Raw genomic sequence first — 58,998 nt, 5'->3', positions numbered from 1 at the left:
CACCTCAGGCTTGGCCTTTTTCACATGAGTCCAAGGTTCATATCAGCTGCATCGTGTTCCTCTTCCTCAGCTCTTTGTGCAGGCGTCACAGCTCAGGCCCCTCTGCCCTCATAAACACATCCAGAAGGGAGTGATTATTTCTAAAGATGGGAAGATGCTGGACTTGCCAGTTCATGCCTCTTTATGAGTGTTTTGGCATGAGGGACTGTTCCACTTCACAATGCGTTTGTTCCTCTTGTTAGAGGAGATGCTTAACCCAGCCACCCTGTGGACCGTGTGTTTGTCACCTTCAAGACAACGAGGCCAGGACAAACAGATCTGTGGCTTCCTGCGTTTATGTCTTCTCTCCTGAAACGCCTCATATCAAGTGTCCCCAAACTAGTCACAGTATTGTAGGTTGTAAAACCTGACATCTCCTTTAAAGGATAGAATCAGTGGATAGAAGAAAAGTAACTTTTAGGCCCATTAATAATTCAGCAATTAGAAATTAATAAAGGATGTTGACCTTTCTACTTGGTTAAAAATACCAGAGTTTATAGACAGTTACTACAAAAATAAACAGTAGAGCATCGTGATTTTTTTAAGTGTTCATTACTACATTTTGCCAAGTAAACACATTTTGATTCAATTGACTGGTCACATTGTCAAAGCCCTTTGTTGCTAAACCAGGACCAAGCTCTGAACCTCATTTACATTCTAAGACAAAATGATGGAACCAAAAATGTTCATGCGCTGAAGTCGTGATGAAAAAATACAAACTGCTTGGTGACTTTGTTTGGGATCACTCATTTACATTCATTACTGAGGAAAGGTTTAATAATTAACAAACAAAACCAATTCATGCATCACAGGAATATTATTTGTCTAACTTAATATTCATTTTTCTTAACATTTTTCTTAACGTTTAGCTTTTCTGTTTATCTTAACCCTCCGATGCATGCATTGAGAAATGGGGAATTTTTCTGTTCTTCTTAGAAAAAGTAAAACAATGTTCAACATTTTTTAAACATATTTTTTCATGACATTATAACAACATGAAACACAGTCAACAATTTGTGCTGATGGACGGAGGGATGTATGGATGGATATTGTATGCCAGTATTTGATGGAATTGCAATGGAATTCAGATATTGATGAAAATCTGGAATAGTTGTGGTTTCTGTCTTTTGCTTTTGATTTCATGCTGTTCCTGGTACCTGATTGTGATGACCTATGGAATTTTAGCAAAATAAAAATGTAGAAAAAAAAAAAAAAGAATCAACTGAACTTGTTTTAGATTGGCTGAAGACATTTCACCTCTCATCCAAGAGTTGAATTCAGTTCTGTATTCAGTACACTTACACTCCTGTTGGAGCAGTATCAATATCCTCCATGGTTTAAATTCACATCAAGGTGTGAATTTAAACCTGTAAAGAGTTTGAGGACATTTAAACCCTCATCTGAGAGGCTTCTTCTGTCTCTTCAGACTCTTCTCCACCTGCGCTGCTGTGGCCACCCATCGATCAACCAACCTCCTCATTACTTATCCTCTGCTCGGCTGTCTGTTCTCTGGCAGATTGTCAGACAGTCATTCCCGCTTTCCACCGTTCCCGTTCTTTGTGATTATCGTGTATTGATTCGGTTTGCTTGAGGTCCGTTTCACAAAGCACTTTCAACAAACTCTTGAGTTAATCCACAATGACATCACCGTACCCGTTCTCTCTCGTATTACAACATCAGGAAAGCATTTTCTTCCAGTGTGGGGATTCGTAGCTGTGTTCATGCATTTTTGAGGAGACCAATTTGTCCCCAAAATTGTGAAACTGAATATGTAATAAAGCAGGACAGTTAGCAGGGGATATTATGAATGGTTCAAGTGTGGGTTTGGAAAAGGATTTTTTTTTTAAAAAGTGCTCAGTCATAACAATTTTTTTCCTTTAATGGCCTGGACTTCTGAATGAACGCCAAGAAGTGAGTTTTATCATTAAAAGACGGCTCAGATAAGCTTACATGAACCACATGAGCCAAAGCAGCGACTTCAGATCTTCATGCAGTCATCAAATGATATGCACAAGAAGGCCTTATGAAATAACTAGAAGTCATTAAATAGACCTTTCTGATGATTGTTTTGTCAAGTTATTATAATAAGTGATTTGTGCTTTGAATTTAAGCAGCATTTGTTCCATTAATATGAAAAACAGAGCCAGTATGGAGCGAACAACATCTTAGGAAAAAAATCACATCATGATTATTACTATTTATTAGATTACTCACCACGCTTCTGTGTTTGCAGAGTCCTGGAGTCAACATGACCGAATAATAAAATCATATCTACTCATCCCCCGAATATCTATTAATTTAATTATATTATGGAAATACTACTGGCTCCTTTCCCAGACCTATACATACAGAATCATTCACACAAGATCGGGCTTGGCAAATGTTTATTTTTCCCAAATACGAAATGGGACCCTGGGGATATCACGCTTCATTCCACTTTGTCTCTCACTTCAAATAAACTCATGGAATCAACTGAAGTTTTTTCACCGAGCTAGCTAACTTATCTTATGACCAAATTCAAGGTTCAGTATAAATCTTATTATATGGCGTATTTGTCAAGGTATCACCTGATCATTTTTCATTTTTAAAAGTGTCCTCAATCAAAACGTATAAAATAATAGAATAAATCCACAGAATCTAACATCAGGGGGAATGTGGTGGCTCCGTATACCTGCAGACTTCATAAATTAAAAATGTGTAGCCAAATAAAAAGTAAAGCAGAGAAATGTGAGCTGTAAAGTCAAGAGCATGCCGTCTGACTCCCTGGCTCTATAGCATATACAGGTAATAGGATTTTTATTAATGTGCTGATTATCCGGCACTCCGCAAAAAAAAAAAAAAAAAAAAGCAACACTCACATTGACGTGATTAAATCCACAATTGAAAGTGTGTTTGTTGAAAGAAAGATGATATGTCATGCTGAAAACACTTTTGCAGAGAATTCCTGCTCCTTTGTTTTCCCGCTCCGAACCCAGACTGTCTGTGTTTGTTGGCTTCTGACTGCATTTATTTCCCACAAACTTTTCTTCCCTTTGCGTGTCTCGCTGAAGCATTTACACTGTTGTGAGCTGATCATACCAACGACTGTAATATTTGAGGCATCCAGGACTGCATACCTGACATTGTGGTGGGATTTTATAATTCTAACGAGGCATCCATCTGACTCCAGTCAGGAGCTGTTTGCTCGGGAAAAAAAAAGTTTGCATTCTTGGATTCCAGGCGGCTTTTAGCGGCTCTAATGATTCGTGTCTTCAAAATGACTGCTTTTTTTCTGAGGTGAGGATTAAAATTAGCTTGGCATGAAAATATATGATGTTTTGCAAATGGACCACCTTGAACTTGCACCTTTAGGTTACTTTGTCTGTGCTTTAATACAGCTGTAATGGTTTAGATTGTCATTACATGCTAATACTGACTAAAATAACTTTAAATCCACTCTAAAGGCGCTTCTCCTGTATTCATTACTGGGGTGTTTGTTCAAAGAGTGTTGAACCACAGACTAAATCATGCATAATGCTGCTTTCTTGCACATGTTTCTGTGACTGTGATGTAGTAGAAGCAAACCCGTTATGATTGACACATTCAAAGTGGTATTTGATGTGACTGAAAGACTCCAAGTGGGTTCGGACAGAAAACATGGCGCCAAAGGCAACACCTGTAATATGAGTTGCATGTTTCAAACAAAATACAGTCACTTTCAATCTGTACTCTTGTGGGGGAAAAAAGCAAGACTTGCAGCCAGTTCAGTCTGGACCAATCAAAATGTACTCTGTCATTCATGTTTCTGGTGATCTATATATATCAAATGGTGATATGTTTGGAAAGTGGTGCAGTATTTTCATCCAATGGAGCTCGTCTTTTAGAGGCCAAGTACCCGTCGATGCAGCCGAGAGCAGGAATGCTGGAGGGATGGTAGCTCTGAGAGTGTATTTACTGTAATGAGAAGCAGACAGTGGAACACTGAGCTGCTGTTGTTGTGCACAGGTTCGCTCAGGATTCTTGTCTCACCCCTGCAGGCTACAGACCCATGAATATTTAAATGGGAAAAGGAGCTTTCTTTAAACATCAATCAAAACCCTATCTATTCAATTACTGGCCTCAGATTTGAAATGTTTCAACCAATAACAGCAGCTTCTGACGAGAAGAAATTCTCCCCCAATGGCAATGCCAACCATGTGGACAATGAATCAATTAAAAACAGGCCCACAAATAGCTGGCAGACCTTCAAGAGAGAGAAAAGTCACTGGATGTTTATTCGCAGTTGAAAGACATTCATAAGAAGTTTTAGTCAGTTGAAAAGAAGACAGAGCAGAGAAGAAAAATTGCAGTTAAGAAATATAATCCACTTTTCTTATGAAAAAAAAAATACATTTATGAACACTTAATGCAATATTTTCTCTTAAAGCTTTTGTGAATACACTCAAATTCAAAGGCACTTTCTCTCCAAACACGTTTCATCCTTGATAAATGCCAGAGGCTGACTGTTTCTGCTGTTTCTTTGTGTAAAAAGTGCAAGAGAAAGCCATAGAGAGCGTGTGTGTGTGGGTGTGTGTGTGTGTGTGTGTGTGTGTGTGTGAGGGTCGACTGGATTGGAACTGATAAACAAACAGTTACATAAAATACATGAAAACATGAGCGATGGGAAGTTTTAAAAAAACCCACCACAGTGGCGCTGGACACCTGTTCAAAGACGTCCTCTCAGGCTCATCCTGGCACCGGATCAGATGATTTGTAGGTGTTTCACTTAGCAGCTCCACCATCGCTGTTATTCAGTGACTGCACACAACGTTTGTGTGATATTTTTTAACCACAACAACACGTCTCAGTGAAGCTGTGCTGGACACAAAGCTATCCTCCGCCAACGAGAGCCAGACGCCTCATCCGGAGCGCTGTTCTTGGCAAAGTCGCCGCTGGTGCGTCTATAGGCAGACCCACAGGGAGACCAGCGGGACCACTATGGTGGTTAGTTAATATAATGTTTGCTTTTTGTATTATCTTTACATATTGAGGCCTCCTGGTCTTCATTTAGTCACGCTGAATAACTTCATCAAGGATCGGTGTCGGGGCCCCTGCAGCAGAAGTTTCATTTAGCCTTATGAATGTAGGAAAAAAGCAGGAGTTATAGCACATCAAGGGGAGGAAAGCGCAGTAAGAATGCAACAGTGCATTAAGAAAACATGTGCTTTGATTAAAGGAATAGTTTGATACTTTGGGATATACGCATATTTGCTTTCATGGGGAGCGTTAAATGAGACGATCAATACCACACTGATGTCTGCATGCTATTAGGAGGCTTCAACCAACAGATGATTAGACTAAAAGCGGGGAGGAACTGCCTGTGAGTGTGTGTTACAGTGTGTTCTTTAAAATTACAAGAAAAACAAACTTGTGATTTTACAGGTGCTTGCTGGAAATTTCCATGGGAATGCTTTTCCTTTAAGCATAAGTGGGTCTAGATCTAGATTGTAACCCGGGGTCAATGATGGCGAGTTGAGTGGAACTCGTCCTGTCGTCATGGTGACACCTCCACAGGGCGCCGTGCCCTGGATGAAATGATAGAACAATGATGATCCTCCTCCTGAAGCAAAAAAAAAAAAAAAAAAAAAAGCAAGGCATATGTTGCGCACACAGAGTGTTCCAGGTCATTCTTTCAAAGAACACCAGATGATTTTCTTCAAGGTCTCTCATGTGAGGAAAATATTTTCCAATTGTCGGGGGTTTTATGACAATGGCACTGGTGGAGGTATTCGCTCTGTGTGTGCTTTCCAGTTGGGAGTGTGGTGTCTCAAAAACACTAAAACCTTATGAGGTTGTAAAACGCACCAGTGGAGCTTCATATTTGGAGTATTTCATCACTTGAACATCAGTCTTAAATACAGTAGTGTATTGATGACATCAGAACTAACCAATCCCAAATTCTGGTGTATTTTCAACATCAGGTTGGCTTGGTTTCATAAAAAGTGTAATAAGTTTGCCTTTACATTAGATTAATTGAAATACAATCCAGAGAGCCACTAAAGAGATGATAAAATATTGTCAAGGCTGAGAAGAATCTGCAATGCATTAAGCGCCATGCTTGGAGGAGCAGATGAAAGGCTACGCCAGTATATTAAAAGCGCTGCTGGGGAGGAGAAGCATTTTCCTCAGGAGAAATCAAAAACACTCTTTTCCCACTGGCGCAATGACAGTAACTCACCGGGGCTGTCGATCATTTTTTAATCAAATTACTGCAAATGTTTCAGATAGTCTGTTTTTAAAAGCGCTCTGACATAAATCTGACAGATTTCTAGTTCACATTATGAAAGCTGCTTTCAATCAGATCGACACAATATTTCATTGTCTTTGGAGCGTTTCTGTAGAACGGACTGTGAATATGAGAAGAGATGAGCGCAGAGATGAGTCGATTGGAGCGGAGGGGGGGGGGGAAATGTTGGCAGTATCACAGAGTCGCATGCGTGAGAAGAGAAAATGTTTCGTGAAGCGCTCTTTTGTCTCCAATAATTACTACTCAAGTTGTTGTAAACGTCTAAATATGTTGCCACGGCGTTTGTATGTCAGAGTGAAGGAAAGGGAAGCGAGCTGATAATGGACAGACTGATCTAGGTTTCTTTCATGAGTGATGAAAAGCAGATCGTTCCCAAAATAAGTATCAGATAAGTGGCTGATAATGTCGTTTATCCCTAAGTTGGGAGGCGGTTAACAGCCACTTACCGTCAAAGCTTGGAAAAGGAGAGATCATCCCTGGTTTAGCTGCACTGTGTAAACCCTCTTAACATGTATACCACATGTCTTCGTCTTCTCCTGTGTGTCATAAACGTGTTACAAGCTGCTCGGGCACTGAACACTGAATCACACGATTCCCTGAGTTCAAGTAAACTTCAGGTCCACTCCACACAGACGGGCCTGATGACGATGTCGCACCAGTGGGAGTCAAGGCTGTGGATTTCAAATCAGTAATGTTCCTATCATCACACCATCCAGCTGTAAATTTGCCCTCCCAATCCATTATCAATAACCTTTTTGTGCCTTATATAATCGTTTCGGTGTCGATTTGGAAACTGATAAATGTTTCAGGGTGTTACTGGGATAAACACCGAGTCCTTCTTCTTCTTCGTCTTCTTCTTCTTCTTCTTCTTCTTGAGAAAAACCAGACCAACGCTGAGCACCGGGAGCGATCAGCCGTCACTGAGGTTATACCTGAAGCTGTGACGGCGTTAGATGGAGCTGGAACTGGACGAGTTGTTGACAAGGGCTGCTTTATAATTAGTATTTTTATTTCTAACATTTATCGTGCTTTGTTTATGTGAATAAAATGATGTTAGCCTCTCACATATTGATTTATTAGTACTGAAGGGTTATTCTGCTGTGACATCCAAGCCTTAGAATTTAATTTTTTTCTTATTTAATGCTGCTATTAGACAAGCAAATAGCAGAAACATGAGAGCAAACCAGAGTGAGACGTAATCCCAGCCTGAAGTAAGCCTGTAGTAACAATCAATTTATCTGAGTCATGTCAATGTTTTATTAGAAAACATTCAGATGATATTAATCATATCAAAATAGCAACGTCTGTACCGTGGGGAATTCTACCAATTTATATTTGCATAATGTAGATTTCTTTCATACCCGGAGTCGTGGTTCACTCCTTTCGGTTCTTCGCAGGACGCTGTTTGCCCGAAGCGTCGGGCCCAGCAGGTTGAACATGGGCTCCGTGTGGCTGAGAGATGCTGACGGGGCCGAGAAGAGCGAGAGAGTGACTCTCCCCTAGTCAGGCCCTCTGTTTGACATCATGTAATGAGAGCCAGATGCCTGCAGCATCAGCATTCAACTTCATACCAGCATTAAAAAAAAAAAAACACACAAAAAAAAAACATGAAAGTTAGAGCTTTAAACATGTCCAGATTCTTCTGTGCGCCACGGGCAGAACTCGGTTGCTCGTCAGTATTACAATCAATGGTGCCTGTGATCATCAAGAGTGGAAATGAGCTCTTAGCCTTGGAGCAGACACACACACTTACACACACACACACTTACACACACACACACACACACACACATGCACTCACACAGGGAGGCAGGATGAAATACTGCATGCTCATTATATAAACATTGTGGTTTGCTGAGCCATGTGCCACCTTTGTTTTAAAGTATTTACATCTCTCGTCTCTATATAAAATAAAAACAAGACATATATTATCCTGGTGCTAATTTATGGGAGGAGTCCATTGCCGCCCCGCTTTCTATGTCGATTCCCCGTTTGAAAACCAATTATGTCACATATAAGCTATCCTTTTATATTGCAATCAATTTCATGCCACAGTTCGATTCTCTGGGGACAACAGATGTGTGTAGCATGAATGTGGTAAAAGTAAAATCTCATCGTGTTCATCAGGATGAATCATTGCCTTTGATGGCCCATTTCTATATGCAAACAAGCATTTATCATCTGCGGTACGAGCCAGATGTTAATTGATAGCAGCCTTCGTCGTATGAGGGGAAACAGTAGTCGGACGAGTAGATCAACTCTCTTTTTTTTTTTGAAAAGATAATTTTGTGGATAAAGTTAAGACAGAACAGATTATCCTTGGAGACAAGTCGAACTGAAACGCGCCATCGTTTGAGCGGGAGAGTGGGGCGTCATCGCCACACAACACTCGCAAAATATCGTCAATGCTCTTTAATGTGGTGCAACTTTATTCTAGCCTAGTGAGGAAACTGAGGCAGTGTTTGCACATCAATAATGTCATCATCTCCACTTGGTTCCACAGATAAATCGCCCGTTAACACGCCCCCCCCCCCCCAAAAAAAAACAACAACTTGAAGATAACTTTACGGCTCTCTGGTTCTTCAGCGGCAGGCCAGCAGGAAAAGTGGAAGAGCGTCTGTTCTCCCCTGACAATGTCCATTTCAACTTCCTCTGTGTGGATTCCATCTGAACCCCACCGCTGACCCTTTCCCTTGTCCCCCGAGCTACGCTGATGCCCCCCCCCCCCCCACCACCACCACCACCAGCACCACCACCTCCCATCGGCAGCCGTCCACCCTCCTGGGGTACACGCTGACCTGTGAACTTTGGCTGCCCTCTGAGGCCAGGCCACCGACCCGGCACGCCGACTTCAGAGGAAGAAAAGAACATAAGATGAAGAGTTTCTCCTCATCACCAGTTGCGCCTGGGGGGGGGAGGGGGTTGGGGGGGGCGTATTGTTTGGTGGAAAAGCTGACACCAGCCAGCCATCCCTGTTTGAAGGTGTCAGCTGTTGCATGTTGACTTATTACCTGTGAATTCTGTCCTTAAGAGCGCATTCCGCCTCCACACCGGATCACGTAGCAGCGGCTTGAACAGATAGCATACCAACGTTTGTAACTTTATTAATTAGGAGTGGGTCAGTCGGGTCAACATGTGTTTATCCTCAGGAAGGAGCATTAAAGGGATTAAGACTAATCAGAGGGGATTATAAACAGCTATTACCCAGCTGGATGCTGCTTTCCTTGCCTGATCTCTCTACTTAGTATTCCTGTTGTGAAGGAAGTTTTTCTTTGGGAGGAAAGGATCCGGGGTAAGGATTCCTCTGGTGACGCTTTTTCTGTAAACACAAACGTAGCGGACCTCTAGCTTGCCTTTGACCCCGAAAATGGCAAGTCAACAAAGTGTGTTTCATGTCAGGATAAGGAAGAATGATTGTTAAAACGTTTAGGTGAATGGGAGGAGGAAGGATCGCCAGACCAGACGACTGGGAGGACTGGTGCGTGTACTAACCAGTTGCTTCGGGCACAAAAGGTGTGTTTTTTGTGACATACTGCAGTGTTTTCTGAATTCTTAGTAGGAAATTACTAACTTCCTAACTTTTACGTGAGAGTTTTTCTTAAAAAACAAACACTATCTGGAGTTGCAATACATCATTTAGCATCGCTCACACCGAGAGGACCTTTATTAATTTGCCGCCACTCTCTTCCCATCAATAATAGTCCAATATATCCATCTGCCATGAAATAGCTACAGCGCTGAATCTCATCTTTCTGGCACAATAATGTGTTTGCAGTAATTGCATCGGACTGCGTTTGATTACACCGTTTGTCTCCCGAACAAGATAGGAACTTAGTTTCTGTGAAATCATTCTTTTTGCTGTGTTATTATGTGAACAAAACAAAAAAAAAACAAAAAAAAAAGGCACATCTTCCATTTCATCCAAAACACCAACAAAAAAGGAAAAAGCTTTTCCCAGGGACAGACACTAGAAAATGAATCCCCCCCCGCCCCAACCCCACCCCCCTCTCCGGTGGTGAGCAAAGGGAAGTCGCAGCTGAAATGAAAAGCTGACAAATCAAACACAGCGTCTAACTATCTTGATTCAGGTTCTCTGTGCTGTGTTTTAATCATAACACACACACACACACACACACACACACACACACACACACACACACACGCCCTTATAAGGCTTTTCTTTTTTAACTTCATCCTCCTTTAAGCAACAGGAGGAGAGCAGTGAGCTTGGTGGCTCTCGCGCTGGTGTCATGTGTGGCGTGCGTGTTTCCTCAGGTCTGCTGGCGTTCTGGTCTTCATTAGACCGAACATCTCTGCGGCCTGACAGAGATCCTTTCATGTGTCCCCTGCCTGGTTCCTGCTCACCAGAGCCTAAGCAGAAACACGCCGCTGCCCAGGGCAAGGTCAGATTTCTCACCACACCACAGCATTAAAGAAACATTGCCTTTCCTAATGGAGGAGAAGTGGAGAGAGGATGGGTGGGGGTGGCGGGGGGTGGGGGGGACTCCGGTTACTTTTCATCAATCTCATAGACGATATATTCCATCTCATCATATTGAAAAGAGTACCAGTGCGAATGGATGACGTCCATGTGGAAGTAATCTGCCTGGATGATCTCACTCACCTGAAGCTCAACATGAGAGCGAAGAGTCATTCGGGTTACAATCAATGTCATCTGAACTGGGGGGTGGGGAGGGGAATAAGTTCCATCCTTTTTTTTTTCTTTTTTTTTTCACCTCATCCTTCAAAGTCACGCTGAGATCGCACTTATCATCAAAACTTTCAATTCCATCCATCCTTGAAGGAGTAGTGTTACAGTCGCTCTGTCAGCTATTGCAGGATGACCAAAAAGCGATTGGCTTAAGTTTGATGAATAGCGATGCACGACTCATTGCGATGTTAATCTGCAGAAAAAGGGGTTCCAAGAGGTCGGGATGGGGTGGTGGGGGAGAATATGTGAGAGAAAACAGCCCATCTTTGTTGCACTGCTCTCGGTGAACTCGCTCTGCTATTCTAGTTTCTAATAAAAGCGGGGCTAGTGTCAACAGAAGAGCGATAAATATTTAACAGAGTGAGATTATTGAAAGAGCCAGATGAATAATATTGTTTTCAGAAATATGTGTTTTAAATGTGAGAGAGAAAACTCCCTCCCCTTGACTTTCACAACCGGGATGCGATGCCATGCAAAGTGAATAAGCCCTCGCTGGCCTTCTACCATCAGAGACAAAGGTTTTATGCTGACGACTGGCCCATTTATTTAGTTGTTGCGTTTTTTTCCCCCTCCTCTTTTATGTCCTCGGAGACTTGGACGTCTTGCAACATGTCTCCAAAGAGGCCGGAGGGCCTTTTTTGTTTTGAGGTTTTCACACTTGAGGGCCGTGGTATTTGCTGTGTGTGTGTGTGTGTGTGTGTGTGTGTGTGTGTGTGGAGAACAACAGCGACAGCCTGAAAGGGAGAAGGGCTGGGCTGGCTCGCACAGAAAAGAAAACCCTGGCTAAACGCTGGCCCGGCTCCTAGAGAAGAGAGGGATTAGCGTCCACAGACCGAGAGGAGCTAATCTCCCGTGACATAATAGAACTGTACATAAACAACGTCGCCTGGAAGCGAGCGGCGAAGCAGCGACTGGCTGAAGAGTCCGAGTGTGTGAAAGCAAGTATGAAGACTCCAAAACCAAGGCATCCACAAACAGAAGGAAAGACACTACACAAACAATACAGAACACGCTTTACATTGACACGGACCTCTGAAAGGATGATGGGAAACGACGACGACAAACACTGGAGAATCACTATTTGTGATTTTTGGAGTCTAACTTTCCTTTGGCATATCCTTGATATTTGATTTCTGTTCACGAAAAATGATTTATGATCATTAAATGACTTCGAATGTCGGTCTTATTTTGGATTCCAGTAGAGAATAGAAACAATGGATCCAATGGATGACAAAAGCAACACACAAACACGCCTGTATGTCATTCCACCTCAGGGCAGCGTGATAAAACACACAACAGGTATGCACTATTAAACACTGCTCCATTCAGGATCATTATATGTGAAGGACATCCTTAAATCTCCAACAGGCTTAACTCTGAGCGTCGGTCTTCACTTTCTAACAAATATATCCATCATTTTTCACTTTGCGGGGGGCTAAAGGCTGCCAAGCAGAGGAGGAGATTTAATGCTTTTCAAACACACAAGCGTTCTGAGAAGCACAGCATCGTGTCGAGGAGGCGACTCGACCTCAGCAGCATTAAATCCACTCGGACTGTTGAGCTAGACGACCTGTTTATTTGCACTTGCAAGCGCTCGCGTCTCCCGATTCCCGCACCGATCAGCGAACACAACACAACACAACCCTCCGTGATGGATTCCACCGCCAAAATAAGCAGCAGTCACTGCCAAAAAGTTGAGCGCAGGGAGGGGAGGCTTGTCTATTTACTGCTCACAGCAGCTCCAATTAAACAAACAACAGGGGAAATGGTTAAGGGTTATTTTATTACATAACATTTTGTACAGTTTCTACCATGGAAAAATAACATGTAACATAAGACTGTATTTACAATTCCATTTTTACAAAAACGACTTTACAAGATTTTTTTTGCCGGTTCAAAAACTTGAAAATAGAACACACACACACACACATACAAACACACACAAAAGAGAAAAAAACAAACCCATACACACACATTCACACACATCCAAACCAAAAAAATTTGTGATACACACATAAATAAATATAGACATTCACTGACTGCTCAACGACAAATATTTCTACAGCCAAGGACATGTACAAATCATCATTTCACACAAGTTATAATTTCATTAATAAACATGACATATTACTCCCAATATAATTCTTTGTTAATCTGTTAATGAAATATTGCTAACATACTGAAAAGAGGTAACACAGACATTATTTCATGCCAATAGAATGCGAACGGTCGTCATGCAAAACCATTACAAGCTTTCAATTTGAAGCCAGTAATTCATTTACAGCTCAAAAATCAAATGTACTACATGCAACGTACTATGTGAATTATTATGGGTTAGACAAACATGACTTTAGTTACACCATCCATCAGTTCTGACCCTGTGCCAAAGCGCCTCTGTGAAGGGGAACACAAATAAATAGATGCATTTCTAGTTGTCTTCTCTGTGAATAAACAGTTGTTTTGATCGTTCTTGAATTTCCTACCATCCATGTTCAATAATCTCTGGACAAAAGTAACAGTTTGGCATCAACTAATTGCTTGTTATCATTCATCTCATTAAATATAACTGGAATTTAGCTAAAATCTCATTCTTGCATAAAAAAAAAAGAAAAAGAAAAGACGACTGGGTGGCAACATTTTCAGGAGTTCACTACTTTTACTTTTGGTAACTTCCTAATTTAGAAGGGAACATGTTGGGAAACTAACTAAGTAACGCAGGTTATGGTGAGTGTAACTTTCACTGTACAGTCCAACCCAACCGGGGGGGAGGGGAGGTGGGGGTAGCTGATGTGTGATGGAGCCTGTGGAGGATGATAGACCCATATTTCACAAGCGGGAGGTCGGTTCATGGTCTGGGGCGCCGTGATTCTGTCTGGTTCTGTTCCTCCACCGACAGACGGGGGCAGAGAACGACTCGTACTTCACCATAGTGGGTTTTGCTGCGACCTGCAGCTCAGTGTCTCTCTGCTGACGGCTTCTGGTGGTGGGGGTGGTGCTGCCGGATTCTGGGTCCTGGAAGCGAAGGAGATCCATCATCATCCACAGAATCACACTACATTAGTTCCATACAGAGTCTGCTTGTTTCTCTATTTGACCTCTCTTTTTATTGAGCTAAATGCTAAAAGCTACGTGCGCCCTTTATGTCCTTGCTGAAAACTTGCGTACGGTGCAAATCATCTGTAAACACACTGCCATATATCTCCAAAGAGTTACCGCTGAAGCTAAGGGAAAATATTTACCCGCTTTAACATCTAGAAAATTAAAAAAAAAACAAAAAAAAACAAGATGAAGAATGTATTCGAAGTTGCACTTTTGACAACCTCATATATGGAAGATCAATATCCTGTCTGCTTTTAGCTTTGTTTCATACTCAACCAATTCATGGGGGAATTCTGTGACCTTCTGGGCTCTGTCTAATGCTTGACACAAAGCAGCTCGCAGTGAGGTGCAAGAGTCATTGTTAGTTTGCCACTAACACAGTTTTCTTTTCACCACCAAACACCCACATTGTGTAAGAAGCAAAATGTACTTGTGGCCGTCTGTGCCGGAACACGAAGTGTAGTGACACATCGTTTGTGTCGAAAGTCAAGAAGAAGTGTTTTCCTATAAATTTAAAGATGTGTTATTCTAGATTGTTAGCTTTCAACACACACATATTTTCATTCCCCTCATTTCCTCCACCTTTTCTGGTTCTATATAAGTAGGAATGCTTTATTTACTGTAATGATGAGACAGTTTTCTTCTGGTGCTTCCAACTTTTCCCCTCGTGTGAGTTCAGTTACAGCAGAAAACACAGCAGGAGATTAAAATTATGAAGCTCACAAGACAGAGGAAACAAAAGAAAACTTCAAGTTTCTGAATTAAAAAACAAAGATTAGATATCTTTCACAGAGTTCAGGATTAATTTAGGAGGATGGCTGCTTTACTACAGATAGTTTCACGGTATGAACCTGGACTGTGTGTGTGTGTGTGTGTGTGTGTGTGTGTGGGTGACTGTGTGTGTTAATCCTTTAAACCTTGTCAGAAACAAACTAAAAACATTAAATAAAATGTCTTCTGCTTTAACCATAAATGGAACGTGTGAAGACTGCTGTGACCACAAAGAATTAGGAAGAACCAAAACACAAAAGAGACCCAAAAAAAACTTATAAAATAAAAAAAAAACCACACAATGAGACCTTTCCAGCAGGTTAATCACTGAATCTGATGGATTCCTTTAGGTATTTGAATCATCGCCTGCTGAGAGCGATTGGTACTCACGGTGTTGAATGACTGGTAATATGTTTGGGGTCTGGAAGGTCTTGACGGTGGCAGGACCCTCTCCCCCAGTGGTTATGACCTGGACCTCCAGTCTGTAGTAGGTGGACGGTCGCAGGTTCGACACCACAAGCAAGTTATGATCCTGTCAAGAGGAAAAGGAGACGACACGCCATCAGCCGAAACGCGACGGAGCGCCTTTGGATTCTGACATGACTTGAATGTTGAACGGGATCTAAACCAGGGGAATATCAGCAGCTTGGCTGTCTCTTTACCAGCCGCAGACAAAAACAAAGACTTTGTTTTCATAAGGCTTGCTGTCTCTCTTTTTTGCTGCCAGCTTGATAAAAATGTGCGGTGGGTGGTTTTTATTTATAGATGAGCTCCCAGAGGCTGGGGAGGCACAAGATAGGCAGAGCGTGTTGTTGATGGAGCAGATTATGTCAAAGACTGAGCTTCTTTTTCATAGCGGGGATGTGAGGGGGAGATGAAAGGCTGGAGGAGGAGAACTTTCATTTGGACACGAGACTTCCAGACCTTTCCTTGTGCGTTATCGCTGGATTCAAGCTCAGACGCCTCAAATCAGCCTCACCTCCGACAGACGCTTTGCAATGACATGCCTGAGATAGGACGAGTTTATATGGCAGACAGAGTTCTATCCTGCATGGAAACATTTGCCCCTGCAATCCTATTTCATGGAAACGTACTGGAGGTAGAATCTGGGACTGGGAGATGATGCTGTTGGGCAGACTGTTTTGCCGGCTTTCAGTGGTGATCTCGGCCCAGGTGACCTGAAAGCCCGTGATTCGCTGATGGGGAGCCACCCTGGCTACGCGCCACAGGAAGTTGCCGGTGATGTTTCCCTCATTGATGGAGAAAGACGCCGTGAGGTTCTCCGGTTTCGCCAAAACCTTTGGAAGTCCTGGTGCTGTGAGCGGAAAAGAAGATTTCAGTCAAAGAAAGAGTTTAGAGCGCTAACAGAACACGTCCGATGTGTCTGCTTTATATAATCGGTACACAAACCAGCGTGTATGAATATCATAATGTGCTTGGTTTGGTTTCATAAGTTGCTGGACTACTTCTTATCACATCAGAATGACACCCTGCTACACTCACCTCCCTCCCCCGGGCAGGGGACGTGTTTGTGAGTCTTGCTCCGGATGGTGGCGCAGGACGGGGTGAGGAAGGTGGTGCTCTCGTCCTTGGAGCGTCTCTTGGACTTCAGCGTGTGAACGGTGACTTTGTACTTGCAGGAGAACAGCAGGCCCGGGAGGTTGATGTAGTTCTCCTGAGCCAAGAAACACATTATTCAGTCCTGATGACTTTGACATGTCACCCAGGTCAGGTCCCATGGAGCTTCAGAGATAATTAAATACACAGCGCCAGGGCAGATCACATTCCCACTAAGGCCTCAGGAACATGCCCCACATTATAAGAGCACTTTGAACGCTCACATGGTTGGGGTTAGGCCACTATTCTTCTATTCAACGCACAATGTAAATGATTTTTTTATTGTTTCCACATGTGGCAAAAACAGAGGAACTTCATTAAGAAGCAGCGACCAAAAGTGAATTTATGTGCAAATTTAAAAAAAAAAAAAAAAAAAAAATAGGGAGAATGGCTTTTAAATCCTTTCCGATGAATTCTGCGTAGTAGTCGGAACGCTTCACGCTGGAAACCTAAATCAAATATTGATTTCGAGAATCTCAGCGCCGACTGAGGAAACCGAGAGATCCTGCTGACTTACATTTGTACTGGAGGTTCTACATTGATGGGCGAGGGCGTTTTGAGAGAGGGCGTGTGAGTGTGTATTCCCTCTGATATGGAACCGCTTTGATTAAAAGTGAATGAGGTGGCTCGCATAAAAAGGCACCAGGCTGGAATCCTTCCCAGTGATCTATAGAAACGTATATTCCCTAGCAACGCGAGTGCAGCTCCCTAAAGAATGCGTTGATTAGCCAGGCTTCTGCCATCCAGTGTCAGCCTGAGCCTCAACAGTTAACCCCCCCACACCTCCAGACTCAAGACCTATACAGTGCACTGCATGCTAAAAAAAATGTAGGTGAATGCTCACTCATTCCAGGAAAACTGTTTAAATGAATGCATGAATGATATCTGAACAGCAAGTGGTGAGTAGAGGGGCAAATCTAACAAATAGGGGAGGGGGGGGGGTTCTGCTCCCGCCACGGAGTTGTTTCTTTTAGCAAGGACGTCCTTTCTAAGCACCAGACAAAAGGTTAGATGCGTGCTTTGCATAGCAGAGACGTGCTGATCAAGCAGCGCTTCGGCGCGCCGCGACTTGTGATCGGCGTGTGAAAAAGGCTTCTGGATGCTGACCTGCGTGACGGATTTCTCCGGTCCTCTGGTCTCGTTGTGGCTGCAGTATTCCGGCATCCACTGGACGTGGTAGCGACTCACCAGGGGGTCTGAAAAAGGACGGGAAAAAGTCAGGATCGGCAAGAAAGTTGATTAAAAAAAACGTAAAGATGTACATTTGAAAGCATGTGTGGCAAATTTTTTGCAAAACTTTTAATTGAATTCCAAACAGGTTTCCATTCATAAAGGTTCAACTCGTTTTTAAAGGAAGGCATCAAATGACAACCTGTGATCAAAAGAATACAGAAGTGCAAAGAGAATAACACTTGGAAAGCAGAAGCACAGCTCCGCGCAGCAGTCGAGAGCGTGTTACGTTACATCACTGCACCCACTGAGCATGAAGCAAGATATCAAGAGACAATCAGACGCGCTGGGATGATTAATCGATGAGTATCGCTCTCAAACAGCAACGCTCCCGCTCTGAGGTCTGAGGACACGGCTTCCATGTTTGATCGCTGTGATAACTCTGGAAATAAAAAGAAACTTGCTCTTTGCGTCTGTGTATTTGCACCACGTTCTCGTTACCAGAACTTTTCCTTTTGTTTGCCGAAGCCTGAATCTCCAAAAAACAAACAAACGTCAGGCTTTGGATTCTCGTCGTGGTCCGACTGGGACCCGCCGACTCCCCTCAGCCTCCGGCGCTAACGTTCGCCTCATTACTGTACAGTAGCATTGTTTACCCGCCTGTCACATTCATCTCATGTTACCAGATTTATTATTAATCCCACTGTGCCCGACTGTATGTGAAATACTTTTTTAGATTAATAATTGAGTTATGCTATATTCGCCTCTTGGCATGGGCCTGGGTTCTAGTCGGGAGGGGGGGATAAAAGGAGTTCTTTGAAGGCTCAGATGCAGATCTGCCGCTAGGAGCCCCCGAGGTCTTTGGAAGCAGAAGAGAGGAATTAAAGGGAGCCAGGATATAAGGGAAAAAATAAACAAGATGTGCTTAGCCGGGTCTGATGGGGGAGAGGAAGCGGTGTGTAAAACAAGAAATGGGACAGGGAAGTCAGGTAGTGAGTGGAACCTCAGTGGCATCCGATAAATCATGACTAGGGAGGAAACACGCCACCGCCGGCCTGCTGCGTGTTGTCTGGGCGCTGGACAGACGATGATATATTATCAGTGCGGCGTACAGTACGGCTCTCTTTATCCCGCTGGAGACGACCCAGGAGTCCGAGCTGCTTTGGATCACGCAGACAACCACTGAGAGTATAATCACGGTTCAGTTAACCTGCTACTTTCGTCTGTCACACAAACCAGATGTCCAGCGAGTCTAACTCTCCCTGACATCTGCTTGTCTGTCTGTGTGTGTATGTGTGTGCCTGTTTACAGCAGTGGAGTTACGAGTGTTAAGAGTCGACACCAAGGTCGTCCCCTCCGACGATCGGGTGGCGCTGGCACACACGGAACCAACCAGCGCCGCAAACAAAAGACAGACAAAGGCAGACAGAGCGGGATTAACTCTGCTCTGCAAAACAGTGATTCTCAAGCTGTGCTTGATCCCCACCAGCTTTCACTCAGCTCTTTAAGTCCAGGCCAACTTTGGTAACAACTGTGGGCCAACAGCATCTTCCCCTTCTCACTCACTCTCACTCTGATTCAGCAGTTGGTGTCTCACCAGGCCTCTCCTTCAGCCAGGATTTGAATTCTTGACTCAAAGATGTGGAGTTTGGCTGAGGCGATGACATATATTAGTAACATAACATAGACCAGCGAATGGGACTTGACAGGCTACCCTGAGAGCGTGGCTTTCAAGGTTTCCATATTTCCACTCTCCTCTGGGTTTGAGGGGATGGATGCCGCTGGGACCGGCATTCCTATAGGCTTTAACCCGTTGCAGAGCCTCAGCCCACAGCCGGTTCTGTTCCCTATGACATCAGGTCTTGTAAAACAAAATGGATAGCTTCAACACTAATGCAAGGGTGGGGATCTATTAGATACAGCTGTCAATAAATCCCATTGAGCAGCCAAGCTATGCATGTTTATTGTTCTTTTGCTAAACGGTGGCCGTGCTCTACCAAGGCCCTGTTTACATCGGCCTACCCACAAGTCACATTACCCAACCGAGAAACACCGTCACATTTACTTTATTTACACCATCTCCTATCATATTTATACACTGGTGACTGAGGCAGTCATAACACTTCAGTACGGTATACATGTGCCGTAGTGATTGATGGGTATAATGGGGTGCTAACTGGATTCTGACAAAGCTATAAATCAATAGCAGAGTGCGTACCTCCCCGGTTCTTCCAGTAGACGCGGACCTGCAGCTGGCCGTCCTGGTAGAAGGGTGTGCCCACCTCAAGAGGGCCAGAAGGGCGTTTGGCCAAGGTCGGACCAAGAGGGGATATCTCCTCCTTCTTTGACTTGAGTAGCGATTTCACTGGGAAGAGAAAAGGAGAAATATTTGCTTCTGTAGCTAAGACACAACAGACACTCTGTTGTGGCAAAACTCTCCAGCATGGTAACAGAAACACACAATCATTTCTTTGTAAGATCACAGCAGTTATAGCTGGGTTGTTTTTTTTATTTTTTTATGCATAAGCGCGGTGTAATTTGATGGGTACGCACAGTATTAACCCTGCCAAGGTTAGAGGTTCAATTCCCTCGAGGGCCGTGCATGCTTAAAATGTACATACTCATAACACTGAAGCTTGGTTTGTGTTTCCTAAAGACACGGGAGCCCCAAATGAATGCAGATGTGCTGCCATTCCTGCTTCTTACAATTTTTGTGATGAATGTTTGCCTGAAGACGCAGTAATTTTGGAAGAAAAAAAAAAAATTACTCTCAAAGGAATACAAACAAATAAAAAGGAAATCATATTCAATCACATGTGGATCTGCATTCACAAAAATGCAGCTCTATGCAAGCGTTTCCGGCGGTGCACGCTATTACCAGAAACTCACTCGTCTATCCTTTGCCTGCTAGATGGTAACATAAGCTTGGTTGCACCAGTACTTCAATGGACCCTATTCATTAAGTGGAACACATGCACCCCAGTTTAAAAAAAAAAAAGAATTTTGTGTAAAACCTGAATATAAGCTTACAAATTCCCTGTTGATGACATGAACGGTTCGTTATACGATCCTGTGTTGTGGTCAACCCTGATCCATCCTTGAAGCTGTCCCTTAGAGGCTACATGTAGATGCTAGCAGGCTCATGATGACTAAACCAGGTTGAATATATCCATCATCTCAGCATGTTGGCACATTAACATCATATACTTGATGATGGGTATTACTAGTTGTTTGCTTGGCGGGGATTTTGACGATAAACCCAAACTGAAGAGAGATATTTTTATCTGATGAGAAGAGAGAAGATCACCATGGAGACTAAAATTCATTTTTAGAGGGAGATGGGAGTTTCAACTATCTATTCAAATAGCTGTTGAGACATTTACCCTCAAAAGTCAAACAAGCACTGGATTATAAGGCACACCTTCAATGAATGACCTATTTTAAAACCCTTTATACATTATATATTTAGGCGCATTTGGATTATAAAGCGCATTGTCGGTTTTTGAGAAAATTAAAGTCTTTTAGGTGCGCCTTATGGTATGGAAAATATTGGAAACCTGATGAGTAAAGAAAAATCAGGACCATCGTGAATATCTGTAGTTTTATGTCAATGCATGCAGCAGATATTAAAATATCCCACAACGTAAACCAAAATCTTGAACCTTGTGATAAAACCTCAAAAGAACAAGATAACTGGGATTAAACCAGGAACGTTTCATACCAATGAATTCAGTAGATGTTGACATAATGCCGATATTCCGTACTCGGTTTACCTGAGTCGTTATTCTGGGAGGTGCTGAAGTGCAGTGAGGCCTTGGAGCTCTTCAGACGCACCTGACCCCAGTAGGTGACGGCCTGCAGCTCCACGGTGTAGCTGCTGTTCTGCTGCAGCCCCTCCAGATCCACCCAACTCTGAGCCTGCACAAACACAGAATCGCACGTTGGCATTTGTGTGTTACCGCGCCGTCACTTGAGGCTTCTTTCAAAAGGCTTGTCATTGTCCCAGTGCAGTTCCAGCCCGACTCAGCGTGGGCCTGTGGGAAAACCCTGTTTATTGGGAACACATGTGGGGCTGAGGACGGGTATTGCAGGAGAGCCTTTAGGGTCTTATGAGGGAGCCGTGTTATCAGAACCTCCCAGGGTTTCCTCACCGTGTTTGACTCGCAGCATTCCACCACCAGCGTGAGCTTGATGAGTTCTTGTTATTGACTGTGCATGTTTTGACATTCCTCCACCAGTAGGGCTGCATTCAAAGCCCCGAGGTGCCAAAGTGGAAACCAGTAGTACATGTGTCAATAGGTGTCTGGTGTCTCCCACCTCCCATCGCCCCTGTGCTACATATGATATGGATTTCATCAACTAATTCAAGAGAAGACTCTACAAGGGAGTGTGTGGACGGGACAGACAGTCTGTCTGCAGGACGGTGTTGTCACAGGTACCGAAACACAATCCAGGATTTCCTACACGTTCAGATAGTATTTAGTAAAAAAAAAAAAATCGTAATATGTTTCTCTGCTTTGGTTAAAAGCATTCATACACATGATAAGACTATAATAGCATAGCAGGATAGGAAACCACTCATTGGCTGCCAGCAGTTTGTTGCAACTGATCTCCTCTGGCGGACTTTCTCCGACGCCGCGGACATTTATCGGTGTTTTCTTTCTGTTCTTGACCGATCGCAGGATGTTTCGCTCAGATTGACGCCGTGCTCGCTCACGGACGCACGCTGACATACGCCAACTGTGTTGTCACAACTTCTTTGTCGTCCTCTGATTCACCAGTCTTTGTTCCGTAATTGGATCAGTCGTCATTTAGGCTAAATTCCACGATTAGAAGCCTGATTTTCCCTGACAAGCTCCGCCAGACTGTCCCCCAGCCCACCAAGTGGAAAAACCTACAGTATTTTCCGCACTATAAGGCGCACTTTGAATGAACGGCCTATTTTTTTTTAAAAATTCATACATTAAGTACACTGGATTATAAAGTGCACTGGATTATAAAACGTACTGGATTATAAAACGCATCTGAGAAGTCATCTTCAATGAATGCTCTATTTTAAAACTTTTTTTCACATATGAGGCACGTTGGATTATAAGAAATTGTGAAAATTAAAGGCTTTTAGGTACGCATTACAGTGCGGAAAATACTGTAATTGATGTCTAGAGACCTCATCGGCAGCCCAGTGAGTTAAAAGTGAGAAATAAAAAATCAATCAATCCACATATCACTTCAGAAATAGCTGGATTACAGTATCGAAGGCTGATTAGGAGGAAGGAAAAGCTACGTGACATCAAGACAAGAACGTGAGTGTAAGAATGACCATATTTCAGTAACTAGCACATTAAAACTATGATTATCACCATTCATTCATCACCATTCATTATAATCTTTTCATTAATATAGACACCGACAACCATGAAGAACACTGAAGCAAACTGCTGCTCCACCACAGGCCTGAACTGATGTTTAAACAGCAGAGGCAGCGACAAGAGCGAGGTGAGGCTTTACCCCGGTGGTGGTCTTTCTCCTTTTCTTTTTGGACGGCATCATGGACTTGGTGTGTACAGTCCAGCTCCAGAACACTTTGTAGTGATGTACGGGGATATCAGGCTCCTCTGGCAGCGTCCAGTTCAGTCGCGCCGTCACCAGGCCTTCATCAGCCAGCGTCAGGTTAGCGACACGCAAACTGCTCGGGCAGGGAGGGGCGGAGGGATCTGAAGACATAATGAGGAGGGGGAAAAATTGCTGTCAGTGGCAGAAAGAAGAGTTGTGTACATCTGCAGACACTTAGAGACAAAGACGAGGAGGCCCTCTTGCTTCTTGGATGTGACAAATCTGAGGTCAGGGCACATTTTTCTGCAGGCATTATTTCAGGGTGAAGGCATTACAGGCCGGGACACCTTTCACCACTTGCGGGTTAACGTTCCAGTTGAGAAGGTGAGCCAGTGTGACGCTGTGTAAAAGTAATTAGTCCTCCGCTGACAATCTGCCATGAGATGTTATGACAGGTGTCATGTCACGTCCGTGACAGCATCCAGCGGGACCCGGAGCGCAGACGAGGGGTTCACGAACACATGCTGTTCACTTTTGGCGGTCAGCATTCCCATACTTAGGCTAGTGTGTGTGTGTGTGTGTGTATGTGTGTGTGTGTGTGTGAGCTGTACTCATATCTGAGTGCCCCAGCCTGCTGCCAGCGGCTATGTCAGCCTGGCGCAGGAGAAGAGGCAAGGAGAGGGGATAGCCCTTAAATGAGAAAATGATTCACGCAACAGTTCAGTACCCCCCCCCCCACACACACACACACACACTTCTTCATCCTCCTCCTCCATCCATCCTCCCACCTGAAACACATTTAGTCCAGTTCAAACACAAGCGGGCACATCGCTTCTGATGTTGGCTGCAGAGGATAAATAAGCAGTCGTTCCTTTTAAATTGCCCTTACAGACTGGCAGTGGTGCAAAATTGCAGTCAGATGATGTGGCGGTGCTGTGTAAATAACAACGGCATGGCAGAATGAGCAGGAGCTCATCAAATCCATGACAGCTTCCATCAATCTATCAATGCTTTGGCGCTGATTGGCCTGATTGGTTTTCATCCCTGCAGCAGGACCAGTGTTCCCACCTGGTGTCTGACAGCCATCCAGGCGTCTCTGGGGAGGGAACGCACACTGAAGGCTTGAAAGAACAGGTCAACACACACATAGAAGCACACACACACACACACACACACACACACACACACACACACTAATGCCTTTTTTATTTGGCAGAGGTTTTATGGATTTAGCAGGAGACAGGCATTATTTAGGACATCTGTTGTCTAATAAACAACCCCCATACAAGAACACATAAATAAAACGATTGATTTAAAGGCACTGAACTCGAGGCTGGACTGACGGCCGCGTGGCTCCCACTTTATGAGTCAAGCAAGCAGACAAGGTAGAATCTTGTTGCAGATCAGATTCAATCTAGAAGTAATATTACTTTTATTACAAACCTGCGATCAGTAAAAAAAAAAAAAAAAAAAGAAGCAACTATTGGGGAGCGCTTTAACAAATGCCATCTGCAGAACCACAGTCATTCAACATCTAACAAGCAGGCTGGAGGAGCTGACAACCCAGAACGCCATCAGAGCTTGTTCGCTAATCTGTGGCAAAGATCTGAAATGCAGCCGGGTTACATCACTCCGTCTGGACGCGGCGCAACACTCACTTTCACTTGAAACCTACAATATTTTGACTAATTCAGACACATTACGTTTTATATGACTGTAAAGATGGGGAAACTGTCCTGAAAGGGCCTGAACAAGATTCTGGTTGAAACACAGAAAAGGCCTTTTTTTTTTTTTTTTGCGTTGCACTCAGTCTCTCCTCATTACTTAAGGGGCTATCGGCATCAGCATACACTTAGCTGAATGGGTAAATGTATAAAAACACTTACGATTCACATTTAACGGAGGTAAAGAAGAAGATCAGCAATTTAAAACACGAATGGGTCTTTAATTAAGAAGTCAGTAAAACTTTAATTTGGCTTTACTAATTCGCTATAGGGTTGAAAACTTTGAGATCAGTTCCTTTTAAAAGCAAAAAAAAACAAAAAATCGCCTCGGCTCGCTTTAAAAATGTGTTTTAAGTAGTTAATGTATGCAAATAAAAGCTTCTAAACACATAATGCCTCTTTCTGTAGGTGAATATAAAAAATAATCTGGTTTTAAAAAGTGTTTCCTAAAGGCTCCACCTGCTCTAATGTCTTAACCACAGCAAATGGGAGTTCAGCAGATGTCAAAGAAAAAGAAGGCCACACACACACACACACACGCACACACACACACACACACACACACACACACAGACCTCTGGAGGAGCGGAAGTGTTTGCTGGGAGCGGTGAAGCCTCGGGTGCCGTGGACGTTGACTGCAGCCACTCTGAACTGGTACCATCTGCTGGCTCTGATGTCGGCCAGTTGGACACGCTCATCTGCAGTCTAAAAGGACAGACGGGGGGGGGGGGCAAACCACAGGGGTGAGGGTTCATGCGGGGTCGCGGCCCTCTGTGAGGTTGTTGCCACATCAGTCATCTGCGTTTTTCTCTTTTGCCAAACTTTCAAAGACATGGTGACTGTGAGGAATGTTCAACAGCGAGCAACACTTCGTCTGCATAGAGTAGCGCTTTCACAGCTGTGGCATGCTGGGACGTGCGAAGCTGAGATTTCTTAGCGATAAAAGAAACGATCACTCATGTGACTATTTAATGGGGATCCAAAAAAACAAACACTTTTCATCTCGCTGACGTTTTTGCATGCACCGTTTGTCAGATTTCCCTCACCTGCGCCACGGTCTGCCACTCAGTGGCATCGTCCTCGCTGGGGTGAATCCCATAATTCCAGCGGCGCTGCACCACATAGAGGACGGGTTCCACAGAAATGTTGAACTTGGAGGACCAGCGGATCTCCAGCTGACCTGACGGCTGCTCCAAAAACACCAGCTCCTTCCTCGGCTTCAGAGGAACTCCTAAACGTACACGCAAGGAAGACAAAAGCATGAAAGGATTTAATCTCAGGCTTGTAGGTGAACCATTCTCGGGTGGAAAATGAAATGACACTATCAGAGATCGACAGTTACAGATCTGAAAATGAGACATGACCTCATTGCACTCCATCCAATCCATGCTGTGGGTCAACAACATGGTCTTTCTACTGTGACAGACGGTGCTGTTTCCTGGCCGGAGGGACGTGTTTCGTTGCTGCGCTCCTCGGCGATGTTACACACAGCTTTCCACTTAGTCATGCGAGATGACGCGCGTAGCATCGCTCTCTCTTTAGCAGACGCGAAATACATCAGCGCAAACATACACGCGTACATGTTAAGTTAATTTGCCTCATTGAGCATCACTTTCAGCCTTTTAGAGACAAGAGTCGATGCGGCCATGTGCAATAAATTAGAGATTTATTATGTGCAGGACTCGGCAAAACGCTCCGCCAAGTCAGACTGACTCTGAATTTATTGCAGTGGAGACATAGTGAGTTGTTGATTGAGCGTCGGGCATAGTGATAATGAGATGGAGATTGGAAAAGCAAGTTTTGAAGTACAGGAGAATGCTGAATCCATCCCACAGTTCCCAATAAATCACCCAACACTTCAGACCTCTGTCACTGCTAAGCAGCCTACCACTGCATTTATCAACGGCGTCATTTGGGTAAACAACAAAATCAAGAGTGTGTTTGTATGCGGAGCGCTCGATCAATTTGTATCTCTATTCAGTCCTCATCCAGGGCATGTAAAAGTGATTGATTGAAGCATGTAAAATACTGCAGAGGGTCCTTGAGCCCGATGGATACGGAGGCGGCGCTTTTATTTCATCCCACTGATAACAGCTTTCTGTACACTAACAGCTGGGGGTCATTGTGTTGTGGTTTCACAGCAGTGTGTGTGTGTGTGTGTGTGTGTGTGTGAGTGTGTGAGTGTGCACGGACAGAAGTGTCACATTTCTTTACACCAAGGTAACCACAGCATTCCTCCTCACCCTCTGTCTTAACTCATCTTCCCACAAAGGCGCACAAGCACTCCTGCAAAGCGCAAAAAAAAAAACCACGCCGACACACACACACACACACACACGCACACACACACACACACACACACACACACACACATACACAACCTCTCTCTCTTCTTCCGCAGTATGTAGGAGGACAACAAATACACTCAGTATGCTCGGCTTGCTTTTTTTTCCAAAGATAACTTTCGGGTGAGTTTGGTTCCAACAATCATACAGAGCTCATTTTTCAATAGACACACTTTCCTCCAAAAACCATGATGTAACTCCCGCCGTGGCCCTGATCAAGAGCGCAGGATCCACTCACGTCTTAATCATGCCAACAATTACACTTGCAGGAATATAATTCTCAAAACTCACGCACATACTGTCATAATGATGGCTCTAATTACAGGAGTTGAGAAAGAACAGCACAGATACCGGAGGGGGGGGGGGGGGGGCTCCAGCCGTGTGCCGAGGACGGCTTGACGGACCGATGCTCTGGCTCGCCCGCGCGCGCGTGTGTGTGTGTGTGTGTGTGTGTGTGTGTGTGACAGTGTGAGGAATTAATTTCATTCTGACATCTACATTTTTCACTTGGTGTTTGTTTTGAACCACCCACCAGCTCCTCTTCGCAGCTCCTCTCGCGGTGGAGTGTGTGAATGTACGCCGCTTAGAATCAGAGGAGACGACAGGCCGCTGAGATGAGATGAAGAGATGAAGAGCCTAATAAAGCATTTATTTCTATCCGTATATGTGGTCTCACACCTCTCTGCGTGCACAGTGGACGTGTAATGGCACTGGGTTCTATTGATGTGAGGAAATAAGACGCTTTGTTAGACACAAAAGCCCAGTGGTGGGTGGGGTCCGGTTTTCTCCGTTTGCAGGGACACACACACACGGGCTGGGGGACTCCAACCTGAACACACACACACATACACACACACATACACACACACACACACATACACACACACATCTGAGAATGATCTCAGTGGGGGAAACGCTTCATTTCTCCCTGCTTGTGTTTGCTAATGGCTTCCAGCAACACGGCTCATCATGGCAAAAACTATGCACACACTCACACATACACACACACACACACACACACACACACACACACACACATAGAAATAATTATACACTTCAAACCATGACTAGCTAATTAGACCTTTAACACACGAGGACCAGGACAGGAATTCTGTTTGTACTTTCACCAAAATGTTCGGCGCGAGAACGCCGAGCTGACGGTGACCTTTAACGACCTCGGTATTTCGGATTGAACCAGCAGGTAGCCAGGCTTGATTTGAAGACCTCACCGCGCAGTGAAAGGCTTTTCTTTTCTGGCTCAACTGTGATGAAATTGTCAAAGTCACGCCTGCTTTCATCTTCTCCTCTCCGCCCCCCCCCCCCCCCCCACCTCCTCGATTAATGTGCTGTTCACCTTTGGAGCGTGACATCCACCATGAAGTCCCTCTGGATCTTTCCAAATCAAACATCAATGCTAGCATGCTTTTCTATGTGCACAAGCTCAAACTCCTGTCACATGATTCCCGTCTCCCTTGGCGACGTACAGTAACACACGCTTCCACTGATTCATAGACGACTAGTCCATCACTGCTGCGGTTTCTAAGCTTCATTTAGTCCCATCCTCCACCTCTCTCTCTCTCTCTCTCTCGCTTCAACTTCTCCCCAACTTCCTTACAGCCTTGGGCTTCCCGCAATTGTGTCCTGATAATGTATATAATGTAGTTTCAGCTCCCATCTCCTACTTCAGAGTCTCTTGATTTTTCTCACAAAAGGACTCGGTGCCCCCAGATCACCCGGCTGCCTGGAGCAGCACCATTAAACTGCTTTACTGGAGCAAAAGAATCCCGGGTCCATCTGCGTCTGTAAAAAAAAACAAACCCTCAAGCTTATCCAGTACATCCACCACTGGAGATTCATTCCAATTTACAGCAACATGATGGATGTGTCGGTAAGGCAGAATACACACAGAGGAAATAATGATGTACGATTCTGAGCGAGCTGTCAAGAGTCAGTCAAGATAATGTACAATTTGCATCGCTGAGATTTAAGATTAGTGTTCAACAGGGAAGAAATAATTTATTCAATGCCACTAATGTGATTTTTGCAAACTACAACAGTTAATCACACTGAAAACATGATGTTTGGAGCGAATGAACACCAGACTGTTATTGAATAAGATAATTAGAAGAGGAAGATTCAGCTGAAGAACTGTGTTGATTTGGTCCCTCTTGGAGATGTACTCTACAGCCAGACAGCACTCAGACAGATCAGACCTCCACCAGGGCCAGTCCTCCGTTATACAACTCCACATAAATGTAATAGTGCCATGATGACTCTAATAATACGACTACTTGACCATAAAAACCTGCCACTAAAGTTTGGAACCACAGAGGTTTCTTTATTAGCCTGAAAAACAAGTCTGGCACGGTCACTTTTGAAGATGCATCAAATGTGACGTTTAAATGAATCAGCAGAGCTTCAGCAGTAATTTGATTTTAGTTAATAAAGAAAGAATAGCATTGGTTCCTTAGCAGGGGCAATAATAATTAAATAAAGTTCATGAGAAGGCTGTGAGCCGTAGAACTCTTTCCTTCTTCTCCAATTAATTAACAGACGATTCTAATATGTTTCACAGATTATCCATCTATTTCCTCCTGAATCTGCAATGACTGACTTTTGCATTCACCTGAGACAGGAAAAAAATTAATCAGTAGCATTTAAAGCCATAGAATTTTCAGCACCTATTTGTTAATTACGCATCCGGTCGTAAATAAGAAACAAGATTGTTAATATGCTGTCATATTTCTGCCCAACTGGTGAAATGAAGTCTAGTATTTGCTCTTTTTTTTTTTTTTTTAATACTCAAGGGAAATGTTGGACCCTTAATGATGAAACCTGTTCAACAGCAACGATAAGCTGTAGATTCTGGTGGCATCTCTTCGTTCATCCATCACTACAGACGTCCCGTTTCAAATCACAGATCAGAAGAAGAAAAAAAACATTGTTGTGATTCGTTTAATGATCAGTTCCATTTACTACTTTGACATTCTGAAATGACCACGACTGGTTTTTACATCCCGCGAAGTGGTGAATTGTAATTGTCAGTGTTTGTGTGTTTGTCTGTCCGTCCGTCCATCCACCAAAAATCTTCACAACCGTTGCAGAAAGAAAGTTGAAACAAAAAGCACATTACTCGGGCAGCAAAGGGGATGAAAATGAGATGATGACCTTGAGAAAACTAGATCGAGGTCAAATTTCAACTTTTGTACTCATTGCGGGTGTGTAATCCTGAATGTACAAAAGTTGAAATTTGACCTTGACCTAGTTTTCTCAAGATCAAGGTCATCATCCCATTTTCATCCCCTCTGCTGCCCGAGTAATGCGCTTTTTGTTTCATCTGTCTATCTGCAACGGTTGTGAAGACTTTTGGAGGACTAACTAACGAACGAACGAACGAACGGACAAACGGACGGACACACGAACACTGACAATCACAATGCATCACCACTTTGAAGCTTTGGGATGTAAAAAAAAAAAAAAAAAAAGCAACATTTGCAGGAAGCCAGAGCCACAAAAATGTGTAGGTCAGGGTACAATGTTGAATTCAGGGGTGTCGCGGGATGTTGTAGTCTCTGACTGCCTTTTTAGTGTTTGTTTCCGTCTCCTGTTACAACACTGGATTCTCACTGTAATTCTTATTAACAGCAACTCCATTGAGCGTTTCTTCTTTCATTTCATTTTGAAATCAATTAACTGTTAAAACAGGAGAGGCTTTACTGTTAACTAATGATAGGACATTCCGTGCTGTCAAACGTTACAGCTGACGTCTAACACCCATTAAAATCCATCAACAGATAACAGTTCGTCAAGACTCCAAGTTCATCTTTTACTGAATGTCCAATGAAGACGCGGCTTGAGAGGCGACGGACTCATTAAAACTTATCATGAAACAACACGAATCCCACTAAACCCTCTGCATTACCTTTGTAGAGGTTCTTGGGCAGCTGGCAGGTGTGCCCACAGCCGTTGGAGCAGCACTTCTTCACAGCAGAACACTCTCCATCTTCCTCACAGCTCTCCACGCAGGCTGCTGCAAAACCGCTGGCCTTCTCCGGGGCGGGACAGTCGCCTTGCTTCACTCCCTCCACCGACTTCAGGAACTCACAACTCGTCAGACACTCGTAGTGCTTCTTGGGGAAAAGGGGCTGGAGAGATGGAGGAGGATGAGAAGGAGGTGGAGGAGGAGGAAAAATATAAGTCAGATGGATTTTTAAGTCCAACCTGCCCAGCTTCAAACAGGGGGCTCTGTGAACTAACAGGGATTGTACTGTTTACATTTCAGCTTGTGAGTCACTGGAGCAGCACGTACATTAAACACTCTGATTCAGCCTCACTGAGACTTACTTCACACACTTTTCCAATTTTTTTCCTCTCCGAATTTTCCCAAAGTATGAAAAGCTCAAACGCTTGTGTCTGAGGCGACCGCAGTATTTGTGGTAGTGGCATACCTCGCATAAATCCTGGCACTGGTTTTCCTTCAGGTCCCAGGATTCCTTGCAGGGCTCCAGGCACTGTGAAAAGGAGAAGAGCGTCAGTTGTTCAAAGAGTCAGCCACATCAAAGAGCCGCGGCGTTGGAGACGCTGCTCTCCATGCGCTCAGGCTTTGGCTCCCCCGACAGGCATTCGCTCAGCCGCCTGCCATCTGCATTTACGGCAACCAGTCACACCTCTTTTTGTTACAGATGTCTGGAACACCTTCAAGCGACACTTTTCTGGACAAAACTTCTACAAAACAAACAACAGCAAAGGGGTTGTCAATTGTGAGCACAAGAGCACACCCTGGCATCGCGTCTAGCATCCTACTGATGCCTTCTTCATGCCTCGACACTACCAGCCTACGAAGCTTCATACTGCTGCTGCTCCTGCACATGTCTGAGCCTGACCTGCTTTACCAAGCAGAACAGAGAGGACTTCACAAATGATTGGCTTGTTTAATGTTCTTGGGATTCCCTTGGAACAACGCAGGCAGGTCACCAAAAAATAATGGGATGATGAACATTAAGAAAGTAAGTTAACCAATCCTTTTGCTTGGTAAACTACATAACCTGAAAGAATCAAATACAAAGACTCAACAAGTTTTCCAACTAAGCGGTTCTGTTCAGATATGGTTTCATAACAACAGAATCAAAAAGTTGAATCCTTCATGAATGACAAAACTGAGGCATCAATTCACCTACATTCCATGTTTTTGGAGGTGGGAGGAAGCCGGAGAACCTGGAGAGAACCCACACAGACACGACGACAACATCCAAACTAAACAAACTAAAGGAATCAAACCCACAACCTTCCAGTTGTGAGGCGACAGCAGTACCCAATGTACCACTGTGCCATCCAGTGAGCAAACAAACAATAAAAAAACAGTTAAGCTGATGTTTCTTCTACTTCAGACACGACAGACTAGATGCTATGATGAAATATTTCTGCCCTCTGCTGTTAAAACTGGTCACAGAGGGTGTACATTACCCAAAATGAGGTACAATCCAATACACTTACAGAATTCAGCATATTGTTACCGATATCGGTTCAAAAGTGAACACCACCTGACCTGACGATAGAGACGCTGGGGTCTGCTTTGTGCCGACTGCCGGCTACTGAGAGCTGATGTGAAAGAGATGTGCAAAGCTCATTCAAACAGTCAGACCACTGCCAGCCTGCTTCTGTGCTGCACTGGAAGCCTCCCAAACCACACTAACCAGAAACTTGCCAAGGTTACTTATTCCACTTTATTTAGGTTTGACTCTGGGACAGACCTGAGACAAGGCAGAGCAGAACATTTTGTCGATATTGTTCCTTCAGGACAGCTCGCTGTTAGTGGGAGAAGAAGATTGAATGTGTGTGGAGGTCTGCCATCAGCAGAGCTCCACTCTTGGCCTGGAAAGACGTTCCTGAAAGAGGATCGTCATGATGTGATTGAATGTAGTTACTACTTCACCGTATTTAACACAACGCTGATGTAAGAAGTTTCACATCTCAGTCAGTGTGACTTTCATTTGCTCGGTCCATCATTATGACGCCATTGCTAGTGACATTCACATGATGAAACACGACCCCTACTTCTGGAGGAATACGCGGCAATCAGGTCCATGCACACAGTTCCCAGGCCTCAATTACACTCAACTCCAGGTTCCTGCTCTGCCCAGCCTCGTCTCGGGGAACCAAGAAGCTCCATGTGGACAGTTTGTTTAGTGTTAAAGAGCCAGCTCCAGAGAGTGGCAGAGTCTGTATTTTCTTAATTACTTTATAGTGTTATAAATGTCTCTCCTGTGATGATGTAAAATAAAACGTGCCAGAGGAAACATTAAACACTTCAGAGAGAATCTGAGTGGTTAAGACACATGAGCGTTAAACACGAAACCAACGAGACAAAACAGGAGGGACTACCTTGGAGATTTCAGATGACTTACGAGCTCAATCGCGATTAATGCCACTGTCCGGAGAGGCTCTGCAATTTTAATCATTATCAGCTATCAATAATGTGCTGACTTTATATCATATCATCTATTCTGCTCTCAATTGTGTCCTCTGAGAGCACGGCCTGTGGCGAAGATGAGCAGCAGCCTCAGCATCCCTGCCTCGCACAAGCACCACACTGGAACAATGAGGTGTTGAAGCAATAACTGTGTGCTACACCCGTGTCTAAAGGACGCTGCCAGCAGGCGCACATGTTAAAACCCCCAAATCCCTTTTACAAATCACTGAACATACACACATAAGCCTGGGGGATCAAGCTCATTTTGCTCATTGTAAGATCTTTTGTGCATAGACGAATGCATTCCACCGGCCTTCCTCCAGGACAAATCTTTTTTCGTCGAGTATCAACGATCACAGCTATTCGAGCAAAAATGGAATCGTTACCTCGAGATGCTCAGGCTTGCAAACCATACAGCATGAATTAACACAGCACATTGCGTACCGAGAAGATTGCAACACACATCAGAATGCTGGCTGTGTGTTTAGCGTCGTTTCACCATCCAAATCCTAGTTTTATCTCTCTTTTTTTTTTTCACTCTTCAGGGCAAAAGTTCTCCACACACAAAAGTCCTGTTAAGAAGTTCTATTTTAAGACGTTAGTATTAGGGGTGTTTTTTTTGGGTTTTTTTTTTTTTTGCTGAATGAGCAGATATATCATTAATGGCAGGTTAAGCATCCATTTGGAACAGCGAGAGCTCCTTGCAGGTGTGCTAAAAGCTGACGGATCTGTCAGCATTTCTTTCCCGGGGCCACGCCCACAGCCTGACATCAGAGCAGAGAACTGACAAGTGAAGTCTCGCCAAAGTAAAACGGATGGCTGGGTATAATTAAAAGGTGCTCCCATCAATCAGGCATCTGATTTCTATTTACTCTATTTGCTGCAAAATATAAACTATAATGCTGATGGGCCACAAGAATGCTTGGGACGGTGCCATCGCATTTTCTATGAGCTCTTGTGCAACTTCCTGTGGGGAGAGGGAGTACAGGTACTGGTACAGGTAAAAGCCTCTTTAATGTTGCTCAATCGTCCCACCTGTGCAGAGGGACGCGCCAGCATAGACATGAAACAAAGATTTGAACGCTTCATAGAATATAAATAAGAATTAATTATAACAGGATTACAGAGAAGTGAATTTTTAATTTTTTTTTCAAGCATCAACACTGTTTGAAAAATGTGTCCATAATAGATCACTAGAATAAACAAATAAACACTGGTTTAAGTGTAGGGAATATCATGAGACTGCAAGTAGCGTTTAATCATTTAAAACGACACCCCAACAAAGCATCAGCCCCACTTGTAACTAATCAGGAATCAACTCAAACAGACATGAACAGTGAGTTTACAGACTACACCCATTAATAAAAAGTCCATCACTGAGTCATCTCAGTTTCATGCTACACAGTTGGGACGACTGTGCAACATAAAAGCAGCTCACACATGTTTCCATGACACCCCGATGAAGACGCAGCTTCCATAGATATGTTGGAGTTCCTCTAATCCAACTTGTTGAGTTTTTTTTTTTCCAGAAATACTGTTTGTACCAGAGCACCCAAAGCCAAGGAGGCTCCTAGAGGAAATGCACCTGTTCTGTATTTTAACTTTGACCTTTGGAAGAAAGGAGAGTACACTGTTCATTAACCCACACGAAAAAATGTTCAAAAAAGAAGAAAAAAAAGGCTAAACCACTTTGGAATGACACATAAATGTTATCCAGAGACACCTGACGTTTGACAGTAATGGCGGACCCCTTGAGGCTCAGAGGCCTCCACGTTTACACGTTCTGATAGCCGGTGTTTGACGTCTGAGATCTCCTCTGGAAAAACACTCCACTGAACTGAGGGAGAGAATATAATTGAGCTGGACACGTCTCTTCTGGGTAACCCTCTCACGCAGCTTCCATCTGTTTGAATAGTGGAAGGAATGCATGCAATTATTCTACGTGATGTTAACATGTTTTCAAACTAATTTCCCCCTAAAAAGACGCTTTGATTCCTCTCTGAGGGGTAAATAAGAGCCTGCAGTTGTTTCTATGGAGCCGAGCTGTTAGTCTCAACAAAAGCATTGGAGTGGCTGATTTTTCCCATTGTCCTCTTATCTTCCTATCCAGTAGTGACACATCCTGCATGGTTAAGTAGGAACATCCATGGCGCTCTTTCATTCCCTATTTCACGCTGTAATAAAATGCAGCAGTTGTTACTCTGGGGGGCCCAGTGAGGCATTCTCTGGGGCCGATGAGAGAGTCGAGCTGAATGGGAGCCAGCGCCGCAGCCCATCTTCATATTTTCACGACTAAGACGAGGCAAAGATGAGGCAGAGGGAGTGTAGAGGGGTAACAGGGGGCGGGGAGAAGGCTCGGGGAGCAGGGAGACGTTGGGGGTTGCTGAGCACAGTTATCTCCACCTCCATCATAAAAAGAATGCTTACTGGCCCGAGTGAGCCACTGCAGTAAAATAACAAAGAAAAAAAGTGCATCAATAAAATGTCACGTCAGTGTTTCTTTAGGTTAATGAAGCATCAGCTGCTACCAGTTGAGACTGCCCCAGGCTTAACAATACACACTGTGTACAAAACAAAAGAGGGGCTATAATTCATATCCGTGCAGATTACATTCCGCCTGATAATACTTCTACAGTCGCAGGGAGATGAGTGAAGTGGTTAGGACTGAACCTGTTATTTAGCAAATCAAATTATGCAAACTAAAGCTTGTGGTTTTTCTGTTCTGAGGTTTGTCTGTGAGAAGTTTCTGTGGCGAACGCATCGATTCCAGTCCTTTATGTTAGAGTATAAAGCGATTGGCGGTGCGAACAGATATTCACTAGGTACCTCTGCTGACCCTTGGGATGCAACAGCAGCTTTCTGCAAATCTCAGATACGGAGAAATCTCTGTTGTTGATCATGCAAGTCGTAAATCTCACCTCCAATCTCATTGAGTTATAGCTATTTTTTGCTGTCCTGGCGCTTTTCACAATCCTATGTCTGGACTAAATTATTCCAGGAGCTCACAGCTCCTTGCTCAAATCTATCAACCCATTCAGGGCAAGTCACGGGCCTGTGCTCTGTCCTCTATGCGAAACATGCAGACTGTCATTCACGTCTCACTCCACTTCACTCCTATCGCCTCTTCTCCACTTCCCAGCTCTCCACTCGGCTCTTATCTGCCTTTCATTCTTTCTCCCTCTCAAAGCACGGCTGCTCTAATCAAGATAAATTTTAAAACTCATCTATTTTCTCTGTTTTGGCTGTCCATCTGCTCTAAGCCCACACAATCACACGTTTCCAAATCTCTATCTAAAGTCGATAGATAACCAGCAAGCTCAAGTTAAAGTGCAAACATACAACAAGCTTTATCACTTGATATATCGTCATGCAAACATGGCCAACTTTCACTTGCCAAAAATTTTATGAAGCCACGTCCCTGAAGACTCCAATTTCTTCTTTCTGCGATGATTTGTATGCGGGTCTGTGTGTGTATGAGTGTGTTTTCCTTAACTATGGTCAATGTTACGATGGAAGTGAAGTCACTGACACGATTTGTGTCTCTTGTTAGACAACTGCAAAAGCAGAACACTCATTTAATGAAGCAAGCCAATCAAAGACAGCGGGAAACACAAGACGCAATCCTCAAGAGACCTTCTGCTGCCTGAATTTGAATTTTCTTTTGCAATCCTGGCAGATGTGAGAGCCAGACAATAAGAATTTGGTCAAAGTTAGGGAAGAGTTGAGCTGAGGTAAACCGAGGAAGCAACAGCAAAGCCGTGACTGACTGCAAGCAGGCTGTCACATCCGCATACCTTTGACATTTCAATAAAGAGCAGGATTCGCTCAGTTCAGAACTCCTGCTTTGTACTAACAGTAGCTGGGAGAGCCTCATACCCTTTTGAAGTGCTGCGACAAACTAGATCTAACACCGTCTGCACAGGGAGCGCTGCACCAGCTGAAACACATGCCACCATTACAACTAGCTCTGAATAACACAAACATTTAGAAGTCAATTATTTTTTATTATCCTGCATTTATTATTTACATTAACAGAGCAAATATATAGGTTAAAGAGTTTGAATTTCCCAGTTTGGGATCATTAAAGTACTTATCTATCTATCTCGATCTATTTTCCCAGCCAGATGGCAGGTACCTTTGTTTGTGCAGACGTGTTAAGTCCTTTACTGCGACTGTCATCTAAAAAGCTTTAAAAAAAAACGGGCTAGAGTCAGTGTCCTTATCTACTGCTGATAGCGTCACAACTCTTTGACGCGGATCCAATTCAGAATCCTTTCTTGATTATTTTCAGTCTTCCGTGTCAGGAACCCTTCACTTTTTTGCAATACAGAATTCAACCATTGGATAAATAGTGTGTTAGAATCATCTACTTCTTCTTCTTTTCTTTCGGCTTTTCCCCTTCAGGGGTCGCCACAGCAAATCAGTTGCCTCCATCTAACCCTGTCTTCTGCATCTTCTTCTCTGACAATAACTACCTTCATGTCCTCTTTCACTACATCCATAAACCTCCTCTTTGGTCTTCCTCTAGGCCTCCTGCCTGGCAGTTCAAAACTCAGCATCCTTCTACCAATATATTCACTATCTCTCCTCTGGACATGTCCAAACCATCTCAGTCTGGCCTCTCTGACTTTATCTCCAAAACCTCTAACATGTGCTGTCCCTCTGATGTACTCATTCCTGAAACTATCCATCCTGGTCATTCCCAGAGAGAGCCTCAGCATCTTCATCTCGTTAGAATCATCTACTAATAAATCTACTGCTTCAAAAGAAACTTTAACAACAACCTGTCTCTTTGAGAGTGACAGATGAAGGGAGGGGACAATTCTGTTGTGTCATGATCTCGATGTCTCCAGCAGTGGTGAGGAGCCTCTGTCATCGCAGGAGGAAGACCTCAATGTCCGGAAGACCTCAATGAAGTGTGTTCTTCACCACAGACCCAGGTTAGTTGTTTAATTCTGTTGGGTGTTGGTCGGCCAGCAGATGCCACTACTATAGTTCACTGCTTCGCTAAGTTTTATCCTCCAGCAGAATACTAAAATAAAGTTCTGGACTCTTGTCTCACAGAGTAAAACACGGAGTTGTTGAATCGTACAGCCTCACAACAGTTTCTGGAGATGAATTATATGCCAACTCCAGACTGATGGGGTGCTCCAACATCCTGACAATGAGTTTATTCTCGGTCATTCCATCAACATCACCGTGGCTAATAAATCAGGGGTCCTAGTGCTCCGGCGTGGCAGACTTTAAAGCATCGCTCCAGCTGAACACTATTCATCTACCAGCTGATTAATCATTGGCTGATTATTTACTACAGTAAAAAGATTCAGGTGCTCACCCGCATTACAGAAAACCTAACCAGAGCATGTTGCCCAGTTGACAAGTTGACCAATAGTCTAATCACTGTTCTAATCACTAATCATTATTGGTTGGGTAGGAAACAGGAGGCGACGTAGGAGCTCTGACATTATACATGTTCCAGATTTCTCAGCGGTCCAGTCTCTCTGTGTCTTTGTGCTAATGGAGAGCCAAAGGGAGGACCATTACTCCTGGTGACTGGTCTTTGTTGTTTCATTCTTATTCATGAAGGAGGCCTTACTTCAAGCTGTCCGGCAGAATCCGCAGCCCTCTTTATTTCTACTCAGACTTTAGTTTATGTTTGTAGGGGGGGAATAAGTAAGAATCTTTGTAGATGATGTGCGTGATTACAGGTTTGTAAATGTATTCCGTCAGGTGTTGGAGTATATATCTGAAAAAATGTAAAAACAGGTGTCAAATGTTTCTGATTAAGTACAAACTGTAACAGAAAACATCTAGTTAGTAAATCAGAAAGACAAATACTCCCAAAACACATGATTTCTTTATTCTTTGGTAACCTTATATTTTGATAAGTGTGTTATTTCTGTATTATTGTAAATCATTACAGGTAGGCAAAAAATGAGATGTATCAGAGCGACAAACAGTATCCCGACTACAAATGTCTGGCCACAACTCTACAATCTGCAAAATTACATGTGCGCTCATAAGAAATCCAACAAACAAAAGGTTGTAAAAGATCTGGTAGGAGAAATCAGTGAAAATTCAATCTAAGAGTTATATTAGAGCTGCTGGAATAACAGCTGCTCAAAGTTAATGTTTCATTTTCTGCTTAAACTCACAAAAACTATACCATTAAATTATAGTGCAGCGGTTGCTGTGGGGTTTTCTGCTATGCAATTACATAACCCTCTGCAAACTAACAGGAAACCCACACGGCTGGCGGTGTCAGAGGAGGATCGCTGCATTCGGAGTGAGAAAACACAATCACAGCGTGTTGTTGCTCCTCCGCTTCGTTTGCTCCCACAGCGGAAGCCTTCATGTGTGATGTTTGTGTGGCCGGGCGGGATAATATTGAAGGGTGGAGCAAATTGATGGAGGTCTGCTCTCCGGTGTCGCTTCCCTCAACGGGTCGGGCATCCAAACTATATGGAATTTCGGCGTAATGTATTCTGTAAACACTGCCAGCGCTGTAACTCCTTCACATTCGCCGCCAACACAAATGGCTGTGAACTCGGTGGGGTGAAATGAAACGTATACATATCAAGACTTTCTGTTTTGTTTCTCAAGCCGGGCTCGGAAGACGGCGAGCAGCCAAGCAGGTGGTATCGCAGACGTTCTTCCAGCATGGCTTTAATTATTAATTTAAATGCAGTTGAGGGGGAAGACAACAATGAGCTGAAAAGGAATAGCTTGGCAGAAAGTGAGAAGAAAATGAGGAAGAGCAGGAGGGGCAGTGCATGAATTATACATTTAGCCCACAATCGGAGGTGCCTGCCTTATTTATGGAGCCACACAACTCAACCAGAAATGTGCTTTCTCTGTTGTGGAATGTGATGGCAGTTCATTTAGTACTAAACGATACACTTACATACACACTCACACACACACACACACATACAGATGGTCCTCTGCCATCTCCTATTTTAGGTCTGCAGTGACAATAGTGGAAAGAAAAAAATACAGTGGCTGTAACTGGAGGCTCCGTTATCACCTTCCTCTGGGCTCGGTTTACATTTCGTGACAATTAGACTCAACAGGATGCATCCATCATGTGGGGTCAGATCAGTGATAAGGAGGCCGGCTGTGGCCAAGCATGGGAAAACCAAAACCCTCTCCCCTGCTCTGTGAAAACCATGTCGCATCTGCCCCAATGCATGATTTACTGTATTTGCTCCAACATCACCCTGCAGGATAATGAGGACAAAGATACACAGAAGTCAGAAATGGGATTGCGTGATCAAACACTTCCTCAACACCAGAACTTACCAAACCATTCGCTGATTTACTGTGATTTGGTGTAGAAGACAATAACGCGATGACGTGTTCGGTCGTCGCTGCCAGTGGAGGTTGGCTGTCAGCTCCACAGTGACCACTTGAGCCCTTCCAGTTCCCCTTCATCTCAGACAAAATGAGACCCGGAGATTCCATCTGAATGTAGGCCAACAACGTGTAAAACACGACACGCTGTTGAGGGGAGTAAAGCCGTCCTAATCCCACGCTGTACTCGCATTCCAGCACTATCTCTACTCGTTTATTTGAGTCTCAGAAACACTTGAAATGCACTAATCCTACTTGCCCTCTCCAGCCTCCACCAGCGACTCCATGCACTGGCAGCTCCTTTCAGCATCTTTGAGTGGCAGCGCTTCCACATTGAGACATGACAAGCAGCTCAATAACAGCGACGAAATATATCCTGTTTACTCACATATTTCACTTCTATGTTCATCCCTAAAGTTTTGAATGAAGAATTTCACAAATAAAAGGCAAATTCAGGGGAAATTCTTGATTTATCCCGATGCTGTTGCGTTTATAGTTCATGTATAGTCCGGAAATCTTGAAGTGAAAAGTTAGGAGAGGTGTTGATCACTGAGCCTGACACACTTTCTGCTTATCCACCGTCCTGAAACTGTCATGCACAATCTATGGGATTTATCTGCGGGATGCAGCGGCTTTGAGCAAAGCTGCAATGAATCGATAAGACCACAACTGCTAAGTAAATCAGCTTTAGGATTCTTACATGCTAATCTTCTAATCGTCTATGTGACTGGCATGATTACTTCAGTAATATTATAATGTAGAGCATTAAAAAAGCCACAGAATCTTTCCTTGCTTTCTCACAATGATGTTTGAGAGGGGAATGAAGAGGACCCTTGACATGGAAGGTGTAATCTGGATTATTCATGCTATGTTTAGGATGAGGTTGAACACTTAGATGATAGCAGATTGCCTCAGTGTGACTGGTCATTATTGCTATAAGAGGATTTCAAAGGAGCTTGGATTTCATTAATCCTTCAAGAGAGTAAATCAATTCTAATGTGAGAAATAAGGTGATGAGTGAAGGGTTCATTATCTCGGAAAATAAATGTTGGCCGTATTTGGGAACGCCCTGACTTCTGGAGGATCAATCAAAGCACAGGTTTTGCTGTGAGACGGTGAGCGAATGTCTTTGTGGAGGCTTTCCTGGAATGTCCATCGCTCACATATTAAAAAGGCAGCATGGCAGAGAGCAATTTAAGGGTTTCTCTACTGAGGAGGTCTGAGCTGCAGCCTTTTTGCCTCCTCTCCTGTGGCCAAGTCTTCTTTTTCTTTTCTTTTTTTCTGTGGGGGGTTTCCATTTTCTGCCACCCACCATGTGAATAATGAGCTCCACAGATAGCAACCAATGAAGCAACCCCCCCCCCCACTTTAGCCAATGAAACTTAACAACCATGTCCAGATCAGGTCCTTCCTGCTGAGACTGACCAGCTCCTGCTTCACACTCGTCTGCCACCCACACACTCTAACTCTAACACCTACACGGCTTCAAATGGATGAAATACACGACAAGAGGGTTGTGATAAACCAGAGATGTTTAAAAAAAAGTTTCCACGTGCACATGGATTTATAAAATCGACTAAGTACAACTGTATCTCCAACTTTAGCAGCTCCTCAGCCCAGACACAACACCACTTGGACAGATTGACTCCAAGCCCATCTTGCTGTGAAGCGTTGGTGCTGGTGATGTGGACGATGCAGGGAGGTGAGACTGGTGTCTGGCCTCAACATGACCAAAAGGAGCTTTGAAGTCTGTGTAATCACCTAACAATCCCAGCCATGCCCGGTTGTAAAGCCACACAGTCCACGGCCACTTCATCACATCTTTTCAGAGTTCCTCAAAATATACTACCTACCGCCAAAGAAGAGACGGCCAAACAAAAGACGGGTAAACTCCAAGGACACACCCACGGAGCTTCAAACGAAAGTGATGTTTGCCCAGAACGACTAAAAAGAAAGAAGCTGCGCCTTCGATTGAACTTTATAGGTTCTGCTGACCCTGAAAAAATAAAAACTAATGGGAAGTTTCACCGTTTCGTTTTTTGGCGTGAGAAAATGTGGGGGTTGGTAACGGGAGGCGGGTGATGGTGGGCTTTGAAAGACTCTTCTGAATGAGACATAGTAGCATTCCAGCGATTGTTATTCAGGCTAACCACCCCAAAGCTCCAAACATGTGAAGACGAGGGGAACATGTAATCCAAAACAGTCAACACTTCTTGTTCTCCTACTGGTATGCACAACTCAGGGTGTGATCGGTAGGGAAGGGCACGTCAAAAGAACCACATGGGACACGTGGGACATCATTGAAAAGACACACAGCCACCAGATAATACTGCATTGTGGATCGTTTGTTTCACAGGAAACGTAAAGGGCAGGGACGGGTAAAGAAAGACCTAAGCTGCGCCATCACCACGCAAATCTGATTCATTGAGATATCAGTCTCCAAAGTAGAGAACATAATTATACCAACATTACCAATGCTCGGGACATTCAGCCTGTTTACAAGAGAAATAATGCACTTAATTCCTCAGGAGCAGCGGATGATGGACACATCCTAATGACTCACTGCAGGCCAATTTATGCAGGCATGATGCACATGTCATTTAGTCTCTGCCTTCCCTGGGAGAATTTGAGTGATGAAGTTGCGTCCTGGCATTTAGCTGCCTTTACTCCATCCCAGCATCTGATTTAGAGCCTGGATCACACCCGTGGGGGGAGACTGAATCCTGCTAATATCAGCCTTGCTGTGAGCGTAGCCGCTTCTTGGCTGCGTATGCACCCTCTCCGATGAACAAGCACAGAGTCTATTTTCTCTGCACCCACAGAAAAGAAGAACACCCTGGAGTTTTTCAAACTTTCAGGGAATGCGTCCAAATTTCTGAGGAGGAAAAGGTAGTGGGGGGGAGTCAGACAAAATGACAATGGTGTGCAGAAAACACTCCGGATGGTTCTCCCGGCGTCTGAATGGAGTTTAAATTCTGCTCTGGCGTTATGGCATGATAATGACTCCCCAGCGCTCCAAATGTCACATCACACAGTGTTGTGAAGCCAGGGGCACGCAGGTTAATTACCATGACAATAGGGACACTGGGAAAGAGGCCGACTGTGGTCAATGCACGCTCGGTGAGCGGCGTGACTTTCTCATCACAGTGGAGACATAGCAGGAGGCTCTAATGCTAAAACCAGGAAAGATGGACGGGGTCAAAGTATCTTTGTCTAAATTATTAGGCCGCCCCTCCTGCTCTGTGTGGACAGGCTTTCTGCACCAATGCCCTCCCCAGGAGCTATCTCCTTTGTCTCCTTGTTTGAGTGTGTGCTGTTCATGAAGTGGAGAGGCTAATCACAGGCTGCAGAGCTTTTCACAGGGAAGCACTGTACAGCATGGGCCCATTTGGTACAATTGTTAAAGTGGCCACAATAGCTCCCTGTTTTGACACACTATTCACAGGCCCTGAGTGTGCACTCAAGTCACTGATGTGGATGTGAAGTGTGGTGATGTTTGCTGCCAAAATATTGACTTACAGCCACAAATTAAACTTCAGCACCATGCCTTGGCCTGCCTCCTGAAAGGCTGAAGGAAAACCTAGGATATAATTAAATTAATTTCATTCAGGGAGCCCTCGAAAGCCTTTGGAATGGCAGAAAGGCCGAGCTCCACGGTAATGCAAGCAACCACATCATTATTTTTAGTGAGCTTACATCAAATCCAGCCTCATTTATTTATAGCCTACAAACTAGATAAATTAGTGCTTACTGACATGCATGTTATTGCAAGCAGAACACAGAGTCCATTAAAGTGTTTTCAGGGAATTTGTGGACTATCAGCAATGTTAGCTGCTTGATTGTGAAAACAGCAGATTGTGCATAAAGTCAAGAGTCAGCAAAGGTCTTTTTTCGAACATAAAAGTCTGCCTGGTGAATGACTGGAGCCAAAGAGTCGATGTTGGCCATCACAGTGGAAAGGAGAGAAACAAGTTTCAGAGCAGCGAGGGGAAAACAGCACAGCTTTGCCTCATTAGAGGTCCATGCATTCATTTTAAACATGTCCCAGAAGGGTTGGAATAATTTAAGGACGTATTCGTTATAATTAAATTTGATTTAGTGAGAAATAGTCTGACTTTCCCTTTAGATGCTTCAATGATGGCATGTTACAGTTAGAACTAACACAGAATAACAAGATCATCACATTTACTCAGGAAGCCCTTGGCGTACAACATGTTACCAACATTTTTGCACAAAATCGCAAGAGAACAGTTTGAAAAAAAAAGTAAATCATACACAGACAGGGTGTGTGATTGTGAGGCAGCTGATACTAGACACTGATTGTGATTAATATGCATGTCAAATATGAGGTTGTGTTAAGGAAGCATATTAAAAAAAACAACAATTTTACATTTTCCTGAACTTTCCAATTAATCAAACTCATTGCGGAACCGCAAATTTGCCAAATTCCTCTCTGAACACAATAAAGTCTGTGGAATATGAAAAACAATAAACATATTTAGAAATTACATCGAATTAGTGATAAAATGGACATGATGAGTGCATAATGTGTGTGTGAGTGTGTGCCTGTGTGTGTGTGTGTCAGGAGATGAGAGAGCAGTGTTCAGGTTTCCCCGTGAGCCGTCTCCGCCGGCGTATCATCCTCCTCGCTTCGGGTCCATAGTGTTCTCTGTCTACAGTCTATACAGAACACCTCAAAGAGGCTTGTCAACAGCTCCGGGACAGTCTGATAGAGAATGTCAGCACCATTTTTTCAGAGGAATCTGTCAACACCAGCTTTGTGTGAACCTTTTTTGAGAGAGGGCACGAAACACAAACAAGCCCTGCGGGAGGTGTACCGTAATGCATCCAGATGAAATTCCATTTGGTAAGAGTACAGGCAGGGGGAGGGGAGGGGTTGAATCAAGTTTGCTTTCATAACTCTTTCATGAATCTTTTTCAATTGTTCTTAATTGTGTCTTGTTCACAAGAGCAAATGAGATCAAATGAAAGCAGTATAGAAGCATGGAGGTAGGGAAAAGACTCCTTCTCATAAAAGACTAAGTCAACAGCCTCCAACAAGCTCAATGCCTCTGTAGGCATGACTAAACTAGTCCCACACTGTATGTATTCTCCTCTGATGGTGAGGCAGTGGTGTGGCATGCATCTCAATGGTGAAAGAAGTGAAAGCACACTACCTTGGAGCACTGCTTGTGATTCTGGCACCACACCAAGGACCCATTGTTCTGTTGGAGAGAAGAAAATATATCAGATACGACTGCAAGTACAGTTATAACACTAGATTTATCAAAATAAGTTACCGCTCTGACCTCGTCCTCGCCTCAGAATCACATTTTAATCCCGCTATTCCTCAACTTATCCTTTTTGAACCAACAGAAACACCCAGTGGATGAATTTCAAAGACATACTTGGAGTCAGCATTAGGTGACCTAAACAGGAAAGTGGGGTCACCAGCAACCAGGGCAGGTCTCTGGTCAGTTTCAGTGGAGCATGGAGACCTCAGGGTCTGTTTGATCTCTCAGCAGAGAGATCCCCAAGGCCGCTGAGGAGGGAACTGATCTCAGCACTCCCGTGCTGATTGCAGATACCGCTAATTTCCTCTACTTGTTGTGGAACTGCCACCTTCTGCCCTCTGACAAGGGAGGCATTTGGTCCTATGAGTGTTGTGTATTTATAACCGTCAGCGTGTAAATATGAGAGCTGGGGAACGAGGGACCGGGGAGGTAAATGTCTTGAGCAAGTGGTCATTTCCTGAATTACACTGGGGCTGGGAATTATGCTGTCATCCTGTGCAAACATCATCGAGTTTAGGACGCGAGTGCAAAGAGGAGAGCTTCAGAATAAGTGACCAGTTCATCAACGGGAAAGACTAAAATGTTCCATCATCATGAACACAAAAAGAGACTTTCAGTTCAAGCCTATGTGCGGTTTTCATGATTTAGCTGCACACAAACAAAACATACATGTAGTAAATCTATGCTACATGCAGTATAAATCACATAAATGGCCAATATTTGTAATTATCCTCTCCAAGTTCACATTTTTACAAATAAAATTGAAACATGTGCCTTTTCTTCAACAAAATTTTGGTTTTGTCAAATAAAATATCAACTGCAATTCCGAAACTGGTGAAGTCTTTATTTTTTTAGAAAATCTAAAGCCTGGGTAAAAATAATCACACCAGTCAATAGATGAGACTCACAAGTGTGTAATGTTTATTACCTCCAGAACCTGAGTCCCATTCATGTGAGACTAGACTGTCTGATGGGGTACAACAGGGTTCACTCAGTCAAAGCATGTTGTTTTACAGTGTCTGAGTGCATCCATGGGGTTCAGGCTAAAAACATCATCCATTGTCTAATTTTTCTTTCAGTAAAAATTGAAAATATGTCTCACGGACCAAATATATTTGTTTGATTACACATCTAGCAGAACAGGGTAAGATTAGCCTTAAACAGCAAGTGGGTTTTCTGACCTCTTGATGGAATTAAATAGTCTTTAATATCTTTTGTTTCTGGTTGCTATCAACTCCTGGAAGAAATATCTGACTATATATTCTAAATTCTCCACAGTGTTGACTGGATAATCATTGTGTTTGGTGGAAAGATGCAGCCATTCTTTTAGAGACTGAAAGCATTTGCCTACCGTGACTAAACACAATTCTATCATATGAGCTGTGAGGGTGAACCAGAACAACTGATTTGAAGCAGTTGAACCCAATAAAATGAGATGAATAATGTTAAAACCCTGAAGAGAGATGGGAGATTCATTGTTTTCATAAAAATGTTGATTACAGCCATTTTATTCTGTCTGTGTCTCGTGTTTTATATCCCTCTGGATGTGTGATAAAAGATTTAACACAAATATTCCAAATAGAGGCTTTGAGTTTATGAATGACATCAATATGAGATTAAATGTTGGAAGTTCCACATTCTTAACAAAAGTAATGGAAGGGATACAGCCAAACTTTAGGGCTCCTAAGGTCTGAAAGTCTGCTTAAGTTCAATGTCAAGTTCAAAGCATTTTCCTACAATGTAATCCAGAGGAAATTTCCCATGAGACCCTTGGAGAGAACTTATCATTAAAGGGTTTAATTTGACATCTAGTACCAGTAAGTGCTGTGCTTTTAGTGTCAAGGATAGCGGTCAAGTGGCTTCAAAGGCATCCTTGATTGCATGGTCATGTCTGAGGAGAATCTCTTCATCAAAAAGCTACAGATAGGGATGAAAAATAGGAGCAACGGTGTGGAAAGGAGCGCTACCCTCGCATGAGGAGTTCAGTCTGCGTCAGCAAGTTCTCCACAGTTTTCAGAGTTCTCTCTTTTCTGGATGAGTGTTGATTAAAATATAAATTATTCCTCACTCGAAAAATAAATTTTCACTCGGATCAAATTACTCTGATCCCTCCTGGAATTCACTAACTTTGTTAACTAAAATGATCCAATCCAACAAAGTCAACCCCGCTGTTGGTAACACACTATAAATAAAAACCTTGACATTTACTCTGACAGCTAATGCCTCAGGATAATTTATACAGATTGTCACAACTGGAGACGGTGTCTTAAATCATCAATCCTTTTTTGACGCCTATCTCCACGCCCATCCGTCAACGCAGACGGGGACAGATTCACGACGCGGCTAATTTTGCTGTGTGACAGCATCCCCGCCGCAGAGAAGCTCAGCAGGATGTTGCCCCAGCTGTCCAGGCCTGACCCCTCCGTGTCAGGGTCCGACGGGGGAATAATTATAGGTCAGCGCTTCATCCCTTTGACTCACCATGACATTCCTCTGCAGGCTGAACATTATGCAGCGCTGAGGACTGTCAAGGACTCCGCCGAATGTATGCTTTCCAGATATCTTCCTTGTGTTACCGAGGTCAAGGACAAGGAGGCCAGACGGTGGGGTGCGAATGCGTGGCTAAGGAGGACTGGTGATACTAGTGGAGTCGTGTAAAACGGGAATTTATCACAGAGATGCATTATGGTGGTTGTCAGCTGAGAAGTAAGAGCAGGTGGCCCCTGGGGGGAAGGGGGGGTATGTTGTATTGTCTCGACAACTGAGGGGGAACATGGACAAAACCTCTTTTATCTATGGAGGATAGCATTCCACCTTATGAAAATGGAAATCCTTTCTTTGTTATGCGCCTCTGAGCCGGATTAAATGGATCTTACTTTACACTAATGACTTGTTTTTCACTCGTATTCATTCACGTTCTTTTATTCTCTCAGAATCACACTAGTGGATCATACTGTCATGTGTTTGAAGCCGCGTTAACAGGATACTGGGCTTCAAAGGACAAGACGGGTGTCTCGGTGTGTCCCCTGACGGCCTGGGGGTCCTCAGGCAACACCAAAATAACTAATCCTTAAGGGCCACATATGCAGCAGGAAAATTATGGGCCTGAAGATTTAGGTTCTGACTTGAGTGGGTGTGAGGGCTGTGGTCGTTCCAGTCATCAATTATTGACTTTATATGAATTATTTGACAGGGGCTCTGAAAGTGAGCTAATGTGCTCAGCGCACATCCAAAGGGTGTTTCAGGAATCCCGGACAACAGCGGTGTAAAGTTGTCTCCACTTTAGGAATGACGGCGATTTTTCAAATGAGGTAGCTCGGGGTGTTGAAACAGTGTGGGCTGAGATTTACAGACAGGACTGTCATGGTTTAAAAGCATTTACAGAGAGGTGAGGCCAAGCCACATAGTCCCCCATTCATCCGCTGTCCTCACTAATGAAAAACTCCACACATGAGACGAGCAACTGGCTGAGGTTCGATTCCACCACAGGTTATTTAATATCAAAGGCAAAAAAAAAAACAAGGGGAGATGGAAAAAACTACACGCCAATGTTTTTCCTTCCCCTTCACTTTAAAATCGCAAATCTCTAAAGTAAGACGCATGGAATCTACTGTGCGACACATTAGACGTGAACGACTGGATTTCATATGTCGGGTTTTCGTTGCGTTGGATGCAATAAAAAGACCACATGAGCACACCTTGTTTTTGGCTTCACGGGCCCCCACATCAATAATCCGCTACAAGGCTGATGCTTTCAGAGTACACGATTGCACAGGGCTCCCAGCTCACTGTTAATATTTAAGAGTGTCTGAGGCTAATATTTACGGTTGGGTGTTCCCCTCTGTCTATTGTACTGGGGTAACATGTTTCCCAAACGTGAAGTAAAATATCAATAAATCTGCATTTGGAAATACTATTACACCAATAAATCTACAGTTGCCATAAATCTGACATCCAATGGATGATCCCGTGGGTTTCCTTCCCTCCACAGCTCCATGCATCTTTCCATTTTTCACTAAAACCGTAATTGTGACAATTAAAACAAAATTTGCTGATTTGTCCTCTGATTCAACCACATAAAAAGAAACGCCGCATGGGTGTTCATAACATCTGCAAGCGCTAAATTCTTCGAGTATCATTCCACAGTGTCCAGCATTTTTTAATTTTTTTTTTTTTTGTATTTTTTTTTTTCCAGCTGCAGAATCTGTTAAGAGACTAAATCGTCTCTTGTACCATAACCAAGATAAGTAGAGGTCCATATTGATTACTAGATATTAAGTAGGGACAGTAAAGTATTGTGAAACAGTAGGAAAAAGCTTTGACACACAGCCCAGACATTTCTCTTTCATTAAAATGGAGAGTGTATGTCTGGGTTATCCTGTGGGGTATTAAATGACCCCTGAAGGATGTCCGAGGTGAGTTAAGAGGTCTGTCGTCTCCATCACCGGAGTGGAGCTCCCAGCCGCCTGCTGACTTGTCGCTGTAATAAGATCAGCCGGAGGAAGCACATCCACCTGTAGGGTGTGCTGACGGAGCATCGCTCCAGTGTTGTGGCAACACTCTATTACAGCTTATCACATTTACCCCCATTTGGGCGCCAGCGTTTAGCAGGAAGGTGACCTCTGCAGAGCAACATCGGTAGCTCGTCCTGCATCCTCTGCATGCCGGTGAGGTGTGATGCAGGCATTTATTGGCAGGGGCCAAGGGAGGGGAGGGGGGGTATGTTTTTGCAGCTGACCAGACCTCCTATTTCCCCCTGGGAGGACTGTTGAGAACACAGAACATAAGACAGTCCTCTGATGATCACCAATAGCCTTCTATTCTTAGGCTCTGATGTATGCTCAGGCGAACTTGCGTATCACTAACGACAAAAATGCTTGTCTCTATAGACAAATAGCCCCCACTCATTATCCCTTGGCTGAATATGGCTGCCTGAAACTCTGAGACCCTGAAGCCAATTATATGGACTAATAAGTGTTCATTAGAGGTGAGACTTCCATTACTTATTTGACTTCTCAGTAAGCTGGTAGCTAATTTGATTCCCAAACTTTCCTACCCAAAGGCTGCAATAGACCCTTGAGGTCTTCTACAAATACATTTGCAAGCATTGAATGAAAAAAATAGTCTTTTCAATCAATGTACTTCTTCCTACCAGGATGTGAATGTCCGTTAAGTATACACTCATCCCTCACCCGGGTACATATATGATGTCTTAATAAATTTTCTAGAATTAACTGTGTCCCCTGGACATCCATGCTGCTCTGGATCAATAAGTGCTTTCAAAGCAAAGTTAATTGGTAATTCACTGGAGATCATTACAAATGTACCAGGCTTTACAATGTCTCCTTACAATTAAGGATTCATTAATGCACCTTGAGAAAGACAATCCTTACAAATGCAAATGAAGTGAGTATAAAGGTGGTCAGCTTGTGAAAAGCAGCCAAGGATCAGAGACTGGTGCTTTTCTCCAGACTCCCGTGGGGGGGGGGGGGGGGAGAACACTGCGTTCACTGGAGGGTGAAAAATAACTTCTAGAACCACAAAGCAAAAAAAAAAGTAAAAAAACAATATATATATATATATATATATATATATATATATATATATATATATATATATATATATATATATATATTCAACACTATAAGGCGCACTGGACTATAAGGCGAGCCTTCAACAAGTGGCCTATTTTAAAACTTTTTAATATATAATGCGCACTATATTATAGGATGCACCGTCGGTTTTTCAAAAATTAAAAGCTATTAGGTGCGCCCTTACTGTGTGTGTGTGTGTGTGTGTGTGTGTGTGTGTGTGTGTGTGTGTGTGTGTGTGTGTGTGTGTGTGTGTGTGTGTGTATGTTTATATATATATATATATATATATATATATATATATATATATATATATATATATATATATATATATATATATATATATATATATATATATATACGAGGCAGTGAAGGACAGGATAATTTTTTTTCAAAAAAGTGTCCCGAAAAAAATAATTTCCGCATAACAGGAGTCACATTCATATTTGTTGGACTTCCAGAAATCTTACTTTCCTGTAATTAGTGAGCAATGAATGGAAACTGGCTGCTGGAGCAGCGTCCATCAGCGCTGAAGGTCTCCCACTCCCACTCCACAGACACTCCGGCGGCCACTGATCGCCTCTGACAGGCAACTTTGCTCAAAGCAGCATTGATGCTTCTATATGTGACACCTTTCTTTTAAAATAACATCTAATCTCCTTTCCAGAGACCATTCCTGCCAGGAGGACAGAAAGTAGTTGCGCAGCATCGGAGAGACCTGCTGCTGTCTCCTCCGTGCGCTCAGGGTTGGGAAACAGGTTCGCTGTTAGAACCCCGTACAGCACAAACCCGGGTGTGTTTCTACATTTCCACCACATTTGGTAGAAGTTATAAAGTAATTCTCTTCTATACTCGTACCTGAGATTGCTTGAAGAAAGCGGAGATGCGAGTGATGTGCAGGCTGAGGCATCTGGAGGCGCATCTCGCTCGGTAAATACTGGCAGTGAAGAAAGAGTCGTCCTGCTTCCTGGCGCACACGCTCCCCGGGTTCAGCAGCGCGGTAATCCACACACACAGGGTCACACACACCTTCAGGCTCCGACAAAGCATGGTCCCGCCGCTGTGTTTTTAATCCCTCCACGGATCGGACTACACTGCGTGGAGGATCCGCCGGAGAAACTAAAGAAACTTCAATTATGCACCGGGGAGGAGTCAGGGGCTCCCCGCGCCCTGTGATTGGACCGTCCGGTGGTGAGTGACGCGCGTGGAGTGGGACGTGAAGGCAGGTAGACAGATCTGTCTATCTATCTATCTATCTATCTATCTATCTATCTATCTATCTATCTATCTATCTATCTATCTATCTATCTGTCTATCTATCTATCTATCTATCTATCTATCTATCTATCTATCTATCTATCTATCTATCTATCTATCTATCTATCTATCTATCTATCTATCTATCTATCTATCTATCTATCTATCTATCTATCTATCTATTTGTCTTCTGTTATTTTTTGCACCCCAGGCTTCAGTTAAAGATTAAAACTCATTTAATAACTGCATAACTAGAAACTGCAGCTGCATATGTATTATTTCTATATTATTATTATTATTATTATTATTATTATTATTATTATTATTATTATTATTATTTCTTTTACCCCGAGGAGCTCATGTCTTCCATTCTTGCATAGTTCGTCAGGAGGATTACGCAAAAACAATTTAATATTTCCATGAAATTTAGGATGGATGTTGGCCAGAGCATACCCCATTAAACTTTAGTGATTATGAAATGGAGAGCTTTGTACAGTGTCTTTCAAAGTTCATGCTTTGTATTTGATTCAGTCATTTTTATCTATTCGTGTAATTCATGGTAGTGTACTGACTTGTATTTTCATCCAAACATAATGCTCAATGGAGAACCAGGTACACACCTGCATACTTGAACAAGAGAGTAAGACCGACTGCCAACTAAAGACAACCCAGTTGATCAGAAATGCAGGTTTTCTCTATCAAACCCTCACATGTGACCTCAGTAAAACTCTCTAACATCCCAGGGAAACCCTCTCCTCAGCTCTCACCTCTCATTTTTAACAGGAGCTTGGAAAAACAATATTCTTGGAAAACTATTAAAACCATCCTGCTTAAAATTCCTCAGGATGGACTCCCGGTTTCTGGCATCATTTCATAGCCTCAGGTATGGAGAAAATATGACATGTAGGAAAAGATTGAAATCCTTGCTATTTATTGGAGTTAAAGAGTGAGTATTTAATTAGTAAGTTCCCTCAAGGGGTTTTTACGAGGCAGTCATGCTTTTGTCAGCTCACGGAGTACTTCCCTGAACCCTATTACAGCAGCAGCATAATGAACTTTTATAGATGTTGCTCTTAAACTTTGCAAAGTAGAAGTGAACACACACTTACACACCTTCATTAGATTTGGCTGAAGTCACCATCTTGCCGTGGGCTCATAACAGTTGTTGCCAAAAACACTCTGACCCATGCCTTTATGCTTTAGCGGTAATATCTCCACATTAGCACATCCTGAACAGCATACAGCATCCACAACAGGGGTCATGAAATCAGATTAAAAGTTCCGATCAAACCCTGTATTCCCATATTATTCCCGAATACTCGAGATCCTGTTAGGTAAGAGCAAGCAGACAGTTGTAATTAGAGTATGAACTGCTATAGCTTCATCGAGCTATGACTGTGTACCATGCAAATCATCCCACAGTCCTCTAATGATAATATGGATGTGCATTTTGTTTCCCTGGTGGTCCCAGACACACAATCTAGCTCGGGGTGAGAGTTCCCCTGTTACTCTTAAAATATTTAAACACGGAAGTCTGTGTAGCTAAAAAACAGCATAATGGCTTAATTTGTTGGCTTATTGCAGCCATGTGTGGTGGGGGTGGTGGTGGTGGAGGGGGTTTATGGCATTCAGTGGAGGAAAACACTCCATGTGTGTGCGGTCCTGATTTCTACTGCAGTAGGTACACACATCCCTTCCATGCCATTATTTCATTGACCTTGGGAAAGCCTCTGCCAATTTGTGAACTCACTCTATAAATATAGGGTGCGTTTGCCTAAATGGATTTCATCTCCAACTCACGTCACCGTGTCTGTTCACACATTTATTTACTATGAGTCACAGTTAACAGCGTGCATTTACCTGTGCAGACCTGTGTTTTCCTAAACCACCTAATGATCCAATAAAACGTGTTCATAACAAAGCATACAGTTCTCAGGTTTTATTCCTGTCTGCATGCTGCACACAGCCTTTAAGATGTCATCTGATTGGTTTGGAAAATATTGTCCACATATTTAATAATACAACAAATATTTGTATGAAAGCCGGTGGCAAAATGCTGCTTTTAAATACCACACAATTCACCCAATTTTCAAGCTCACTTTGTCCTTTCTTGCAAAATAACCTCAGCACCATCAGTACAAAACAGCTAATCAATACCCCCTGAGAGTATATATATTATTTATTGTCAGCAAAAACACAATCATCTATTTATGGGTGGCTTGACTCAAAAGTGCTATTGGTGTGTGGCGAGAGACTATAGCCCTTCATCGGGAAAACACAAGGGTGTGTGTGTCATGTGATCTGACAAAAGGCATCTCTAAAGTCAACAACCCAGTATTGGTTTTCAGCCTGCATGCTCCTGAGGAGGAAGGCGTGTGTGGTGATCAAACACCTGAGTGTCTGTGATCCTCTGAGCTGCAGGTGGCCTCAATGCACACCTTTGATGAGGGGGGACCTCCCGGATCAGGAGACCCGCTTCTGTTGCTGAAGAGAAGATTAGTCCTGAAGGAGGCAGAATGCATCATTAAAGATATATTACACCATGTTTTATGCATTTTGTGTACTTGTGTGCAAATGTGTCTGAATTGGCATATATTTCATACATACATACATACACACACACACACACACACATATATATATATATATAAGCGGTCTAATAATCTGTCTGAGAACAAGCTGCCATGAAGATTTTGAAAGATTTATCTTTTGTCCAGCAAATAGAAAACAAAAAACTCTTGCCATCCTAGGTTGAATAATCTCTATTCTTCCTCATTTTTTCCTTCCTTCAAGGAAACCCTTAGTTCCACCAGTGTTTTTTTATTCTTGTCACTTTCTTTAAGATAAATACAAGCTACAAGATTTGATTTGCAGCCATATTAATTATTCCCATCTGGAGATTTATGCTGAATATTGTTTTTATTTTGTCAGTAAATTTGCCTTAATTTAAAGAGGAAAACTTTCTTTTTGCAATGACATATTGAATGAGAAAAAAAGTAAAATAAAAACATAATAAAAATGAAACAACTGAACAGGAAAGAAATTTTACATAATTGGCCGAGGCCAGTGACAAGAATGTTTCATTAAATCCAAGAAAACAGTCATGACTGTCTAGGTTTGCAGGATTTTCTACTTACTTTTCAGATAACTCCACTTGTGCGGAGCAAGTTTCTCATTCCAGGACTTACATACTATTCTTCTAGCCCTGATGGATTGAAGGACATTTACCCAGAGCAGCCAGGAGAATAATACTGCCACTTAGTCACTGGTGGTGGTGGCTGATGACCCTGCTGAGGTTTAAAAGACAGGACAGTTAGGTAAAACAAAAAAACAACCAAGGATTATCTGTGCAAAGCCCCAGTCTTCTTGACTGAATTTGCACGAGTGGCTTATCCAAGAAGAAAACCAGGTCCTGTTCTGAATGTGAAGAAAAGTCAGTGACATTTAAGTAATGCTAACTTCTCATCGGCAATGGACAGAATGATGAGCTGCATTTACAGATTTTAGAGTGGAGGCAGGAGATTGCATACCAGTTATATCCCCATAGTCCATAACACATGAAATGTTAACTCAAGCATGTGCTTCCTGCTGTTTTGGCCTCTAGATGTCCGAATAAAAGAAACACCAGATTTACTTTACGGCCTTCATGAGGTCATTAATATGCTGTTTCATGTTTGTCACACAGCCAAAAACCGAGATATTTATAAAATATTTTGTAAATTACAATGATGAGTGCAAGCAATAGAGAGGACAGCGTAATATATATGTTATGTGCCTCTGTGCAGGTGAGAGAGGGGCTAAGACTGGTTTAGTCTTCTTCATCATCTGAATGGGGCCTCTACATCAATTACTTATTGTCTGTTTTTTATTATGGGATAAGGATTCATGCTTACACACTGCTTTCCTAAGATCTGAACCATGAGTGGATAGTTATGCCTTGAAAGTAATAAAATATCGCGTGTGGAGAAAAGTGTTCTCTTCTCTCTCAATAGGCCGTCTCACTGATAAATCTAGCTCTACAGTCCCTCTTTTGTCTATTCATAATCTCAAGTATATTCACTTGTGGTGTGTTCACAAGTATTTCTAACATTCCCTGTGAAAATATTTGTATTATATGAGGTTGGAAAAACCTACTTGGCATGAAGGACTTCTGAATAAATGTCCTGCATGAAATATTTTTCCCCTTTCACCACATCCCATGATAATGCAACGTTGTGCAATCACATAGTCCACTACAAGCTGTTATTCACATACAAACCACCCACTCAGAAGCACAGCAAGATGTGGGGTTTGGTTTAGACAGTGATGGTTGACTGACAGCTGGATATCCCTAAGCGGTTGTTAGCAGGCTGGATGACTGCACCTTTTTATGAAGTGTGCTCTTGTTTATTTTTTACATGGGATACAGCAGACAGAGAGGAGACAGGGAGGCTGCAGTTATAAGACATAACTGATTCAGACTGATTTCATCTGTTCACACCAGGACACAAAACGTTACACAAGAGAGGATGAGCCCTTGACTTCATGACTGCTGTGCTACTTTACACCACTAGATGTCACTGTGTCCAAAGACAAAGACTCCCTCCTCTCTCTCTCTCTCTTCTCTGGTTCTCACGTTACTTTTCCAGATGATCCAGCATTAATACCCACCAATGAGGGGATTTATTAGGAGGATATTGTTCTTTCGTTTGAGGCAAATCATTTTCTAATATAAAAGAAAATTTTGCATTCACCATGAAATCTCCTTCTGATTCAGTCACACACACACACTCATTGGCACATTCAAAATGGGTTTAAACATATATAAACACACAACTCTTGTACAATGAAGCTGTTTTTTTCTGGTTTAGACTAATTTAGCTTGGTTGGAAACAGTCTCTATTATTGCGTATTTCAGATCATAAGATGCCAGACATCTACTAGTGAACGTCTTTATCAGGACACATGATATCAGTTTCCTGTACTGTTACCCAGAGCTGATGCTTTCTTTTCTATCATCCTTTATTTCTTTAAGGAACACACACATGATGGTCCTGCTCAAATACTGCCTCTTGAACTTGCAGGTCTGGGGAATGATGATGTTTTGTGACATGTGACTGTGTGTGTCTGGCTGAGTGGAGGCCCATTACGCAGCATTATGTTGCTATGACAAAGCAGGAGGCTGCAAACCGGTGATCCACTGCATAGCAGATGAGCCCATCCCCCTGCCTCTCGCTTAACAATACAATGTCATTGAGAAAGTGTGGCCCCCAACCCCCATCCCCAACCCCCCACCAGGTCCTGCAGGCTAGAAATCATACAGTAAGGATGTGTAACACGTCCTCAGGTTGTTCCCTCTAATAATCATGACCTACATTTTCAGTAAAGCTCGGCTGCCTGGTTTGAGTCGTCTATTTTGAGTTTATAAAAGACATCAAAGATAACATTCTGCTGTGAAAACAGAAGAGAGAAACATAGAGCATCATCTCCTGCTTCAGGCGTGGACGGTTTTAGTTGATCCTTGCATGAGTGGGGGGGCGGGGGGCGGGGGTATTATTGTTTATCACAACCGCTTCACCATTATACAATCTAATTACATTACTGATTGAATACATTATGACACATAGCTAGAACATTGCATGATGCAGAACATCCCAAGACTGAAACTCAAACGCTAATCTCCATGGAAACCAATCTGAGACATATCGCTGCCGACATCATTCAGCTTCCGCTTTAACACGCTATAAGGCGCATCTAAAAG

The 58,998-nt window shown here is 43.2% G+C and overlaps 1 protein-coding gene across 1 annotated transcript; it reads right to left on the bottom strand.

Moving 5' to 3' along the window:
* Nucleotides 1–12,779: 12,779 nt before the first annotated feature.
* Nucleotides 12,780–53,103, bottom strand: LOC137604956 (anosmin-1). The gene is made up of 14 exons (XM_068329228.1): nucleotides 52,860–53,103; nucleotides 46,294–46,341; nucleotides 31,743–31,805; nucleotides 31,217–31,439; nucleotides 25,996–26,180; nucleotides 25,525–25,654; nucleotides 23,181–23,386; nucleotides 21,446–21,590; nucleotides 19,891–20,037; nucleotides 17,610–17,698; nucleotides 16,389–16,560; nucleotides 15,980–16,200; nucleotides 15,276–15,417; nucleotides 12,780–14,027 (listed from the first exon to the last, which is right to left on the bottom strand). The coding sequence occupies exons 1-14, from the start codon at nucleotides 53,049–53,051 to the stop codon at nucleotides 13,969–13,971; spliced, it is 2,022 nt and encodes a 673-aa protein (XP_068185329.1). The 5' UTR covers nucleotides 53,052–53,103; the 3' UTR covers nucleotides 12,780–13,968.
* Nucleotides 53,104–58,998: the final 5,895 nt, after the last annotated feature.

Source organism: Antennarius striatus, chromosome 12, assembly GCF_040054535.1.
Source record: "Antennarius striatus isolate MH-2024 chromosome 12, ASM4005453v1, whole genome shotgun sequence".
Taxonomy (NCBI): Eukaryota; Metazoa; Chordata; class Actinopteri; order Lophiiformes; family Antennariidae; genus Antennarius; species Antennarius striatus.
The sequence above is the reverse complement of the archived record's forward strand: the minus strand, read 5'-3'. Positions and strand labels throughout refer to the sequence as shown.

Coding starts and splice junctions, on each gene's coding strand:
- LOC137604956 (XM_068329228.1), bottom strand. CDS start 53,051: ATGCTTTGTCGGAGCCTGAAGGTGTGTGTGACCCTGTGTGTGTGGATT. Junction 46,342..52,859: donor CTTTCTTCAAGCAATCTCAG/GTACGAGTATAG, acceptor TCTCTCCAACAG/AACAATGGGTCCTTGGTGTG. Junction 21,591..23,180: donor GGAGAAAGACCACCACCGGG/GTAAAGCCTCAC, acceptor GTGTTTGTGCAG/GCTCAGAGTTGGGTGGATCT.